Source organism: Hypanus sabinus, chromosome 1, assembly GCF_030144855.1.
Source record: "Hypanus sabinus isolate sHypSab1 chromosome 1, sHypSab1.hap1, whole genome shotgun sequence".
Taxonomy (NCBI): Eukaryota; Metazoa; Chordata; class Chondrichthyes; order Myliobatiformes; family Dasyatidae; genus Hypanus; species Hypanus sabinus.
The window spans coordinates 193,300,110-193,372,198 of record NC_082706.1 but is presented as its reverse complement, the minus strand read 5'-3'; the positions used below and the strand labels follow the sequence as shown (position 1 = coordinate 193,372,198).

Here is a 72,089-nt window from a genome sequence, read left to right as displayed (position 1 = left end):
GGTGCAAAACAGAGTATCAACAGTCACACACAGCACAAAGCACATATAACATGTACAAGATAGCAAGCGCATAAAGGTATCAGCACGATACAGTCAAGCAGTAAAAAAAGTCGTGACCCAAGCCATGACCCTGCTGCAGAGACCTGTAGGTGACCAGAATAAAGCTTTTTTCTGCTGAGCGAAAATTGAGGGGAGGGGGGCAGCACTGACTCCAGACTGGATGCGCTCTACACCACCTCCAGGAGAGTGCACAAGCTCCCACACTAACCAGTCAGGGTTGAGAGCTGAGCCCCCAAACCTGGAGGACTGGTGGACCACTCTTAACCTGGCCTCTATCCTTTGACCTGTTTGGCATGGGTGACCTCACCAAGAGCCAAAGCTCAAGGCTCTGACTCCATCCAACATAGCTCTCTGGGTCATTGGGTCACACTAGCCCCCAAACCTTACAACAAATTTATGGTTGTCTTGGAGGAGGTATTTAACAAGCACTGTTAATTTTTGCTTTCTTATTACTAATTATTCCTATTTCTTTCTTTAACCATGCTAAAAGAAACTCAATAAATGGATTCTTGTTTAGCTCAAACTTACTGGAATAAGCAAAATAAAATGAATTGAACTAAATAACTCGTCTGCCAAATATTGGCAAATTGGTTTATTATTGTCATGTATGCCAAGGTACAAAAAAAAGCTTGCCTTGTGTATCATTCATACAGATCAATACATTACAATAGTGCAGAAATAGTATAAGGTGAAATTATATAAGGTGAGTCTAAAGACTTGCTGGTACATAGAAAAAGCAGTGCAGGCAGACTATAAGTTACGTCATAATGGAGTAGATTGTCCGGTCAAGTATTCATTTTAACCCACTAGGGAGCTGTTCAATAGTCATAACAATGGAATAGAAGCTGTCTGTGTGCCTGATTGCACATGCTTTCATCCTTTTGCATTTTCAGTTCAATTCAATGCAAGTTTAATTGTCATTCAACCATACATTTATTCCTATGAATACAGCCAAACGAGAGAGTGTTACTCCAGGGTCAAGGTGCAAAACAGAGTACTAACAGTTACCAGTCATACAGCACAAAGCACCCATAGCATATACAAGCTAGCAAGCACATAAGGTACCAGTTCGGTACAGCCATGCGATTAAAAAAGTCCATCAATGGTGCAGAAATCTGCAGTCAGCCCCAACAGAGCTTGTGTTCTGCCAGGTGAGCAGTGGGGGGCAGCACCAGTTCCAGCCTGGACACCACTCCATACTGCCCCTGGAGGAGCGCATCGGCTCCAACACTTCTTTCCTGTCCAATGGCACGTGGTGAGAGAGTGATGTAAGAGAGAATGTCCAGAGTGGTGAAATCTTTGTTCGGCTGGCTGCTTTACTGAGGCAATGAGAAAAGTAGACATGGAGGACAGGCTGGTTTCCGTGATTTGCTGAGCTGTGTCCTCTATTGTCCAGCTTATTTTGGTCGTGGGCAGAACAGTTGCCATACCAAGTGTGATGCATCCCGGTAGGATGCTTTCCTAGGTACATCAGCAAAACCAGTGATGGTCAAAGGGGACATGATATTTTTTTCGCCTCCTGAAGAAGTAGGGACTTTGGTGAGATTTCTTGGCCTTGGTGTCAGAGCTGTCTATTACTGATATCCTCTCCTAGGAACTTGAAGCTCTCAGTCCACTTGTCCTCAACAGGTTCACTGCCTCCCTTCCTACATTACAACTTCCTGCTTTGCAGAGGGTATAAATGTGTTTTCAGTATTTGATTTATTAGGACCAGAAATGGCCTTTGTTCTTTTAGTAATCTTAACTGTGCTTGGAGATTTTGCCAGCTGCATGGAAGACTTTTTACTTTCTTGAATGAAAGCAGTATTTAAACAAGAAATGAGAAAATGTAGATGTTCATAGAATGCTGCTGTGGAACATTAAAATACAATTTGTATGTCACGAGATTTTATTTTATTTATCTTCATGTCGAATTTATTCAGCATTAAGTCTTTGATGATTAATTCTAAAAGAAGCCTTTATTGAGTGAGCCAGAATAAAGCATTAGCGGCTCAATATGCAAACAAACTGGCCGAATCACAAATAAGTACTTGGTTGTAAATTGTGGTTTGAGTTTGTCCATTGTATGTGGCCTATCAGCGGCTATAACTGGAGCACCAATCATGAGTAAGATAGCAGGGAAGGTTCGGGCATAAAATGGAGACACTGCCTAGTGAAGTGGTCATCAGTGGAGTGACCTGAGGCAGAGTGGTAGGGCTTTGGCTCATTTGGGCTTCAGCGAGGTAATGGGTAAATGGACTTCAATTTTTTTTCTTTCCTTTTTTTTAAAGAACATGTCTGTAGGGTTAGGACTTTGCTCTGGGTGTCCGGTGTGAGAATCCTGGGAATCTTCCAGTCTCCCAGATGGCCTCATCTGTGTCAGGTGCACCAAGATGCAGCTTCTGAGAGACCGTGTTAGGGATCTGGAGCTGCGGCTTATTAGGGAAAGTGAACAGGAGATAGATAGGAGCTACAGGGAGTTAGTCACACCAAGGCTGCAGGAGTTAGATAAGTGGGTGACTGTCAGGGAAGGGATGGGAAGAGCTCAGATTGTAGAGAGTCCCCCTGTGGCCATTCCCCTCAGTAATTTTTATCTCGTTTTGGATGCTGTTGGGGGGGGGGGGGTGACCTGACAGAGGACAAACACGGTGATCAGATCTCTGGCACTGGCCCTGGTTCCATGGTGCCGAAGGGAGAGTAGAAGATGAGGAACGTGGTAGTCATAAGAGATACCATAGTGAGGGGAACAGACAGACGGTTCTGCCACCCTGATAGAGATACCCGTATGGTGTGATGCCTCCCAAGTCCAGCGTACAGGATGTCTCGGATCAGATGCAGAGTATTCTGAAGGGAAAGGGTGAACAGCTAGAAGTCTTGGTACACGTCGGTACCAATGACATAGGTAGAAATGGGGAGGAGGTCCTAAAGAGAGAATTCAGGGAGTTGGGTAGGAAGCTGAAAAGCAGGACCTCCGGGGTAGTAATCTTGGGATTCCTGCCTGTGCCATGTGCAAGAATAACATGATCAGGCATATTAATAAGTGGCTGAGAGACTGGTGTAGGAGGTAGGACTTCAGGTTCCTGGATCATTGGGGCATCTTCTGGGGGAGGTATGACCTGTACAAAAAGGATGGGTTGCACCTGAACTTGAAGGGGTCCAATTTCCTACCAGATAGGTTTAATAGAGCTGTTAGGGAGGGTTTAAACTAATTTGGCAGGGGGATGGGAACCAGAGTGATAGGACTGAGGAGGGGGAAAACAGGAATAAATCAAAGACAGCATGCAGCAGAGATGATAGAAAGGACAAGCAGGAGAAGAGGCATAATCACAGCTAGTGGGGTGAGTTACAGGGCAATAGAGGCATGGTGCAGTTAAAACAGAAAGCAGCAAATACTGGACTGAAAGTGCTGTACCTGAACGCACACCGCATAAGAAATAAAATGGACAATCTTGAAATTCAGCTACAGATTGACAAGTATGACGTTATGGCCATCTCTGAAACTTAGCTAAAGGGTGGCTGCCATTGGGAGCTGAATGTCCAAGGATATACGGTGTATCCGAAAGATAGGTTAATAGGCAGAGGGGGGTGCTGTGGCCCTGTGCATAAGAAATAATATTAAATCATTAGAAATGGATGATATAGGATCGGAAGGTGTAGTCTCTATGGGTTGAGTAAGAAATGGCAAGGGTAAAAGGACACTACTGGCAGTTGTATACAGGCCTCTAAACAACAGCCGGGATGTGGACTATAAATTACAGCAGGAGATAGATAATGCATGCCAAATAGGCATTGTCATAATAATCGTTGGGGATTTTAACATGAAAGTAGATTGGGAAAACTAGATCAGTACTGGACCTTAAATGAGAGAATTTGTAGAATGTCTTAGGAATGGCTTTTTAGAACAGCATGTTGAGCCCACTGGGGAATCGACTATGCTAGACTGGGTGTCTTGCAATGATCTGGAATTGTTGGTGTAGTGTTCTCGCTCAGGTGTACAAAAACTCAGAACTAAACACCGAGGTAAACCGTAGTCAATGAAGACAGGATCACAGTGAGATTAACCATTTACTGTTCACTCTTCCACATTAACGTATGGTGAAAACTGTTGATAAAACAATACAAAATATATACAGTATTTGTTTCCTTCTTGATATCACAGTTACATCATAAATACTTGCAAAAGTAAAACTACAACAACTACATTACATTAAAGTGCAGCATACAGTCAGAATCTACCTACGCCATTGACTGCTTTAAATACACTTCAACATAAACTATCTGCAACTCTTTAAATAACAAAAACATAAACCTTATCAACCGTCATTACTTTTAACAGAATCAGCGTTAACATTTTTAATTCAACATATCGATTATCTCATGAATTTACGGCGTTGCTTCACTGATGTTTCTAGTGCGTAGAAAGAAAACTTTTCTTGCGATGATCCTGCACATGTGAGCCCCCTCCTTCCCGTTTCTCCCAACCGGTATTTTCCCAGAAGACGCGGCAAAACCAGGTGTGATGTCATCGCATGCCGCAATATATCACAGACAACAAATTTACTTTAAACAATCTTAACTTTAACTAGAAAATTATAACAAATGAATTACTAAGCGAAAATATAATAAACTAAACAAGAGCTGAACTGGGTGCCTCTGTCGGAGGTAATGTGGGCCGGTACCCCGAAATGTGCTACCCAGGTTGCAATCAGTGCTCGGGTGCAGGAATCGGCGGATGTGTCGGTGAGCGGTACTGCTTCTGGCCACCTCGTGAACTGGTCTACCATAGTTAGGAGATACCGCGCTCCTTGAGAAACTGGTAGGGAGCCCACGATATCCACATGAATGTGGTCGAACCTTCGGTGGGTGGGTTCAAACTGCTGCAGCGGGGCCTCAGTGTGCCGCTGCACCTTGGCTGTTTGGCACTGCGCGCAAGTTCTGGCCCATTCACTGACCTGCTTGCGAAGTCCGTGCCACGTGAACTTGCTGGAGACCAGCCGGACGATTGTCCTGATAGATGGGTGTGCCAAACCGTGTATGGAGTCGAAAACTCGCCGCCTCCAGGCTGCCGGGACGATGGGGCAAGGTTGGCCGGTAGCCACGTTGCACAGGAGGGTCCTCTCACCTGGGCCTACGAGAAAGTCCTGCAGCTGCAAACCCAAGACTGCAAACCCTGCTGCACCTCCGCCAGTGCTGCATAGTCCACCCCCAGGGATAGCGCCTGGACAGCTGGTCTGGGGAGTGCATCCGCCACGACGTTGTCCTTTCCCGAGACATGCTGAATGTCCGTCGTGTACTCGGAAATGTAGGACAGATGTCGCTGTTGGCGAGCCAACCAGGGATCGGACACCTTTGTGAATGCGAAGGTCAACAGTTTGTGGTTCGTGAACGCGGTGAACGGCCTGCCTTCTAAGAAGTACCTGCAATGCCGGATTGCCAGATACAGTGCCAACAGCTCCCGGTCGAAAGCACTGTACTTGAGTTCGGGTGGTCGTAGGTGCTTGATGAAGAATGCCAGGGGTCGCCAGTGCCCCTCGATGAGCTGCTCCAGCACCCCACCGACTGCTGTGTTGGATGCGTCCACCATGAGGGCGGTCGGAACGTCCGTTCTGGGGTGCACCAGCATCGCAGCATCTGCCAAGGCTTCCTTGGCTTTAATGAAAGTGTCCGCGGCCTCCTCGTCCCAAGTAATGTCCTTGCCTTTACCCGACATCAGGGTGTACAAAGGGCGCATGATATGGGCTGCTGAAAGGCAGAAATGGTGGTAGAAGTTCACCATACCAACAAACTCCTGCAGGCCTTTGACCATGTTGGGCCGGGCAAAGTGGCGGATTGCGTCTACCTTGGCGGGCAGAGGTGTTGCCCCGTCTTTGGTAATCCTGAGGCCCAGGAAGTCAATAGTATTGAGACTGAACTGGCATTTGGCCGGGTTGATCGTGATGCCGAAATCACTCAGGTGGGAGTAGAGCTGGCGGAGGTGGGACAGATGCTCCAGGCAACAACTGCTGGCTATAAGGATGTCGTCCAAATAGATAAACGCAAAGTCCAAGTCGCGTCCCACCGCATCCATTAGCCGCTGGAACATCTGTGCGGCATTCTTCAAGCCGAATGGCATTCGGAGGAACTCTAACAGGCCAAACAGGGTGATAAGTGCTGTTTTGGGGATGTCTTCAGAGTGCACCAGGATTTGATGGTATCCCTGGGTGAGGTCTACTTTGGAAAATTTTCTTGCTCCGTGCAGGTTTGCTGCAAAGTCCTGTATGTGCGGCATGGGGCAGCGGTCTGGAGTTGTAGCCTCATTCAGTCTGCGGTAGTCACCGTGGGGTCTCCAACCCCCGGCTGCTTTGGGCACCATGTGCTGTCACCCATGGGCTGTCAGACCACCGTACGATCCCAAATTCCTCCATCCTCTTGAACTCGTCCTTCGCCAGGCAGAGCTTTTCTGGGGGGAGCTTTCATGCACGGGCATGGCGGGGTGGTCCCTGGGTCATAATGAGGTGCTGAACCCCGTGTCTGGGCATGGCTGCCGTGAACTGCAGTGCCAGATTCAATGGAGAGTCCGCCAGGATTCTGGTGAATTTGTTGTCCAACAGCGTGATGGAGTCCAGGTTTGGGGCCGGCAAATTGACTTCACCCAGGGAGAATGTCGGGAAAGTCTCGGCATGTACCAGTCTTTTCCCTTGCGAGTCGACCAGCAGGCTGTGAGCTCGCAAGAAGTCCGCCCCCAGGAGTGGTTGGGCCACGGCGGCCAGTGTGAAGACCCATGTGAACCGGCTGGCACCGAACTGCAGCTGCAATGTGCGGGTGCCGTAGGTCTGTATCGTGCTGCTGTTTGCGGCCCTCAGGGTGGGTCCTGGCTTCTTGTTGCAGGTGTTGAAACCCGTCAGGGGCAAGACGCTGATCTCCGCTCTGGTGTCGACCAAGAAGTGGCGTCCAGACTATTTGTCCCAGACATACAAGATTCTGTCCTGGTGGCCAGCCGCTGTAGTCATTAGCGGCTGCTGGCCCTGGCCCTGGTCCTTGCAGGGCGGGCGACAACGGCGTGCTTTTGTGCCCTACCGGTGGTGGTAGAAACACATCTGTTCACTGTCCTCCTCACTCCTGCCTCTGTGTTGTGTGCGCCTCCCTGCCGGGCCTTGTCTGGTCTGCTGTTGGGCGTGTGGCCTGGTAATCTGACTGACAGATGCCACGCTCTCCCTCTTGGCTTTCCAGAGCACATCTGCCCGGGCTGCCACCTTCCGGGAGTCGCTGAAATCTGCGTCGGCCAGCAGCAGATGTATGTCCTCGGGCAGTCGCTCTAGGAACGCCTGCTCAAACATGAGGCAGGGTGTGTGTCCGTCAGCCAGGGCCAGCATCTCATTCATCAATGCTGATGGCAGTCTGTCTCCCAAACTGTCCGGGTGAAGCAGGTGGGCACCTCGCTCACGCCGCGAGAGGCCAAAGGTCCCAATGAGCAGTGCTTTGAATGCTTCATATTTGCCTTCTTCCTGGGGCGACTGTATGAAATCCGCAACCTAGGGGGCTGTCTTCTGGTCAAGGGTGCTCACCATGTGATAGTAACGCATAGAATCAGAGGATATCTGCCGAATCTGGAACTGGGCTTCTGCTTGGCTAAACCACATGCGTCCAGAAAGTCGGCAGTTTTAGCGAAACTGCGTGAACAGATGAAGAGTCGGTCATCTTTGGTCTGAATCCCGTTTGGACCGTCGGGGTCACCAATGTAGTCATGTACTACATACAGAGCTAGAGACGACACGCAGTCAGTAAGTCACTTCGAGACTAGTTTATTCAAACCGTGACGCCTGCATTTAATCCCTAGCGCCCGCCCTCTCCAGGTGGAAATGACATCGGAGGTGCATTACCAAGGTCTCCCCCCGTGCGCTGGCTATTTGTGAGCTGGTTCGCCTGTGTAGAAAGTGGGTCGCCACATAAACCCCCCCCCCGGAACCGGTGATACACCCCCCAATGTCTACAGTCTGGATCCTCTGTTTGAGAGGTCTGTCTCTGCGCCGTGGTGCCTGAACCTCGACCGACTGCGCCAAGTTCACATGGGCTGGTTTGAGTCAGTCCACCTTGAAAGCCCCCTCTTTCCCCCCAGTGTCCAAAATGCACTTAGACCCGTTGTTGCTGATCACCTTGAACGGCCACCTTGAAACTGGGTCACCACATCCTCCTCTTTATCCCTTTGCTTTCCAATTTCTTCAACCTATTCTTAACTTAGGTGACATTCCCGTTTACCTTAAAATCATAATACTTTAAAAGTCATGAATGATTCTTTCCAAAAGAAGCACCAATGAAATTATTGATTTGTGCATTAGCACCATTTTCTGTGATTTTTATATTTTCTCTTAGTTCTAGATATCTGGAAACAGCTGCTTTATCTAATTTGTGTGCAAGACATTAGCCTGTAGCAGTTAATTTTGTTCCTAAAATGCTACTAGTTTTATAGCCTAAAATATTTGGTTATATCTTAATACAAAATAATTCCATGCATCTCTTTTTCATAAGTATCTCTGACAAAGATCTTATCAACTACCCTTGTGTACATAAAATGATTTTGGAAAAAGAGACTCTTAGAACCATGGTTTCCGACAGAATCTCCAGATTGAGAGGAGATTTGATGGAGGTATGGTAAATGGCATGATACTTGGCAGTGTGGAGGAGCAGAGGGATCTGGGGGTACATGTCCACAAATCCCTGAAGGTTGCCTCACAGGTAGATAGAGTAGTTAAGAAAGCTTATGGGGTGCTAGCTTTCTTAAGTCGAGGGATAGAGCTTAAGAGACGCGATGTAACAATGCATCTCTATAAAACTCTGGTTAGGCCACATTTGGAGTACTCTGTCCAGTTCTGGTCACCTCAGTATAAGAAGGATGTGGAAGCATTGGAAAGGGTACAGAGGAGATTTACCAGGATGTTTCCTGGTTTACAGAGTATGATTATGATCAGAGATTAAGGGAGCTAGGGTTTTACTCTTTGGAGAGGATGAGGATGAGAGGAGACATGATAGAGGTGTACAAGATATTAAGAGGAATAGACAGAGTGGACAGCCAGCGCCTCTTCCCCAGGGCACCACTGCTCAGTCCAAGAGGACATGACTTTAAGGTAAGGGGAGGGAAGTTCAAGGGGGATATTAGAGGAAGGTTTTTCACTCAGAGAGTGGTTGGTGCATGGAATGCACTGCCCGAGTCAGTGGTGGAGGCAGATACACTAGTGAAATTTAAGAGACTACAAGACAGGTATATGGAGGAATTTAAGGTGGGGGGTTATAATGGAGGCAGAGTTTAAGGGTCAGCACAACATTGTGGGCCAAAGGGCCTGTACTGTGCTGTACTGTTCTATGTTCTATGTTCTAAAATTATGAGAGGTTTAGATAGTAGCGTTTTCCACTGAGGTTGTGTGGGACTAAAGCTAGAAGGCATGGGTTAAGGGTAAAAGTTGAAAAGTTCAAGGGGAACATGAGGGGAAACTTCTTCACTCAGAGTGCCCTGAGTGTGTGGAAAGAGCTGCCAGTGCAAATGGTGCATACAGGCTCCATTTCAACATTTAAGAGAAGTTTGGATAGATATATGGATGGTAGGGGTATGGAGGATTATGGGCTTGGAGTAGGTATTGCTCAGCATGGACTAGATGGGCCAATGGGCCTGTTTCTGTGCTGTTCTTTTCTACGACATAATGACTCTATTGGCTCTCTCCTTGATATGAGAATCGTGGATTTCATCCCACAGCCACCCTTGCATTCATTGCAACCAACCGTACAAATATAACAGGGTTTTGGAAGCAAAACTTCCTCCCTCTAAAACGTATATTTGTGCACTTGTCAGTCTTTGCCTGTTTGTGTGTAATTTCTCATCAATTCAATTGTATTCTAGTTTCATGAAAATGCATGCAAGTGTACCACTTGGCCAACAGGCTGGTATATGTCTAGGGGAAGAAGTCCAGTCACTCTCCAACCCCACCTGCCATATATGCAGGTGCTGTGGGAATCAAGTTAATGTGGCGTCACACACACAATATCAAACGCACACCAGATACCGTTATGGAATATATTTCAAAGGTTTTACTAAAACTAAATGAGTACTAACAATACAATATATATGAAGGAAAAGAAAATGAAGTAAAAGGCGCCAAACTTATCAGAGTTCAGTCAGTTTAGTGCACGTCGTTGGAGCTCAACCATTGAACCATTCGACCCCTCGTCACTTTCCTCCGACCTCCACGTCCTTGCACCTGGGACCACCCTGGTTGTCGACTGAGCAGTGCAGTGCACGTCCACCTTCCTCAGCGTCTCCTTCCGGACTCCCCGAAAAGACCGCGAAAACCCAGCTCCACCCAGCTCCCAGACCCACAAGACAAAATAACATTCCCCCATCGGTTAACAAATGAATACAATCCTCATTATCAGAAATTCTAAAGCTAAACAAACTGCAAGAGAAAAGACTTATCATAACAAAGAAGCATTCCTACTTTTAACAAAACAAAGAAGCCATTTTGATTAACATACGCAGTACATTGTACACAAGAAAATAAACCTTTAGGGTATTCCCCATCATCATTATGCACTAGGATCGACTGGGTTTGTATACACTGGAATTTAGAAGGATGAGAGGTGATCTGATTGAAACATATAAGATTATTAAGGGATTGGACACACTAGAGGCAGGAAGCATGTCCCCGCTGATGGATGAGTCCAGAACTAGAGGCCACAGTTTAAGAATAAGGGGTAGGCCATTTAGAACAGAGATGCGGAAAAACTTTTTCACCCTGAGAGTGATGGATATGTGGAATGCTCTGCCCCGGAAGGCAGTGGAGACCAAGTCTCTGGATGCATTCAAGAGAGAGTTAGATAGAGCTCTTATGTGGGGTCAAGAGATATGGGGAGAGGGCAGTAGCGGGGTACTGATTGTGTATGTTCAGCCAGGATCACAGTGAACGGCGGTGCTGGCTAGAGGGGCCGAATGGCCTACTCCTGCACCTACTGTCTATTGTCTTTTGTCTATTGTCATTTGACTTAGGGAATCGTAGTCTCGTGATCATGATTGTTCTTGACAAATTTTTCTACAGAACTGCTTTGCCATTGCTTATTTTGGGCAGTGACCCCAGCCATTATCAATACTCTTCAGAATTTGTTTGCCTGGCATTAGTAGTCGCATAACCAGCTGCCTATAAGACCAGCCATGACGTCATGTGACCCTGATCCGGGAAGGGGGTGGGTTAGGGGCTACACCTTGCCCACGGGTGAGCGGCAGGCCAGCGGACGGAAGGAGTGTCTTACACCTCCTTTGTTAGGGAGATATCGCCACGCTGCCACCCAATGAAAATTACAGCCAGAAATCCACCACTCATTACACGCAAATTGGAAGAGGGAGATATGTTATGGTAAATTAGATTTGTCATGTTTGTAGCCAACTTCAGGAAAAGACAAAGCCCCATGGTGGTCACTGTTGTGCGATGTCCCTATTAGTCTGTGTACAGAGAGAATCATCACCACAGATATCTTTTGTTAACTTAGCAGCAGCAGTACAATGCAATATATGTTAATATAGAAAGAAAAACATATATATATCAGTAAATCAATTATAGTAAGTATATATATGTGTATCGAATAGATTAAAAATGGAGTAAAAAACAGAAATAACATATATTAAGAAACAAGTGTGGTAATGTTTATGGGTTCAAATTTCAATTAGGAGTCATATGGCAGAGGGAAAGAAGCTGCTCCTGAATCGTTGAGTGTGTGCCTTCAGGCTCCTGTACCTCCTTCCTGATGGTAACAATGAGTAGAATGCATGTCCTGGGTACTGATGGTCCTTAATGATGGACTTTGCCTTTCTGGGGCACCGCTCCTTGAAGATGTCTTGGGTCCTGTGGAGGCTAGTACCTTAGATGGAGTTGACTAATTTTACATCTTTCTGTAGCTTCTTTTGATCCAGTGCAGTAGCACCCCCCCAACCCTGTACCAGACAGAGATGCAGCCTGTCACAATGCTCTCTTTGATGCATCTATAGGTGTTATATGAGCAGCTCCACCCCTTCCCCCCATTAGCTGTCTGAATGGACAATGAACCCATGTACTGTACAGTACTTCAGTTTATCTTTCTTTTTCTGGCTCTTTTTGCAGTACCAATCCAACCCCTTTAGAGAACTTACTTGACTCCAGTAATCGCACTACCACATAATGAAATCACACCATGATTCCTGAATATAAATGGCCAGGGATTGGAGTACAAGTATTGATATTATGGAAGTATATGGAAGATTGGAGTTAGTATCCTTTGGCTGCATTCTTCACTGGGACTTCGTTTTAAGGCATAATGTTGGATCTCAGCAAGGAATGATTATCTCATAATTACACTCCATGAAGTTAACAGTGAATCAATTTTCAAGATCATTTTTAAATGCCAAATGTTTATGTGGTTCTTAACATCTTTGGGTCTACATATTCATTATTCAAGAACACTGGAAGCATTAACATGATAAATGAAGATAGTAATGTTTCAAATGAAATGAAATGGCTTTCATCCAAAATAAAAACATGCTTGAACATTAGACATTCCTTATGAATTACAGTATTTGAGTTTTATCATCAGAGTTAGGGATATCATCTGAGCTCACTGAAATATGTTACTTCATTACAATCAAGCCATCATACTATTTAACCACGTTGTCATTTTAAATTGAAACAGTAAATCTCTAATAGAAACTTGTTGTGGAATAACTAGGAACTTTACTAAAAATGAATGGTACATGCATCAAAGTTATGGTCTTTGGTGTGAAATATTTCTGTCAAGTATGTTACTTATTTTTAATCAAGTATTCATTCTGCAATGATAAAAATGACTTACAAGCACCCTGGTACTGAACGACTTCAACAACTTCTGTTGAAGTTTGTAGTGGTTATAAAACAAAAGCAGTTTTTGAGGCAGAGCTAACCATTCTCACCCTGTTTTGCTGTTTACTTGCACCAGCCTATACTTCAATAAAGAAGAATTCCTTGCAAAGTATAACTGAATGGAAGAAATCTCAAACAGAATTGGAAAATGATTGAAAATATTAATGTTAATAAAATGACATATCTGGCCATGAAAGAGAAGGTGTGAAAAACGAGGGTGAAGTTATGATTGCATGCTCAATATGAGGCATAATCATGTTGTGTTGTTAAGGAGCCTCAAAACTTTACAAGGGGAAAAAAATCAATTTTTGTTTTATATAAAATACAGAGTAACAACCTCATCAAAAGGCCATATGGTGCACTTCTATCTGTTATTTGTCTACAGTGGCACATACGATTGGAATTTGTTCAGCTGAAACATGTCCTCAGGGACTTCCTAACAACTGCACAGAGAGCGAGATGTTAGTGGTTTCTGAAAAGTCATAACTATTATGCTTGTGGATTGCTGACCTTTCAAGAACATTTTTATCACAAAATAACCTAACAACTTGTTATCGTGACACAGTTTTGCTCTGCCAATTTTTATTTTACATTAGAATAGGACATGATTGCAGTTGGATGTAATTAGAAACAGCTGAAATAAATTTTATTAACTGGTAAAGTAATTGTTAAGGTTTAGGAATTTCATGTAACTTCTATTTGAACAAATATGGTTCTTTAAGTGCTAGAATGTGATCAAAAATAATTTGAGGCATGTCTCAAGAGAGAAAAATACAGAAAAAATACCACCAAACCCTCCAATTTCTGAGGTCAGGCAGCATCTGTGGAGAGTGAGATGGAGTTAACGTTTCCAAAGATTAGCTTTAAGATGCCCTGGTGAAGACCAGCACTCCAAAAAGAAAAGAAAGAAAACTCCTGCATACCTTTATCAGTAATGATCAATGCTATCAGTGGAAAGGTGAGTGGTAGTGGAGGCGGAGATGAAGGCGAGTCATGGTCGAAACAAGCGAAGGTGAGTCGAAGCAGAGTCATGGCACACCCGAGAGCAAGGGAAGTCCCGCGGTCTGATTGATTTAAATGCCAGACTAAATTGGAAAGGTCAGGTACAGGCTGAATTGGGGTGGCAGGGGTCAGGCCCCAGAGTGGTAAATGAGCGAGTAACAACGCAGTGTTTTGATGATTTAAGTGCCAGGGGTACGGACCGGAGGTGAGGCGAGGTCTGGGTCATCCTGGTTCTGCTCGCCGCTTCACAATGTTTATTGAGGTCTGCGCTGAACTTTAAGGCTGTGGCCTGCTCCAGTCAGGCTTTGTGTCTTTCATAAAACTTCAGTTCTGAACATATTTGCTTATTTTTATTGTTTGCATATTTTTTTCTCTCTCTCTGCACATCAAATCCTAATCTTACAGATGTTGCTACATAATAATCTGCAGTACTCTAACTACTATGCTACCATTCTGAAGTACCCTTCGAGAAAGGTATGAAAATACATTATTCTCAAGCTGGAAGTAGGTTAGTGGATAGTTGCTCTGAGGCTAAAGTTCAAATGTATTGAGGAAACTGGCTGTTGTTTTTGGTCCCACAATACAGAAATAATAAATGATTTAGGAGATTAAGAGATGTGGACTGGTTCATTAGCATATGCCAGTACACTTGGATGCAAAAGATTGAGAAATGAAATATTAATGTAATAGTCACAGGGGAATTTAATCTTCATATTGGCATGACAAATCAAATTGACAATGATAATCTTCAGGGAAAATTCATGTAATGCATTGAAAACAGTTTATTACAGCAATATGTTTTGGCCCTGCAAGGGAACAAACTATTTTAAATTTGTTTATTAGACAAGATTAATTGATCAACTCATAATAAGGTATTTTCATGTGAAGATTGATCATCATGTGATCATTTTAACATTTGAGAATGGCAAACTTTGTTTGAAACTTGTGTTGTATGAGAGGTGTTTTGGTGAAAGTGCACCAGGAAATTGGATTAAAAGAAAGGATGGTGGTTAAACAGAGGCAAATGTTAGCATCAGAATCAGAAGCAGGTTTAATATCACTGGTATATGTTGTGAAATTTGTTAACTTAATGGTAGCAGTACAATGCAATGCATGATAATATAGAAAATACAAGTAAATCAATTACACTAAGAATATAGATGTATATTAAATAGTTAAATTAAAAATAGTGCGAAACAGAAATAATAAAAGTGAGGAAGGGTGTTCATGGGTTCAATGTCCATTTAGAAATCAGATGGCCGAGGGGAAGAAACAGTTGCTGAATCCCTGAGGTGGGCCTTTAGGTTTCTGCACCTTCTTCTTGATGGTATCAATGAGAAGAGGACATGTCCTTGGAGATGGCCTGGCTGAACACTGGGATTTTATCATTTTCAATGAACAAATATTTCATTGGAAAAAATGGACTCAGGGAAAAAAGTAAGTATTTTCCGTGAACTCAAGTTAAGAAAGGCATTAAACTTAAAAGAAAGTCTTATGAAGTTGCAAAGACAAGCAGCAGACCTGAGGTTTGGGGAATCTTTAGACACAACAAAGGATGGTGAGAAAACTCAAAGAGAAAGAAAATGAAAGAATATAAGCCAGGTCATACCATTTGTAGAATTCATAAAAGGAACATATATGAGCTTTAAATGCAGATTGGAAGGAAACAACAAACATCAGAAAATCTGTCAATGCTGGAAATCCAAGCAAGTTACTAGAGGAGCACAGCAGGCCAGGCAGCATCTGTGGAAAAGTGTAAGCAGTCAACGTTCCAGGCCTCCATCAGGACTGGAAGGATATTGACATTTATATATTTATATAAAAAAAGGATGCAGTAACTCAGAATGTGTAGCTCAGTTGGATGAGGTTTGGTTGTTCTTCCGTCTTGGTAATCCATGAGCAAACGTTTGGTGATGAAACATTTACAAATGAATTGCCAAGATTGGAGAACATCGCCACTCAAACAGGAAGTTAATAAATTGGTGATAAGGAATAGCACAAAGTTTCAAAGTTCAAAGTAAATCTATTATTAAAGTACGAATATGTCACCATATACTAGCCTGAAAATAATTTCCTTGGAGGCATTCACAGTAGAACAAAGAAATACAATACAATCAACAAAAGCTACACATGAAGACATTAAGCACACTGCATTTTGCACATCAGAGGTATTAATAACCTATCTGACCTCTTTCTTCCCTGAGGATTTTCCAACATTCTTTAGAGTCACAGAGCACGATTACACAGAAGCAGGCTTGGTGGCTCACCCAGTCCATGTCATAATATTAAACTGCCCAGCCCCATCAAGCTGTACCACCACACCCCTCCCATCCATTTACTTACCTGAACTTCCCTTAAATGTTAACATCAAGCCTGCATTCACATCTTGCGCTGGAAGCTTGTTCAATGCTCTCACCCACTGACAGAGGGAAGAAGTTCCCTCTCAGGCTTCCCTTAAACATTTGACTTTCACCCTTAACCCACGACCTTTAGTTCTAGTCTCACTCAGCTTTGTAGGAAAAAAGACTACTTGCATTACCCATATAGATATCTTTCATAATCTTTCATCTAACCTCTCCTGGTTCTCTTTTGCTCCAATACTATTCAAATTTTCACTATAACTCAGGTCTTCAAGTCCCAGGAACAATGTGCTGATGGGCTTCCAGCACATTGGAAACATATAACACACAATTTAAGAAAACAGGAATACGGTCTATACGGAGCTATAGACCTGTTAAGATCAATAGTGAGGAAATCATTACAATAAGCTATTAAGAATCTGATAACACACATTTAGAAAAGCAAAAGGTAGACAAGGGAGACGGTACATTGGATTTCAAAAGTATATTTAAGAAGATGCCAGATAGGATGAAACCCCACATGGTTAGGGCAAGCATGAAAAGACCGACAGAATTCATGTTGGAGACAAACGGCCAAAATAAGACCATAAAACATTGGAGCAGAATTAGGCAATGTCACCCATCAAATTTGCTCTGCCATTCCATTCTCTTGTCTTCACCCTGTAACCTTTGATGTCCTGACTAATCAGGAACCTATCAACGTCCACGTTAAATAGACCCATGGCTTGCTCCCCACAGCCATCTATGGCAAAGAATTACACAAATGAGAAAGAAAATCTCGGGATTACTGCCTGTGCCACGTGACAGTGAGTATAGGAATAGAATGAGGTGGAGGATAAATGTGTGACTGAGGGATTGGAGCAGGGGGCAGGGATTCAGATTTCTGGATCATTGGGACCACTTTTGGGGCAGCTGCGACCTCTACAAAGAGGACGGGCTGCACTTGAAACCATGCTGGACCAATATCCTGGCAAAGGCTACTTGGGAGAGTTTAAACTAGAATTGTTGGGGGGGTGGGAAATGAACTGAAGAGACTGGGGAAGAGGCAGCTGGCTCACAAATAGAGAAAGCTTGGAGACAGTGTATGAGGGAAGATAGGCAGGTGATAGAGAAGGGACGCACTCAGACTGACGGTTTGAGATATGTCTATTTTAATGCAAGGAGTATTATGAACAAAGCGGATGAGCTTAAAATGTGAATCAGTACTTGGAGCTATGATGTGGTGGCCATTACAGAGACTTGCATGGCTCAGGGACAGGAATGGTTACTTCAAGTGCCGGGTTTTAGATGTTTCAGAAAGGACAGGGAGGGAGGCAAAGAGGTGGGGGCATAGCACTGTTGATCAGAGCTAGTGTCACAGCTGCAGAAAAGGTGGATGTCAAGGAGGGATTGTCTATGGAGTCTCTGGGGGTGGACGTTAGGAAAGGGAAGGGATCAATAAATCTACTGGGTGTTTTTTTATAGGCTGCCCAACAGTAACAGGGAGATCGAGGAGCAGATAGGGAAAATGATCCTGGAAAGGTGTAATAATAACAGAGTTGTCATGATGGGAGATTTTAATTTCCAAAATATCAATTGGCATCTCCCTAGATCAAGGGGTTTAGATGGGGTGTAGTTTGTTAGGTGTGTTCAGGAAGGTTTCTTGACACAATATGTTGATAAACCTACAAGAGGAGAGACTGTACTTGATTTAGTATTGGGACATGAACCTGGTCAGGTGTCAGGTCTCTCAGTGGGAGAATATTTTGGAGATAGTGATTATAAATCTATCTCTTTTACAATAACATTGGAGAGAGATAGGAACAGACAAGTTAGAAAAGCATTTAATTGGAGTAAGGAAAATTATGAGGCTATCAAGCAAGAAATTGGAAGCTTACATTGGGAACAGATGTTCTCAGGGAGAAGTATGGAAAAAATGTGGCAAATGTTCAGGAGATTTTTGTGAGGAATTCTGCATAGGTACGTTCCAATGAGACAGGGAAGCTATGGTCGGGTACAGGGACCCTGGTGTACAAAGGCTGTAATAAATCTAGTCAAGAAGAAAAGAAAAGCTTAGGTAATGTTAAGGATCTAGAAGATTATAAGGCTAATAGGAAGGAGCTTAAGAAGGAAATTAGGAGAGCCAGAAGGGGTCATGAGAAGGCCTTGGCGGACAGGATTAAGGAAAACCCCAAGGCATTCTACAAGTATGTGAAGAGCAAGAGGATAAAACATGAAAGAATAAGATCTATTAAGTGCGACAGTGGAAAAATGTGTACGGAACTGAAGGAAATAGCAGGGGTACTTAAAAATACTTTACTTCAGTATTCATTATGGAAAATGATCTTGGTGATTGTAGTGCAGGCATGCAGCAGACTGAAAAGCTTGAGCATATAGATATTAAGAAAGAGGACGTGCTGGAGCTTTTGGAAAGTATCAAGTTGGATAAGTCACCAGAACCAGGTGGGATGTACCCCAGGCTACTGTGGGAGGTGAGGGAGGAGATTGCTGAGCCTCTGGCGATGATCTTTGAATTATCAATGGGGACGGGAAAGGTTCTGGAGGATTGGAGGGTTGCGGATGTTGTTCCCTTATTCAAGAAAGGGTGTAGAGGTAGCCCAGGAAATTATAGGCCTGTGAGTCTTACTTCAGTGGTTAGTAAGTTGATGGAGAAGATCCTGAGAGGCAGGATTTATGAACATTTGGAGAGGTATAATATGATCAGGAATAGCCAGCATGGCTTTGTAAAGGGCAGGTCATACCTTACAATCCTGATTGAATTTTTTGAGGATGTGACTAAACACATTGATGAAGGAAGAGCAGTAGATGTAGTGTATATGAATTTCAGCAAGGCATTTGATAAGGTACCCCATGCAAGGGTTATGGAGAAAGTAAGGAGGCATGGGATCCAAGGGGACATTGCTTTGTGGATCCAGAAATGGCTTCCCCACAGAAGGCTAAGAGTGGTTGTAGCCAGGTCATATTCTGCATGGAGGTCAGTGAGCAGTGGTGTGCTTCAGGGATCTGTTCTGGGACCCTTACTCTTTGTGATTTTTATAAATGACCTGGATGAGGAAATGATGGGTTAGTAAGGTAACTGATGATACAAAGGTTGAAGGTGTTGAGGATAGTGTGGAGGGCTGTCAGAGGTTACAGCGGGACATTGATAGGATGCAAAACTGGGCTGAGAAGTGGCAGATGGTGTTCAACCCAGATAAGAGTGAGGTGGTTCAATTTGGTAGGTCAATTATGATAGCAGAGTATAGTATTAATGGTAAGAGTCTTGGCAGTGTGGAGGATCAGAGGGATCTTGGGGTCTGAGTCCATAGAATGCTCAAAGCTGCTGCGCAGGTTGGCTCTGTGGTTAAGAAGGTGTATGGTGCATTGGTCTTCATTAATCATGGAATTGAATTTAGGAGCTGAGTGGTAATGTTGCAGCTATATAGGACCCTGGTCAGACCCCACTTGGAGTACTGTGCCCAGTTCTGGTCAGCTCACTACAGGAAGGATGTGGAAGCCATAGAAAGGAGATTTACAAGGATGTTGCGTGGATTGGAGAGCATACCTTATGAGAATAGGTTGAATAAACTCGGTCTTTTCTCCTTGGAGTGATGGAGGATGAGAGGTGACCTGATAGAGGTGTATAAGATGATGAGAGATCTTGATCATGTGGATAGTCAGAGGCTTTTTTCCCAGGGCTGAAATGGTTGCCACAAGAGGACACAGGATTAAGGTGCTGGGGAAAGGTAGAGGCATTTTCAGCACAACTTTGTGGGCCGAAGGGCCTATATTGTGCTGTAGTTTTTCTATGTTTCTAAATTCCTCCTCATCTCTGTTGTAAAGGGAAGTCCTTGTATTCTGAGGCTGTGCCTCTGGTTCTAAACTCCTCTACTATAGGAAACATCCTCTTCATTTCCTCTCCATCTAGGCCTTCCAATATTAAATAGGTTTCAATATTCCAATCTCATTGCATCTCATCAAATGAATGGGAATGAATTTGGAGATGGAGTGTATTGAGGTTTGCACAGATTTGGTTTGTCACCAAAAACTTTGGCAAACTTCTACAGATATACATTGGAGAGTGCTCTAGCTGGTTGCATCACAGCCTGGTGTGGAAATACCAATGTTCATGAATGTAATAGGCTACCGAAAGTGATGGTCAAAGCCCAGTTAATCACAGGCAATATGCTCCCCACCCTTGAGTACTTTTACCTAGTGACACCAGAAAGCAGCATCCATCATCAAAGACTCCCACCATCCAGGCAATGTCCCCTTCGCACTACTCCTATCAGAAGCACACAAGCTTTTGGTCCCATACCACAAGGTTCAGGAACTACAGCTATCAGGCTCTTGAACTAGTGTGGACAAATTGATTCACCAACAGTTCTGACTGACTCTGTTAACTTCTGTAAATGGCTACAAGAAGAACAGGCCCCCAGTCCTCGGGGTTGCGTTACCCGTGGCCGTTGGTGGGGGCTTCTTAATATGCTTGGCAGAGGATCGTGCTCGGAGAAGCTGATTCGGAGAGGATGGTCAGAGGCTCGGAGGTTCGATGGACTCGGAGCCCACTGCAGTCGGGTGGCTTTCAGTTTGTGCTGCGTCTGTGAGGCTGGGTTCAACAGAGCTTTCGTTGTGTGCTGTGTCTGTGAGGCTGAGTCGGGCGGTGCTGTGGAAGTCCATAGTGGGAGTATTCCCTTCTGCCGCCGGCGTGGGATGACAAGTCTATCGGGACCCTGGGGACTTGTGGAAACTGTGTGGTCGTTTCTTTTGAAATTATAGTCTTTTAACATCGTTGGACTATTTTTACTGAGCCCATGGTCTTTTTTTTTAATCAAATTATGGTATTGTTTGCTCTGTTGTAACTATATGTTGTAACTATGTGGTTTTGTGCAGGTCTTGTAGCTTTAGTTTTTGGTCTTGTGGATTGTCTGGTGGGATTGGAGCTCCTTTCCAGGGAACGCATTAAAATGGTAGCTCGATATTAATACGCAGCAGCCTCTCCAGACTCTGGATTGGGGATTGCCAAACATTATGTGGATTTTCTGGTGCAGTCTATTTTGTCATGTGCTTTGTTGATATCATTCTGGAGGAACATTGTCTCATTATTTAACTGCATTGCTTTTTTGGTTTTTAAATGACAAACTGAATCTGAAGAAAATAAATAGCATATCATGTACAATATATACTTTGATAATAAATTTACTCTTAACTTTGAACTTTAGTCAGGAAAACAGAACGAATCTATTGAACCAAGGGTTCCCAACTTTTTTTTTGCTATGGACCCCTATCATTATCCAAGGTGTCTGTGGACTCCAGATTGGGAAACACTATATTAAAGTTTTGTTTACAGATAGAACTGTTTTTCCATGTATAAGAAACTTATTGGTAATTAGGTAGGCAAATAGATTGGTGGCACTTAATGCAAAGAAAATGGAGTATCAATGAAGGAAATCTTGCTCTGCCCATTAAAAACATATATGCGTATAGGATTAGTCTCCTTGGAACAGTACCTTAAATATTTACTACTTTTATTATTCAGTGTTATATTTGCTGAATAAGATAATATTGAGTAAAAATTGGTCCATAGTCTCTGGAGTTTAGAAGAATTAGAAGTGATCTCAATCAAAAACAGAACATTTTGAAGAGTCTAGTCAGAGTAGATAATGCAAGGATTATTTCCCTAATGGATAGGCCCAGAATTAGTCATGATCTTAGGATATTTAAGATTGAGGTACAAGCCCTTAGGCCCACAATGCTGTGCTGAACATGTACTTACTTTAGAAATTACTTTGGGTAACCCATAGCCCTCTGTTTTTCTAAGCTCCATCTACCTATCCAAGAGTCTCTTAAAAAACCTCATTGTACCAATTTTTGTTTACATACTCGACTGAATATGTCTGTCCTTTTTCTTAGACCCTTGGAACATTGTTTCATTTATTAATCCCAGTTATAATAAAATCAGTCCATATCTTTTGTAACCATCCCTACGCAGAGAGTCATGGTCAGTCGATAGTAAGAGAAGCCGCTCCCATTAGCAATATTCTTCAGTGGGAGGCAAAATTCTGAAGCAGTCGGCTCCTTTCTATTTCTCCTTCCTCTCACAGTTTCCATTGTAAGTTCAGATGGTTTTGTGTTCTCCATTATGGATATAGCTGCAGAGCTTGCATTATAAGGCGTATTCAAAGCTGACTCTAGATTAACTCTTAGATTGCAATAAATTTTAACATTCTACTTGTCTTCCTAATTACATGATGTATTTGGAGGCTTCTTGTTCAAGGACATCCACCAGCTGAACACTAACTTTTTAATAGTTTCACATAATCTATATTATATTCTACACTCCAGTTCTCCCCACAAAAATATATCATGGTTTATGAAGACTGGGCAGAAAATTGGAGATGAAACCAAAGATCAGAGCAGTTATGATTTTATTCAAAAACAAGGTGGGTTTAAGAATGGCATGGAAATACCTGGCCCAGCATTCATATATGTGTGTTCTTATCATTCAAATGATGTGCTTAGGTAGTATTTATTTTCCACATAACGGATAGATGAACTTGGGAAATCTCAGGAAAATATGCCATAGCTAAGTCAATTGAATCAGAATTATAAACAGAATTAGGTTTAATATCACTGACATACATCACGAAATCTGTTGTTTTGCGCAGTAATACAGAGCAATATGAAAAAATACTATAAATTACAAGAATAAATACATATAAAAATATAAATTCAATAAATATTGGTAAAAGTGAACTCAAATAGTGAGGTCCTGTTCATGGGTTCATTGTCCATTCAGAAATCTGATGGCAGAGGGGAAGAATCTGGTCCTAAACCTTTGAGTGTGTGCCTTTAGGCCCCTGTACCAACTCTCTGATAGTAGTAATGATAAAAAGAAGTATTACATTTTTAAATAAAAGTAAATAGTTTTGGTCATGTTTCTCAAAATTAATAAATAATTATTATTCGTAAGCATGCTATGAGTTAGTTTCAGAAGCCGTAGCCCCCTTCTGCACCTTATTCTGTACAGTACAATGAATGAATTGGGCTGATGGATCCAGCCCCTGGCCCAACCTAACACAAGAGAAAGAACAGATTCACTTTCTAAATGCTGTCAAGTATCAACTGCTCCACCACTGATCCCCATGTGGAGACCATCATGAGTGGTTAATGAAGGTGACATTCACTTCCATGCAGGAGTCCTGAAACTCACCAGCACTTAAAATGAGATTAATGCTCGGTCACCTGGAGCACTGGCGAAACTCATCAATAATGGGGATGCAATTGAGTGGCAGGAGTTGTGGAATGATCAGATCATGATTTGAAAGCGCTGCTACATTTTGAAAAAAATCAGCTCGCATCTGAGGAATTAAGTGCTACAAATACATGCTTCTTTTGCAATCTGTGCTTCCAATTGGATGCAGCAGAATTTAAAACAAAAAGCTGCCAGAAAAAATCCAATTGTAATACAGTTACACACACAACACACTGGAGGAACTTAACATGCGAGGCAGCATCCATGGAGAGGAATAAACAGGCTATGTTTCAGGCCAAGAGGACATTCGTGCTGTGTGTTACTCTTCAAGGTTCAATGTACATTTTTCATCAAAGTATGTTTGCAGTATACAACTCTGAGATTTGTCTTCTCCAGACAACCACAAAAAAACAAACCACCAAAGCTGTTCAAAGTAAAACATCAGCACCCCCCCCCCCACCCCATGCACAAAAAGAAAAAAAGAATTAAATTGCGCACTTGGGAACAAGAAAGTCAGCCCCCACTCCGACATCTGCAGATTCTCTTGACTCTCTTGCATTTATAGCACTGCAGTTCCAAGTTTTGAGAATATACCTAAACGAGGTTTATTAAAAAAAAACCTTAAATAATTAGAACATAGAACCATATACCACAGTGCAGACACTTTGGCCCACAACGTAGTGAGGAACCTTTAACGTGCTTCAAGATCAATCTAACCTTTCCCTCCCACATTGATCTCCATCTTTCTTTCATCCATGCGCCAAATAAATCCATAATGCAGGCAATTCAACTTCCCCTGAGCATATTCATGCGAATGATGGACGTACAGTTGCAAATTATAACAAAAAGTAGATTTTGTTTGAAGTTAATAAAGCGTATGGAAAGTAACTCAGTTGATTCCTATCATCTCTGCCAGCTTTTCTACTGAAATAAACAAGTTAATAAATTCCCTGTTGAAATATGTAAATTGCATCATCCCATATTAATATGTTATACATTAACATCATGAACTTTTATATGTGCATCTCCATTAAAAATGTGCACAGTGGTACTTGGATATTTATCAGGAAGCAGCAACCATCCAAGCTAATATGTACGCCTCTGGATAACCGTAAAAGATAGCAATCTGCCAACATGATCTCATTTATCACTGTACAGTTCCCACCATGGTGCATTAAATAAGCTACGGCCTACAGCACACTCTCGTTAAATTAATTTGTAATCAGGCATTTACTGAAAGATGACCTGCTTGTTTTTAAAGAATAGCGTTAATTTATTAAGGATTCTTAACCTACTTTAATTGATATTGGAACAAATACCTCACAAATGACAATATTTCAGGTAAGCTGCCAACTCTAGTCAATTGATTTAAAAGATTATCAAAGTCGTTGTCAATCCTTCAGTGTTAGCCGTGTACTCGCTGACATGTGAGCAAATGAGCATTTTGCATAGAATCTAAATGAGTGCCTCCTGCTGATCTTTTTAAAGGACTTATAATTGGCAGGTTTTGTTGTTTAAATTGAACAACTTGCACACATAACTAACCATTGACTCCTGGCTTGGGGATGTTGAACCACAACCACAGACTAATAAGTGAACAATAGGCAGGTAACTATCATGGAGCAGTGGAGTTTCAAATAAAAAGACCTCTATTAGATCTTTTGTTCCTACCTGTGTGCAGGATCACTGCTCCAACTGATAGCTGCATTGTCTTCCATAGAAACGAGCCTGTTTTGTACCTTTTCTGGTTTCTGAACAGCCTCGGACAACTTTACATTTTGCAGTTCAGCAGCCAAAAAGTAACCCTGCACCATCTCACCATTCTGCAGTCCTATTCTAATGCCCAGTCTCTTCGTATTATAATGTTATACCGACATTGACTGCAGGAGTTTTTTCTAAGTATTGCCACTAAGAATATGTTTATGGTCTTTTGCTGCTGTATCCCATCCGCTTCAAGGTTCAACATGCTGTACATTCAGCGATGCTCTTTTGCACACCACTGTTGTAACTCATGGTTATTTAAAACATCTGAGTTTAAAACAGAGAAGCAAAGAAATTTCTTTAGCCAGAGGATAGTGCATTTGTGGAATTTATTACCACAGACAGCTGTGGAACCCAGGTTGTTGGGTGTATTTAATGCAGAGCTTGCTCAGTTCTTGATGGGATATGGCATCAAAGGTTACAGGAGGAAAGCTGGGGAGTGGGGCTGAGGAGGGGAAAAATGAATCAGCTATGATTGAATGGTGGAGCAAATGCAATTGGCCAAATGGCCTAATTTCTGCTCTTATGTCTCATGTATTTATTATCATATTTCAGTTGCTCTGGCCTTCCTGTCAGCTTGATCAAGTCTGGCCATTCTCCTCTGACCTCTCTTATAGAAAGATCTGTTTCACTGACAGAACTGCAGCTCACCAGATGCTTTTTGTTTTTTTGCACCAATCTCTGTAAACTCGGGAGATTGTTTGGCATGAAAATCCCACGAGATCAGCAGTTTCTGAGATACTCAAATCACCTTGTCTTGCATTAACAATCATTCCACGGACAAAGTCACTTAAGATCACATTTCTTCCACATTCTGATGTTTGGCCTGAGCAACAACTGAACCTCTTGACCATGTCTGCATGCTTTTATGTATTGAGTTTCAGCCGCATGATTTGCTGAACAGATATTTTCATAGATGAGCAGGTGTACCTAATAAAGTGGCCACTGAGTGTAAGGGTCAGCAATTTCCTTGGAGATCCTTCTTTTATTTTGAAAAATAAGGTAGGTTTTACAATTGAAAAATAAAAATATATTTACTGATTTTCTGCTAACATTTCAGTAATGTTTAAGTGCCAAGAAAATTCGGCTGCCTGCATCTTTATACAACTCTTTACCACATTTCTGCAAACTACAAACCCTGACCATACTAGTGGGGATATATAACTATCATCAGGTAACATATGTATAAAATTGCTTGAGCAATAATAGCAATTGCAAAGGTTGGGAAACAAAATGAGATTGGTCCAAAGTTCAAAATAAGTTTATTATTGAAGTAGATGTAAATGTCACCATACACAACCCTGAGATTCATTTTATTGTAGGTATACTCAATAAATCCAATAAACACAACAGAATCAATGGATTGCACCCAGCAGAGCGGACGAACAACTATTGAGCAAAAAACAACAAAATGTACATATACGCAAGAAAAAAGAAGAAATAATAATAATAGTAGTAGTAATAATAATAATAATAATAATAATAATAATAATAATAATAATAATAGTTCCTTGTGGCAATACATGGCCAGGTAGTTAACACAATAAATTATCAAAAATACATAATAAAAGACCAAAAAATTAAAGATGATAAGTATAGATAATGCCAAGAGGAACCAGAAACAATCTAGTCATTACAGGAATCTGCAGCAGTTTAACTCAATCTGATTACTTACACAGACACAATCAAGTGGTAAATAACATTCACCAAAATCTAGCTTTAAAATGCAAACTCATAAAGAAACCATACCTTACTATAAATGCAAACCTGTTCTAGATTTAGAGTCAGAATCCCACAAATTATATTATGACCACTCTTATTACAGTTGGGACAATCCTTAATTACAGTCTGGAAATGATAATACACGATAAACAAGCAAGAACAACTTACTAAATAGATATAGTCATTCCAAATACACAGAACTTATGGAAATCAATAAGTGAAAAAACGCCAGAAGTATTGTGAACTAAAAGAGGAAATTGAAAGACTTTGGAACAAGAACAGGGTATACATTGTCCCAGTAGTGATATCTACAACTGGTATCATCCCAAAGGTGATACACAATAACATTAAGTAATTAGGGTTGCACAGCAATATCTATGTAAATCTTTAGGAAGGCACAATACTAAACTCCACTAGAATAGTATGAATGTTCCCAGGGTATGCTTGGCTATGCCCATACCTCAGGTTTTTACCAGCATCAGCTGAGGAAAAATAAATAATAATAATAATAATCATAATAATAATAATAAGTAAGCCATAAGTACTGAGAACATGAGATGAAGAGTCCTTGAAAGTGAGTCCATAGGTTATAGGAACATTTCAGAGATGGAGCAAGTGAAGTTGACTCAAATATTCATTTGCAAGGTTTTGCTTGTTTCATTAAATATTTTTTTTTTAAATTAGTGATACCATTTGTTACTGAGAAATGTTTCAAGTCACTTAAGTCAAACCCATTGAACAGTTTGCAATGAATGAATGTGCTGTCAAAATCGCGTGTCAGCCAACAGCTGAATGATTTCTAATTGTACTATTATCATTAGTAAGCCATTTTCAGGCTTTATTAGAAAAATATCAGAATGTAATAAGACAATGACACTCCTAATTGTGTGCATGAGAAATGTGGTCCTGAATGAATGCTCATTAGGCAATGGAGATACGCCCAATTGCTCAATAGATGACCCAAAGGGCAAGACACAACAACAGGAATGTAATTACAAAACGTTGTCACTCATGAATTAAAGACAGATCCAGCAGAGTGATAATAAGTCTGAGGAATATTTTTAAGTAATGTCATTCTTCTGGTGTTGATACAGAAATAGATGGGATTGTGAGTAGGAAGGATAGGAGACTTTAAATGGAATGGACAAAATGAACAAGTAGGTACTACAACACAGATGGAATATGTTGTAGGAAAATGTGAGGTCAATCACAGTGATTTCAGTGCACAAAACAGGGAAGCAATGTACTTGTTCTAAATAATGGCAGATTTGTAGATGTTGATGCTCAAAGGGACAGGATGCAAGTCACTGGAAGTTATCGGACAGATACAGCATGTAATTAGTAATATGAATGACTTTTTTTTACAAGAGAATTTGACTTTAGAAAAAAAATACTGCAATTATATGAGGATATATGGAAGAGATTCTGCAAATGCTGGGTCCATAGTAACACATACAAAATGCCGGAGGAACTCAGCAAGTCAGGCAGCATCTATGGAAACAAATAAACTGCTGACGTATCAGGCTAAGGCTTTTGATTTCTTTGCCAAATATCAACGTAAAATGATTTATTTGCTTGTCTGTCCATAGCATTTATACGATTTTAATTAGTTGTCAAGTGACAGACACTTGAACACTGTAACAAGCTACATTTTGAATACCAAACTCCTGATATTTTAAGGATCTTAGTGAATTCATGTTGAAAATGCATAGATCAGAACAAAACTGTGGAGCCCATTATAAGATAAATACCCTGTATTGACAAAGAAAATATGACACCGAAGATGTTAAGTCACAACATTGAACACCAATAAGACTCTTTTCTTCAGAGATTAGAGCGGTTCTGAGTCCCAGCAAACCATTATATTTGTATTATAAACACTGAAAAAATGGGAATATTTCTCATGAAAGACAGCTGACCTGAATTGTTAATTAGATTTATTTGTCCACAGATGTTTAGCCTACAAAGCATTTGCAGCATTTTCTATTTTACTTTCAGATTTCTGATGTCTTCAAGATTTTATTCTTGTGTGAAATGAAAGACTTACATCTCAATCTTCTGCAAATCTCAAGACATCCTGAGGTATTTCATTGTCAATGAAGTAACTCACAAATACAATATATTAAAACTGTAATGTACTGGAATATTTTATAAACACAAGAGATTCTGCAATGGCTAGATACCCAGAGTAACACACCCAAAATGTTGGAGGAATTCAGCAGATTAGGCAGCATTTATGGAAAGGAATAAAGAGTTGATGTTTTGAGCTGAGACACTGATGAGTGCTGTTGTCTCCAGTATCATTCACAAAATGCTGGATGAACACCTGGTCCTGATGAAGGGTCTCTGCCCAAAACATCAACATATATTCCTCACCATGGATGCTGCCTGATCTGCTGAGCTCCTCCAGCATTTTGTGTGTATTAATCTGGATAACCAGCATCTGAAACTTCAAACTTCAAAGTACAATTATTATCGAAGTAGGTATACACCACACAAACTTAAAATTGATCCTCTTGCAGGCAGCCATAAAATTAAGAAACACAAATGAACCTGTTCAAAGAAAAAGTCCACACAAGACCAAGAAACACCAGAAAGAAGAACAAATGGTACAAGCAACAAAAAGTAAACAGATAACATTAACCACAAAGTCCCCAAAGGTGAGTCCTCAGCACTGCACCTATACCGTAGGCCACAGCTGTAGTTAGTTCAGCACTGAAGTGTCCCGATCAAATTGCGCAAAGAGTAAAACAAGAAGTAAACAAAAAAAAAAACAAGGACATGAACAGCAGAATCTCTGAAGCAAGTCCACAACTGCAGAGCATATTCAACACTGATACAAGCCCATCTTGAAGAGCAATGGTTGCAGGCTCCCAAACGTGGCAGTGTGGGATCCAAGACTCTGGCACCCAGCGTCAGCACAGAATCTCTCGTGTCTATAGTATCACTGTTAGATTGTTCACTTTGTTTAACACTAGATAACCTGATTAAAAACAGTATTGTGTTTATGACTTTCAGGACTGAACAACTACGACATGAACCTCTGGGTTTTCTGTTTTCTAGCGAACAGTATACACCATCATTCCTTTCCCTGTTAGCAAGTCTTGGTTCATGATATATGCAGACAGGAGACCAATCCCAGAGAACATTTAGTCTTTCTTTATTCAAGTATTCAAGATTGTCTGATGCCATTTTCAGTATAGAAGTATAAAGGAGAATAAAATAATTGTTAACAAACAAGAAAATCTGTAGATGTTAGAAATTCAAGTACCACAGACAAATGCTCCAGGAAATCAAAAGGGCAGGCATCATCTTTGGAAAAGAGTAAACAATTGATGTTTTAGGCTGATTCCTTCATCAGTTGATGAAAGGTCTTGGCCTGAAACTTCGACTGTTATCTCTACCATAGATGCTGCCTGGCCTGCTGATTTCCTCCAGCATTTTGCGTGTGTTACTTGAAATAATTGTTACTCCGGATCAGATGCAGCATGAAAAAGAAATCATAATAAAATAAAAAACACAACAGTTAAAAAATATCTACACAAGATAGCTCATATACATAGATTGATTGTATGTTCATATAGTGACTGTACATGAGGTAATTCTGCAGGAAATCATCAGGTAAGGTTGAGGGGTGGAGTTAGTAGGTGGAGGTGTTGATCAGTCTTACTGCTTGGGGAAAGAAACTGTCCTGCATCTGGTGATCCTGCTATGGATGTTACATAGCTTCCTTCCTGATGGGAGTGGGACAAATACTCCATGTGAGTGGGAAACTTCATGATATTGCCAGCTTTTCTCGGACAGTTTTCTGTATATATGTCCTTGATAGCGGATAAGCTGGTGCCACTGATACATTTGGTAGTTTTGACTACCTGTTGTACAGCGTTCCCATCCACTGCAATGCATTTTCCATACCTTGCAGTGTTAGGATGATCTCTACTGTACATATGTAAAAAATCATGGGTGCTGATGTTCACAGTCCTTCTCCTCAGAAAGTAGAAGCATTTGTGAGCTTTCTTGTTTGTTCAAAGTAAATTTTATTATCAGAGTATATACAGTGGTATGCAAAAGTTTGGGCACCCCTTGTCAAAATTTCTGTTAGTGTGAATAGCTAAGCGAGTAAAAGATGACCTGATTTCCAAAAGGCATAAAGTTAAAGGTGACACATTTCTTTAATATTTTAAGCAAGATTACATTTTTATTTCCACCTTTTACAGTTTCAAAATAACTAAAAAGGAGAAGCGCCCGAAGCAAAAGTTTGGGCACCCTACATGGTCAGCACTTAGTAACACCCCCTTTGGCAAGTATCACAGCTTGTAAATGCTTTCTGTAGCCAGCTAAGAGTCTTTCAACTCTTGTTTAGGGGATGTTCGCCCTTTCATCCTTGCAAAAGTCTTCTCGTTCTGTGAGATTCTTGGGCCATCTCACATGCACTGCTCTTTTAAGGTCTATCCACAGGTTTTTGATGATGGTTAGGTCAGGGGACTATGAGGGCCATGACAAAATCTTCAGCTTGCTCCTCTTGTGGTAGTCCATTGTGGATTTTGGGGTGTGCTTAGGATCATTATCTTGTTGTAGAAGCCATCCTCTTTTCATCTTCAGCTATTTTACAGACAGTGATGTTTGCTTCCAGAATTTGCTGGTATTTAATTGAATTAATTCTTCCCTCTACCAGTGAAAAGTTCCCCGTGTCACTGGCTGCAACACAAGCCCAATGCATGATCGATCCACCAAGTGCTTAACAGTTGGAGAGGTGTTCTTTTCATGACATTCTGCACCCCTTTTTCTCCAAACATACCTTTGCTCATTGTGGCCGAAAATTTCTATTATAACTTCATCAGTTAAAATCAAAACAAGCCTGATGCATTTTGGAAACAAGTCCTGTGGACTAATGAAATTAAAATAGAACTTTTTGGCTGTTCCTGAACCTAGAGGTATGAGTCCTGAGGCACTTGAACCTTCTACCTGATGACAGTAGCGAGAAACTTGGTTCGGAAAAAGAGAAATATCTACAATAAGTATAGGCAGCATGGAGTAAATGAGGTGCTTGAGGAATATAAAGAAGTCAGAAGATCTTATGAAAGAAATTAGAAATGCTAAAAGAAGATACGAGGTTGCTTTGGCAAGTAAGGTGAAAATAAATCCAAAAGGTTTCTACAGTTATATTAATAGCTAAAGGATAGTGAGGGATAAAATTGGTCCCTTAGAGAATCAGAGTGGACAGCTATGTGTGCAGCTGGAAGAGATGGGGGAGACTTTGAACAATTTCTTTCCTTCAATATTCACTAAGGAGAAGGATATTGAATTATGTAAGGTAAGGGAAACAAGTAGGGAAGTTATGGAAACTATGACGATTAAAGAGGAGGAAGTGCTGGCATTTTTAAGGAATATAAAAGCGGATAAATCTCCAGGTCCTGTCAGAATATTCCCTATGACCTTGAGGGAGGTTAGTGTAGAAATAGCAGGGGCTCTGACAAAAATATTTCAAATGTCATTAGAAACGAGGATGATTCCGGAGGATTGGCATATTGCTCATGTTGTTCCATTGTTTAAAAAGGGTTCTAGAAGTAAACCTAGCAATTATAGGCCTGTCAGTTTGACTTCAGTGGTGGGTAAATTAATGGAAAGTATTCTTAGAGATGGTATATACAATTATCTAGATAGACAGGCTCTGATTAGGAACAGTCAACATGGATTTGTGCATGGAAGGTCATGTTTGACAAATTTTATTGAATTTTTGAAGGGGTTACAAGGAAAGTTGACAAAGGTAAAGCAGTGGATGTTGTCTATATGGACTTCAGTAAGGCCTTTGACAAGGTTCCGCATGGAAGGTTAGTTAGGAAGGTTCAGTCGTTAGGTATTGATATTGAAGTAGTAAAATGGATTCAAGAGTGGCTGGATGGGAGATGCCAGAGAGTAGTGGTGGATAACTGTTTGTCAGGTTGGAGGCCAGTGACTAGTGGTGTGCCTCAGGGATCTGTACTGGGTCCAATGTTGTTTGTCATATACATTATTGATCTGGATGATGGGGTGGTAAATTGGATTAGTAAGTATGCATATGATACTAAGATAGGTGGTGTTGTGGATAATGAAGTAGGTTTTCAAAGTTTGCAGAGAGATTTAGGCCAGTTAGAAGAGTGGGCTCAGCAATGGCAGATGGAGTTTAATGCTGATAAGTGTGAGGTGCTACATTTTGGTAGGAATAATCTAAATAGAACATACATGGTAAATGGTAGGGCATTGAAGAATCCAGTAGAACAGAGTGATCTAGGAATAATGGTGCATAGTTCCCTGAAGGTGGAATCTCATGTGGATGGGGTGGTGAAGAAAGCTTTTGGTATGTTGGCCTTTGTAAGTCAGAGCATTGAGTATAGGAGTTGGGATGTAATGTTAAAATTGTACAAGGCATTGGTGAGGCCAAATTTGGAGTGTTGTGTACAGTTCTGGTCACCAAATTATAGGAAAGATGTCAACAAAATAGAGAGAGTACAGAGAAGATTTACTAGAATGTTACCTGGGTTTCAGCACCTAAGTTACAGAGAAAGGTTGAATAAGTTAGGTCTTTATTCTTTGGAGCATAGAAGGTTGAGGAGGGACTTGATAGAGGTATTTAAAATTATGAGGGGGATAGATAGAGTTGATGTGGATAGGCTTTTTCCATTGAGAGTAGGGGAGATTCAAACAAGAGGACAAGAGTTAAGACTTAGGGGACAAAAGTTTAAGGGTAACATGAGGGGGAATTTCTTTACTCAGAGAGTGGTAGCTGTGTGGAATGAGCTTCCAGTAGAAGTGGTAGAGGCAGGTTCAATATTGTCATTTAAAGTAAAATTGGATAGGTATATGGACAGGAAACGAATGGAGGGTTATGGGTTGAGTGCGGGTCAGTAGGATTAGGTTAAGCATTCGCCACGGGCTAGAAGGGCTGAGATGACCTGTTTCTGTGCTGTAATTGTTATATGGTTATAAGATTGCATGGCCTGGGTGGTTAAGATCTCGGATGATGGATGCTACTTTCCTATGACAGTATTTCGTGTAGATGTGCTGAATGGTTGGGAGGGCTTTACCTGTGATGTACTGGGCCAAATCCACGACAATTAAAGTATTTTCCTTTCAAAGGAATTGGTGTTTCAATACCAGGCCATGATGCAGCCTGCCTCCACCACACACCTATAGAAGTTTCTGAGCTTTTTATGACATGCTAGATCTCCCCAAACTCCTAAGGAAGGAGGTGCACTGTTGTGCTCTCTTCACAATTACGTTTACATGGTGTTTCCAAAACAGGTCCTGTGAAATAGTAACACCCAGGAATTAAAAGTTGCTGACCCTCTCCATCTCTGATCCTCTGCTGAGGACTGGCTCATGAACCTCTGGTTTTCCTTTCCTGAAATCTACAAGCAGTTCCTTGGTGTTGCTGATATTGAATGAGAAGTTGGTGTTATGACACCACTCAGCCAAATTTCCAACCTCCCTCTGGTATGCTGATTCATCACCACCTTTGATTTGTCCCACAACAGTGGTATCCTCAGCAAACCTGAATTTGGTTTTGAAGCTGTGCGTATTCACACAGTCATAGGTGTAGAGTGAGTAGAGCAGGGGGCAAAGCACACAGCCCTGTGGTGCATCTGGAGATCATGGAGGAGATGCTTTTGCCAATTGAAAATCACTGGCATTTACAATAGAGGAAATCCAGACTCCAATTGCACAAGAGGGCTTTGAGGTCAAAGCCTTTGAGTTAATTGATTAGTTTTCAGGGGTTAGTTCCATTAAATGCTGATCTATAGTTGATAAAGAGCATCCTGAAGACTGCATCTTTTTTGGTCTGGTAAGTAAATTGCAGCAGATCCAATTCACCTGTCAGACAGGAGCTGAAAAGTTTCAGCACCAGCCTCTGTAAACAGTTCATCATTTGGATGTAAGTGCAACTGGATTATGGTTATTGAGGCAGGTTACCACGCTCTTCTTGGGCACCGGTATGATTGAAGACTGCTTGAAGCCGAAGAGAGAGGTTGAAGATATCAGTGAGCACACCAGCCAGTCGGTCAGCACAAGCACAGGTCTTCAGCACAAGGCAAGGGACCCCGTCCGGTCCGGACGTGTTCAGAGAGCATGTGAAGTGGTGTGAGGTGTGCACTCCCAGGAGCTTGAAGCTGCTCGCAGTCTCCACTGGTCATGTAAAGGGAGGTGTGAGCGATGCGAGTTCTTGTAAAATTGGTAAGCATCTCCGTTGCTCTGTTGACACTGCGGACAAGGTTATTATCCCGGCCCCAGGCCTCGACCACTTCCATCTCTGATCTGTAGGCCATCTCAGTTTTGTTGGTAATAAGCAGCAAGGTCTGAGGGAAAAACATATTGAATGCCAAACTGAAATCCAGAGGCAGCACTCTGACATAAGTTTCAGAATGCTGTTTGTATAAAGAACATCTCCAATAGTTTCCAAAGGGAGCGACCTTATCTCCCCTCTGGACTTGCAAGCTTACAGCTGCTCTGCTGAGATCCTCTTGTAAGTTTTAGCTAGCTGAACATCAGTAGCATCCTTTTTTGTATTTTGTAGCACTCTAACTCTCCTGTCCTGTGGCCCAGTCGATCAGTTTAATATCAGAGAATTTATACAGGATACAAACATTCTTTGCAGATATCCACAGAACAGAGAGAAAAGAAAATCCAAGGAATGGATGACAGAAAAATGTTAGAACCCAAAGCCCCACTCCTCCCTATGCACAAGCAGCAGCAAAGCATTTACCCCCCTCATTTGTTCCAGTAAAAAGCATAAAACCCCCCCTCCACCTACTACCTATCTGCTCCCGAGGACTGATGGTCAGAGGCTCGGCAGCAGCCTGTCTCCTGTTGGTGGCCCATCTGTGCGTGTGAGTTACCTGGGAAAGGGGCCTGCTTCATTATCGCCATTCTGTTTGTTGCACTTTGTCGTGCTATTATTATTGTTGCTTGTGCTGCTCTGCTGAACATTGTGGGCATGTTTCGCTGGTGCCACAATGGGCGTCAACACTTGTGGGCTGCCCCCAATGCTTTCAGCAACAACTTTGATGTTTGTGTGATAAATAAACAAAGCTGAATTGGAGAAAAATAGATGATGCGCTTGCATATCTGAGCAATATAAATTACCTCAATTTCAGTAATTTACCTCGGAAGCTGCAGGCTTATTTGTGCTGACCGAGTTGAATGAACAAACAAAATCAAATTAATCGGCAAAACAAATATCCTCATGGGGAAAATTGCTACTGCAACAATGATTAGTATTTGATATGGAAATTATAAATATTTCAAGAACAATAATGTGATATTGTTCTGATATTGATCCAAATTGCTATTGGGTCTCTGGCACTGGTAAATTATTTCAAGAAAAAATATTACCACAGTTTACAATTCTGTGCATTTTATGTAAGCAAATATAATTGCTTGAGTATGGATGCCTTTATAAAATTATTATTCAAGATTAAGATCACACATTTCTCATTAGTAGACCTCAGAAGTGATTTAGATTGTCAAGATAAAATACTTGTACACCCATGAACGCTGGAGTGAAAAAGAAGCTGATGGAGGAACTCAGTGGGTCAGGAAGTATCTGAGTAGGAACAGGAAGTATCAAGGGAGGAGTCTCAGAATATACTTCTTCTGCCTTTGTGTAAAGAACAGCTCCATCAGTTTCCAGAGGTGTTCCAGATTTCCAGTTTCTGTAAAGAATCTTTTTCATCTCTGTTTCATGAGGTGTAATCTGGCCGGGGGTAACCGGATGAAATCGGATGTAATTATACAAATGATCAGAATCAGGTTTAATATCATCAGCATGTGTTGTGAAATTTGTTAACTTAGCAGCAGCAGGTCAATGCAATACATGATAATATAGAAAAATAATAAATGAATCACAGTAAATTTATGTTTCTTAAATAGTTAAATTAAAAATAGTAGTGCAAAAATAGAAATAATAAGAAAGCGAGGTAGTGTTAATAGGTTCAATGTCCATTTAGAGTGTAAGAAACTGTCCTTGGATCGCTGAGTGTGTGCCTTCAGGCTTCTGTACCTCCTTCCTATGGTAACAATGAGAAGAGGATGACGGAGGTCCTTAATAATGGACTTCACCTTTCTGAGGAACTGCTCCTTGAAGATATTTTAGATACCACACAGGCTAGTATCATGACAGAGCGGACTAATTTTACAATGTTCTGTATTCTGCAGCTTCTTTCTGTTCTGTGCAGTAGCCTCCCCACCCCCCCCCCCCCCCCATACCAGACACTGATGCAGCCTGTCAGAATGCTCTCCACAGTACACCTGTATAAGTTTTCGAGTGTTTTTGGTGACAAACCAAATCTCCTCAAACTCCTAATAAGATATAGCCTTCTTTATAGCTGCATCAATATGTTAGGACTAGGTTAGATCCTCAGTGATATTGACACCCAGGAACATGTAATTGCTCACTCTCTCCACTTCTGATATCTCTTGAAGGATTGATTGCAAATTATACATATTTAGTACTTCTGAGTAGAAGTATAGGAATTCCATTTACATTGCATCGTCTACGGAAGAAGCTCACAACATCAACTACATCATACAAGTTCATGGAAAGGTCACGACAATAACATAGTGCAGACTTCATCCAATGTCAAAAAGATGCATAAAGTGAAATTTTCAATAACTTCACCATGTTGGTTAATGTGGAAAATCAAAAAAACAATTGCTCTTGCACAGAAAATCATTATCATGATGTGAGTGAGGCTTTGCCAAAGTAAATTTATTAATAGAATGAATATACATATGTCACCATATACAGCCAGTTCATTTTCTTGTGGGCATACTCAATAAATCCAAGAACCAATATAGAATCAGTGAAGGACTGCATCAACAGTGTGGACAACCAATGTGAAAAAGACAACAAACTGTGCAAATGCAGTACCAGCTAAGTGTACTAATATATTTGAGATCATATACCAGCAGCACAAGACTTCAGGGATTTTACTCATAGTGACACACTTGAAGTTCGAATCTTCCTGACATAATTATGATATTTTTCAAAAGTACAAGGCCATATTGATAAAAGCACAAGACTTATGTATACACCCAGTGGCCACTTCATTATGCACACCTGTACAACTGATCACAAATGCAAATAAATAATCACCAATCATGTGGCAGCAACTGGGTTTTCACGCACTCTTCTAGAGTTTACAGAGATGAGTGCAAAGAAGCTAAAAACATCCAGTGAGCGGTAGTTCAGTGGGTGAAAAGACCTTGTTAATGAGAGAGTTCAGAGGAGAATGGTCAGATTTGTTCAAATGATGCGAAGAGGACAGTAGCTCAAATAACCGACATTACAAAAGTAGTGTGGAGAACAGCATATCTGAGCACACAGCACTTTGAACCTTGAAGTGGATGGGCCGTAGCAGTAGAAGACCATGAACATAGGCTCAGAAAATATTTAGAAATATCCAGGAAACTTGTGTGGGAGAATTTTTAAAGTGAAAAAGTCATTGTAATGGGGTAATTTCACTCTCTTGACTTCTTGTCAAAATGTCCCTTCCTGAAGCCCCAGAAGTACTTCAAAATATTCTGAGATAGAAAAAAAATCAAAAATGTGAAATATTCCATTTCCTGTGTTGATTTCAGAGTGACGTATTTATCACGTGTAGGTAGGCCCTCTGGTCGACTCAACATTCTGGCTGCATTGGAACTACTTAGCAATGCTACGACATAGTAAAATTTGGTATTACCTTTGGTGATTTTTCAAGGTGCGAATTGGGCTTCCCACCTGTACAAACCATGCAAAAGAGTGCTGCCCCCAAAACCCCAGCAACTTCAAAGTGGCTGTGTTGGCTGACGTATTGTTCAGTAATTAGGGAATTGTCTGAGTGCGTCAGGGTCACCAACGTAGGATTTTTCAAGTAAAACACATGAGAGTCAATTCATGTGCTTCACAAAAGCCACAGCCCTTAAATTCAATTACAAACAAACTCAAAAATCTGTGGAATGCTCTGCTTCAGAAGGCAGTGGAGGCTAATTCTCTGGATGTTTTCATGAAAGAGTTAGATATAGCTCCTAAAGATAGCGGAGTCAAGGGAGATGGGGAGAAGGCAGGAACGGGGTACTGATTGTGGATGATCAGCCATGATCACAATGAATGGTGGTGCTAGCTCGAAGGGCTGAATGGCCTACTCGTGCACCTATTGTCTGTTGTCTAAAAGCAGTGTCTACACTGACATCATTATATCACACACATTTCTTAAAGTGAACACAGCACAATGATGGTGTTTGTGACTTAATGTAGAATAGTTTCTATTATGAACAACATGTGTCATCTGACACCCCAAAGCATTATCCAAGAATGACGGGGAAAGATGAAGCTATACCACGGAAGAATCATCTGAATATGGACAGCCCAAACAAATTAAAAAGGTACTAGGAGCAATAGTTTTCTTTTTGTTCAATGAAGTCATTATGAAGGTTTGAATGATGACAAGTATGTTTCACTTAAATTAGAAACAGAAACTTTCTATAATTTCAAATTGTCCAATTTTGTTTCATATACAAAGTAAAACGAAAACATTGCAAACTTGTAAATGTAGAACTATTCTAATCTGTGATTTATAATGGAGCTTGTCTTCCTGTTTAAATTGGTCTTGACTGTTGATTAAACAGGGAAACTCTGACTGTGAGTTGAAGGATAGGTTTGTAGATTGTTCATCTGTGAAATCACCACACAGCAGAATGACATGTTGGGGCATGGATATCATTAGATGATAATGTTACAATTAATACAACACTGTCCACTCGTGCCCTGACATACCTTAAATGTCAAGTGGCCATAACCTAGTAACTAAAAAATGTTTTGTGCAGAAATAAAGAAAATAATGGAATTAGACAACTTAAAGAAAAAGGATACCAAATCAGTCCTGATGAAAGTATAGATCTGGACATCATAAAGTGTCAGTGTTAGTAAAGTGCAAGTTAAATACTAGATGGCTGTTTGGATGGGACATTCTGATTCTGACAAACAATACCAATGGATTGGATCAGTTTAATGGTCATAATGTTCAAAAAGAACAGACACTGTACACTTGACTGAAGATTTGTTTGGAGATTTCAATGGGGTGACTCAATAGCACAGTGGTTAACTTAAAACTATTATAGTGCCAGCAAACTGATTTCAATTCCACTGCTGTCTGTAAGGAATTTATACGTTTACCCCGTGACTGCATGGATGTCCTCTGTGCTCCATTTTTCTCCCAGCATCTCAGCCGGCTAGATACACCAGCCAGGGTAGTACAATATGGAGAGCAAGTTGTTGCCCATGTAGCAAGCTCACCCTCCCCACACAGCTGATGAACTCAAAGGAACAGCAGAGACCAATACAGTTTGGCACCAGCAGCATTGCAGGAGTTGCCAGTCAGTGTTGAACTCAGTGTAGGACTGCCTTAGGGACTCCAGCTCCGGAACTTTTTCTAGGGATATACTCCAAAGCCTTTCCCATGAGTGAGTGTAGCCGCAGACAGCGAATGTTTGAGATCAGAGTTTTCCTTCTCCTAGATGAACTACCAACCACGGCTGATGAGCCCCATCTGCCCAAAGTGACTGGTTTTAAGAAGCCAGTAACCCTTCTTTGCCCATTCTTCTGTCTGGAGAAATGGTTCTGCCAGGCTTAGTAGCTAAGCCACATGTAAAATCCAGGAACTGGACTTTGTTGTCAGAGGCTATTTGAGTTGCTCACTGTTGGGAGTATTTAATACGGAGTGTGAGCTTATTCCTATTACCATTCCCAGCTATAACAACCTTCAGGAACCATCACTACTAACCTTACTACTAGCAACAGATTACATCAATTACAAAAAAAAAAGTCTTTCCTGCCACATTAAGTCATTTGGTCTCACACTCTCAGAGGTTTTCTCTTTGCTCTGTGCACCACACCCCTACCTTCTCTGCTAACTTTGCTGTCTTTTCCATTTCTGTTGAAGCTTTCCAGAACTGAAATGTTAATTCTCTTTTTTTTCAACCAATGATGCCTCATTTAAGTTTTTCTAGAATTCTTTTTTCTTTTGTGCTTCTTTCAGATTTCCAGCATCTGTTGTTTTTCTGATTTTCATCTGAGTAGACAAGTGGTACAAATAAATTCCCCAGCGCAAGTACACAAATCATTAAGGACTAAAGCACAAGATTATAAACATGCTCATGAAGCATGAGGATTGTTTACTTTAGCCATATGCAGTCATATTGAAGTTGCCAGAAGTTATATAGAACATTGTTTTGCCTACAATAATATGAAATCTTTGGAAAGGAAGCAGAGAATATTTAAATATACCAGGACTAAGAAGTTATAACTTGTAGAAAAGACTGGACAAAATGCTTTTATACTGAGGGATAACTTAAACTGTGCAGAGTAATGACAACATGGATAATCCCTCCTGATGAAGGGTTTTGGCCCAAAACATCATCACTACCTCCTCTCATAGATGCTGTCTGGCCTGCTGAGTTCTGCCAGCATTTTGTGTTTTTTATGGGTAATGAAAAGACTGGTTAACTTTGACAAATTTCTATAGATGTGTAGTGGAGAGCGTACTGACTGGTTGCATTATAGTTTGGTATGGAATGACCAGAGTCCTTTAATGAAAAATCATGGGTAAATCCCTCCCCACCATTGAGCACATCTACAAGCAATGTTGTCACAGGAAAACAGCATCCATTATCAGAGATCCCCACCACCCAAACCTGTTCTCTCCTTGCCGCTGCCGTCAGAAAGAAGGTATGGGAGCCTTAAGATTCATACCACCAATTTTGGGAACAGTTATAAACCCTCAATCATCAGGCTCCTGAAACAAGGAGAGATAACTTCACTTGAATTTACTTGCCCTTCATTGAAATTTTCCCACAACATATTGGACTTACTTTGAATGACTCATATTCTCATTATTTCTTCTTCTTCTTCTTCTTCTTCTTCTTCTTCTTCTTCTTCTTCTTCTTCTTCTTCTTCTTCTTCTTCTTCTTCTTCTTCTTCTTCTTCTTCTTCTTCTTCTTCTTCTTATTATTATTATTATTATTATTATTATTATTATTATTATCATCATCTCCTGTCTTTTGTATTTGCACAGTTTGCTGTCTTGAACATTGGTTGAATACCCAAGTTGGTGGTGTCTTTTATTGACTCTATTAGAGTTATTATTCTATTGAACATTTATTGAGTATGCCCACAAGACAATATATCTCAGGGTTGTATATGGTGACATATATGTGCTTTGGTAATAAACTTACGTTGAGTTTTGGACTTCTATGTGTCATATTAATATAAAGTAGACTCAGCCCGATCCATCAAGGACACAACGTTTCCCACTATCGGGGGCATCTTCATTTGGACATGCGTCAAGAAGGCAGCATCCATTATTAAAGACCCACACCATCCAGGATGGACATGCTCTCTTTTCAAAAGACAGAGTGTATTCACCATATCAAGTCATGCTATGGCTATAATTAAACCAATATCTCCAATACGGTTATAAATAACGGCTTGGAGGGCAGCTGTGTTTGCGTCTGTTCGACTTAATCATCAGCCGATAAGGAGGAAGGATATAATGCCTACACCCTCTCAACCAATAAATAGTTGGAAGAGGTTATTTGCTGTAATAAGAATAAGTATTGTGATTAAGAATAGGAGGAGATATTTAAAGAATTTGTTGAGGTTGGGGTCTGAATGTATATATGAAAGGGCAAACTCTAGAATTGATCAGGTGACATAGAGGGCTACGGGGGTGAAGATGATGGAGTAAGAGTCAAATTTAAAGCTTATGTTAATATCAATGCTTTCTAGGTTAATTCAGTTTCAGTTGGTTGTAATGGACTCTAGGCCTTGATCTAGAAAAATGAATAGGGGAATAAGACTGATGAAGAAGGAGGTTTTTACAGCTGTTTTAACATAGGTTGAGGATCAGGTGTGGTTGAGGGGTGTTTTGGTAGGGAGAATGGATGAAATTAAAGGATATAGGAGGATTAGGAAGATGAATAAAAATGATGTGTTGAAGATTAATGAGTTCATAGCTTTAGCTTGGAGTTGCACCCAGAGTTTTTGGTTCCTAAGACCAATAGATAACTATCATCTTTCTAAAGCTTCAATAAAACCATGGATTTGAACCATGGGTGGGGGAAATTAGCAGTTTCCCTTGTTCCAGACCTTTCTTGGGTAATTAAAAAGAGTTTAACTTTTATTTTTAGAACCACAATCTAATGTTTTTATTAAACTATAATTACAGGATGTTCAACCTAGAATTAGTTCTGGTTTGGACATAAGGAGGAGTGTTGGGATTAGATGAAGATATATTAACAGATGTTCTCACGTGTGGGAGGGGTTTATAAAGGTAATATGAGGGGGGAGAAGGTCTCGTTGTGTTATAATAAATATATATATAGGGAGTAGGAAGCGATTAGTAGGACTCCAGACCCAGTAATGATAATAGTTCATTGAGATCATTCAAAAAAGGAGGAGATAACAAGGAGTTCCCCTATTAGGTTTGGAGAGGGGGGTAGAGCTAGATTTGCCAGATTAGTGAGGAATCATGAAGTTGCTATTGGTGGAAGGATAATTTGTATACCTCGGGTGAGGAGAAGGGTTCGGGTATGTGTTCGTTCGTAGTTGGTATTAGCTAAGCAGAAAAGAGTGGATGAGATAAGGCCATGGACAATTATTAGGGCAGTTGGGCCTGCAAAGCTTCATGTTGTTTGGATGAGGATGGCTGCTGCTACAAGGCCTATGTGACTTACTGATGAGTTGGCGATTAGGGATTTGAGGTCTGTTTGGTGTAGGCAAGTGGAGCTTGTTATAATAATGCCTCAGAGGGCTAGAATTAGAAACGGAAAGGCTATTTCTTTTATTAGGGGGTTGAGAATGGGGATATTATCATGTTATTCCATATCCCCCTAGTTTTAATAGGATTGCAGCTAGAATTATGGAGCTAGCAATGGGAGCCTCTACGTGGGCTTTGGGTAGTCAGAGGTGTGCTCCGTAGAGGGGTATTTTTACTAGAAAGGCAATTAGGCATGCAGCTCATCAGAATTTGTTTGCTCATGAGTTGAGGTTTAGGAGTTGGGGAAATTGAAGGGTTAGTATTGAGAGTGAGCCGAGATCATTTTGTAGGAGGAGGAGGGCTACTAAGAGGGGTAGGGAGCCGACAAGTGTATAGAATAGGAAACAGTCGTTCAGTCTGGTTTCCTCAACGAGTAATAATAATAAGTGTTGGGATGAAAGTTGCTTCAAATATAATATAAAATAGGATTATTTCGGTTGCACAGAAGGTTATGATTAGAAGGAGTTGGAGGGTTATAAGTAGGTTAATGTAAATGCGTTGTCAGGTGTATGGTTCATTGCTAAGGTGATTTTGACTGGCAAGTATTATTAGTGGTAGGAGTCAGCAGGTTAATACAAGTAGTGGGGATGATAGGGGATCAACTCCTAAGTGAAGGTTGGAAAAGTCTCAGCCAATTTCCATGTTTCATTTGAATCAGTATAAACTAGTGCATGCGATGAGAAGGCTGTGGGTGATGGAGGTGGTTCATAGTCATTTTTTAGGGATGAGTCATGAGATTGGGTATAACATAATTGTGGGAATAATGATTTTTAACATTGTAGAAGATTAAGATTTTTTAAAGTATCTGAGCCGTGGGTGCAGGCTGTAGCTACTAGTAGGGCGACCTGAGCTTGCCTCACAAGCTGAAAATGGTAGTAGAATTATAGGCATAAGAGAACAGGTAGGGGAAGTTATTGTTATTGATCAAAGAGAAATAGCGATGAATAAGGATAGTATTATACCTTCAAGACAAATAAGGGATGATAAAAGATGGGAGCGGTTTAGGGCTAAGCCTATGAGGCTTAGGACAAAGGTAGAGGAGACGGTGAAGTGAATAGGAGACATAAGATACTTATGCACTTTCACCATAATTAATCGAGCCGAAATCAATAGTCTTACTTTTGGAGTAAGTATCTATTCTGCTCATTCTAAACCCCCTTGAAGTCACTTGTAAACTAGGCCTAAAGTGAGGAGTAGTAAAATAGTTGTTGCTCATAAAGAAGTGATGAGGGGAGAATTAAGTTGATCTCCTCAGGGTAATGGCAGAAGGAGGGCAATTTCTAGATAAAATAGGAGAAAGAGGACAGCAACTAGGAAAAAGCGGAGTGAAAAGGGTCTTAATGGGTCGAAACCACACTCGTATGGAGATATTTTTTCATTGTCAGGGTTAAGAGTGGGTAGTCAGAAGGCTAAATGTTGCTAAGATTAGGGAAATGAGGGCTGTAAGGGCGACAATAAATGTGATGAGGTTTGTTACTTTTCCTTGGGTTTTAACCAAGATTAAGTGATTGGAAGTCATTTGTACTAGTCTTAATACTAGAAAAGTAATTGTTATGAACCTCATCAGTAGATTGAAACGTAAAGAAACAATCAAACTACGTCGATGAAATGTCAGTATCATGCGGCGGCTTCAAAGCCAAAATGGTGTTGGGATGTAAAGTGATATTGGATCTGTCGTAGGAGACAGACTAATAGGAATGAAGAACCAATAATTACGTGGAGACCATGGAAACCTGTGGCAACGAAGAAGATGGTTCCGTAAATACCGTCAGCAATAGTGAAGGGGGCTTCGTAGTATTCTATAGCTTGGAGTGCCGTGAAATAAAGTCCTAAAATGATTGTGAGGGCGAGGGCTTGGGTAGCTTCTTTTCGGTTTCCTTCTATGATGCTATGATGGGCTCAGGTGACTGTTACTCCAGAGGCTAAGAGAACTGCGGGGTTAAGAAGGGGAACTTCGAAGGGGTCCAGTGGATGGATGCCTGTAGGTGGTCAGCAGCCACCTAGTACAGGGGTTGGGGCAAGACTTGAGTGGTAAAAGGCTCAGAAGAATCCAATAAAAAAGAAAACTTCTGAAGTAATAAATAGGATTATTCTGTATTGTAAAACTTTTTGAACAGACTGGGTGTGGTGGCCTTCGAAAGTTCCTTCTCGAATAACGTCTCATCATCATTGGATTATAGTTAGGATGAGGAGTAGAAGACCTAGATAGAGCAAGGGTAGGGTGTGAAAGTGGAATCAGAGGGCAAGGCCTGAGGTTATAAGGAGGGCTGCTACTGCTCCTGTAAGGGGTCATGGACTTGGGTCAACTATGTGATATGGGGGTGCTTGGTGGGCCATTAAACGTTTTCTTGTAGGTATAAACTTAGGAGGAGAATGAAAACGTAAGCTTGAATTATTGCCACGGCAACTTCTAAAATTGTGAGGAGGAATAAAATAAGTGAAGTGAGAAGAGCAATTGAGGGTATAATAGAGATTAGGATGAAAGTTGCAGTTGCAATTAGTTGTATTAGGAGATGACCTGCTGTAAGGTTGGCTGTTTACTGGACCCCTAGGGCCAAGGGTCGAATAAATAAACTAACAGCTTTGATGATAATGAGAATGGGAACTAAAAGAGTGGGTGTTCCTTCTGTTAGGAAGTGGCCTAGGGCCACTGTTGGTTGGTTGAGCATGCCAATTAAGACTGTAGTTAGTCAAAGGGGGATGGCAAATGCTATGTTTAGTGAGAGTTGGGTTGTTGGGGTGAAAGTATATGGAAGCAGTCCTAAGAGGTTGATGGTAATTAGGAATAGTATAAGTGCTGTAAGGATTGAGGCTCATTTATGTCCTCCAAAATTTAATGGTTATATAAGTTGATAGGTGAAGCGGTTGATAAATCAGGTTTGTAAAGTAAGTAAGCGGTTGTTTAATCATCGTTTAGTTGGTGTGGGGAAAATAAGTCAAGGAGTTATAATTGCTAAGGCGATGAGACAAATCCCTAATACTGATGGGCTTAAGAATTGGTCGAAAAAGTTTAGGCTCATGGTCAGTTGGTTGAGATTTTTGGGTACTTTTTGTGGTTGGGCTTTTGTTGAACAGGTAAGATACTACTTTGCCTGGTATAATAGTTAGGAAAAATACTCATGCAAATAGGAAGATTAAGAATCAAGGGCTTGGATTGAGTTGAGGCATATCAATAAGGGTGGCTGGGAGTACCCAATTTTTAGCTTAAAAGGCTAATGCTAGGCCCAGTTTAGCTTCTTAATGAAAGTTCTTCAAGTATTATTGAGGATCAGTTCTCGAAGTGTTCTAATGGAACTGCTTCAACTACAATGGGTATAAAGCTATGGTTGGCTCCACAGATTTCGGAACATTGACCATAGAAGACTCCTGGGTGAGAGATAATAAAGGCTGTTTGGTTTAGATGTCCTTGTACTGCATCAATTTTCACTCCTAGCACCGGGACTGTTCATGCATGGTGGACATCTTCTGCAGTTACTAAGACTCGAATTGGGGATTGTATAGAGACTACCATACGATGGTCTGTTTCTAAGAGGCAGAATTGTCCGGGCGAGAGATTTTCTGTTTGAATTATATATGAGTCAAATTCTAGGTTTTGATAGTCTGCATATTTGTAGCTTCAATATCATTGATGATCGAGGGCTTTAATTGTAATGTGGGGGTCATTAATTTCATCTATTAAGTAAAGAATACGTAGAGATGGTAGAGCGATTAAAATTAGAATAATTGCTGGAACAATGGTTCAGACGATTTTAAATTCTTGGGGGGTCTAGAATATACTTGTTGGTTAATTTGGTTGAAACTGTTGCTACAATGACGTGAAGAACTAATGAACTGATAAGAAACACGGTTATAAGGATATGATTGTGAAAATGGAGTAGTTCTTCCATAACAGGGGAAGCTGCATCTTGAAAGCCTAATTGTGAGGGATGTGCCATGTTTAAGATTCGTGGGATTTAAACCCACAATTTTGCCCTGACAACGTAATGTAATATTATTTTACTAGAATCTCAAGAAAGTGACAGAGTGGTTATGTGGTTGGCTTGAAACCAATTAATGGGGGTTCAATTCCTTCCTTTCATGTTTATTGATTTAATAAGGTCGTTGAAACTGAACAAACGCTGGTTCTTCGTAGGTGTGATAAGGGTGGTGGACATCCATGTAATCACTCTACATTTGTGTGGGGTAGCTCGATATACATGATTTCATGTTTTGATGCAAATGCTTCTCAGAGAATAAACATCATGATAGTTATGATTACTAATGAAATTAAAGAGCCGATTGATGAAATAATGTTTCAGAAGGTATAGGCATCTGGATAGTCTGAATATCGTCATAGTATTCCGGCTAAGCCTAGGAAGTGTTGTGGGAAGAATGTTATATTTACTCCTACAAATATAACTAAGAATTGTGTTTTTGTTCAGGTGGAATGTAGAGTATAGCCTGTGATAAGGGGAATCAATGGACGAAGCCAGCCATAATAGCGAATACTGCTCCTATTGATAGGACATAATGGAAATGAGCTACGACATAGTAGGTGTCGTGTAGAACAATGTCTAGGGATGAGTTAGCTAAGACGATGCCAGTTAAACCTCCAACAGTAAATAGGAAAATAAAACCTAGGGCTCAAAGGAGGGGTGTTTCTCATTTGAAAGAGCCGCCATGAAGGGTGGCTAATCAGCTAAAGACTTTTACTCCGGTTGGGCTAGTGATAATTATAGTTGCTGAGGTGAAATAGGCTCATGTGCCTATGTCTATTCCAACTGTAAATACATGATGAGCTCAAACAATAAAGCCAAGAAGGCCAATTGCCATTATTGCTCAAACCATTCCTATATTACCAAAAGGCTCTTTTTTTCCTGAGTAATAGCCTACAACATGAGAGATCATACCAAAGCCTGGTAGGATAAGAATATAGACTTCTGGATGTGCAAAGAATCAAAAGAGATGTTGATAGAGAATGGGGTCTCCTCCACCTGCTGGGTCGAAGAAGGTTGTGTTAAGATTACGATCTGTGAGAAGTATAGCAATGCCCGCTGCTAGAACTGGGAGTGATAGTAAAAGGAGAACTGTTGCAATAAGAATAGATCAAACAAAGAGAGGTGTTTGGTACTGGGAGATTGCAGGGGGCTCACATTAATAATTGTTGTAATAAAGTTAATGGATGCTAGAATAGAGGCAACACTGGCTAAATGGAGGGAAAAGGTCTACGGAAGCTCTGGCATGTGCAAGATTACCAGCTAATGGAGGGTAGACTGTTCATCCTGTACCAGCTCCGTCCTCTACTCCTGCTGAGGCTAGTAGTAGAAGGAAAGATGGGGGAAGGAGTCAAAAACTTATATTATTTATTCGTGGAAAGGCTATGTCTGGAGCGCCGATTATTAAGGGAACTAGTCAGTTACCAAACCCTCCGATCATGATTGGTATTACTATGAAGAAAATTATTACGAAGGCGTGGGCAGTAACAATTACATTGTAGATTTGGTCATCACCTAATAATGCGCCTGGTTGGCTTAACTCTGTCCGGATTAACAGACTGAGACCAGCACCCACTATCCCTGCCCATGCACCAAAGGTTAAATAAAGGGTGCCAATATCTTTGTGATTAGTAGAGAACAATCAACGATTAACTATTGCCACAGGTAAGATGGCTGTGGCTTAAAGTGGCGGATTGTAGCTCCGTAAAGAGAGGATCAAGTCCTCTTCTTATCAAACATCAGCTCTGTAGAATAAAAATATATGGGATTGCAAATCCCAAGAAGGAGAATAGGCTTCTCCCGGGGCTTCTCCCGCCTCACTGCCATTAAATGGCAGGAGAAGCCTAGATAAAAGTTCGCTGGATTGAACGCTTAGCTGTTAACTAAGATTTTATAGGATGGAGGCCTATTTATCTAGTAAGGCTTTAGCTTAATAAAAGTATCTGAGTTGCATTCAGGAGATGTGAGATAAAATCTTGCAAGTCTTATAGAAATTAAGAGATTTTCACTCTTGTTTAAAGCTTTGAAGGCTTTTGGTTTATTTAAACCTAAATTTCTTATGTGATTAGTGAGAGGATTATGGGGGTGAGTGGAAGGAGGAGTAGGGAGAGGGATGTTATTAAGGTTAAGAGTAGGTTTGGTTGGAAAGTTTTTGTTCGTCATGATGATGAGGAGGTGGTGGGGTTCGGGGATAGGGTGAGGGTAATTGAGTAGCATAGGCGCAGGTAAAAGAATAGGCTAAGTAGTGCTGCTAGGGCTATGATTGTGACTGGGATAAAAAGGTTTTGTTTAGTTATTTCTTGGAGAATAAGTCACTTGGGCATGAAGCCTGTAAGGGGAGGAAGCCCTCCTAGGAAGAGGAGGGTTAGTATTGCTATGATGGTTAGCAGTGGTGATTTAGTTGATGAAATGGCGATTGAGTTAATTTTTGTAGTGTTGTTTATGTTAAAGAGAAGAAATAGGGATGAGGTTATGATGATGTAAATAGTCAGGTTGAGTAGGGTGAGATTGGGGGAGTAGTGTAGGATAATAATTATTCAACCAATGTGGGCAATTGATGAATATGCTAGAATTTTTCGTAGTTGTGTTTGGTTAAGGCCTCCTCAACCACCAATAATGATTGATAAAAGTCCTATAATTATAAGTAATGTTGGGTTGAAGAGGGGATAAAGTTGTAGCAGAATTGCGAATGGCGCAAGTTTTTGTCATGTGGAGAGGATAAGTCCTGTAAGTAAGTCGAGTCCTTGAAGAACTTCTGGTAGTCAAAAGTGTAGGGGTGCTAGTCCAATTTTTAATGCTAAAGCAATAGAGAGGAGTGTGGCAGAGGTTGGGTTAATAATTTCTGTAATATTTCATTGACCTGTGAGTCAAGCATTTATGGTCCCAGCAAATAGAAGGAGAGCAGAGGCGGTGGCTTGTGTGAGAAAGTATTTTGTGGTGGCTTCTGTTGCTCGTGGGTGATGTTGATAGATTATAAGGGGAATAATGGCTATTGTATTGATTTCTAACCCAATTCAAACTAATAGTCAGTGTGAGGCAATAAATGTGACTGTGGTGCCTAATCCTAAGCTAAGGATTGTAATGGAGAGAACTAATGGGTTCATTCATAGAGGAAGGATTTTAACCAACATGTTTGGGGTATGGGCCCAAAAGCTTAAGATTAGCTGACTTTACTTAGGGAATAGTATAATTGGAAGTACTAAGGGTTTTGATCTCTTGGGTACAGGTTCGAGTCCTGTTTTTCTAACGTAAGGAAGAGGAATGGCTTTAACATTCATTATCCACTCTATCAAAGTGGCCCTTTAATTCAGGAACTTTTCCTTTTAGGAGTTTATTGGTGGGAGGCCGGCTGTGGCGATGGGTAGAGTACTGTGTCATAGAATTATGGCTAGTGTTATGGGTAGGAAGCTTTTTCAGACGAGGTGTATAAGTTGATCGTATCGAAATTGTGGGTAAGAGGCTCAAATTCATAGGAATAATAGGGTTAATGCAGTTGCTTTAAGTATAAGGTTGAGGGTAGTAATTTGAGGAAGGTGGGGGTTGTAAGATGTTCCTAGGAATAAGATAACGGAGAGGGTATTTATTAATAGGATATTAGAATATTCAGCTAAGAAGAAGAGGGCAAGTGAGCCCCCTGCATACTCAATGTTGAATCCTGAGACTAGTTCGGATTCGCCTTCTGTGAGGACAAAGGGAGCCCGGTTAGCTTCTGCTAGAGTTGAGATATATCATATTATGGCTAAGGGTCATGCGGGGATAATTAATCAGATGGTTTCTTGGCTTAAGTTGAATGTGTGGAGTGTAAAACCTCCTGTGAAGATAATTAGGGCTAGGAGGAATAGGGCAAGTGTTACTTCATAGGAGATGGTTTGTGCAACTGCACAAAGGGCTCCTATGAGGGCATATTTGGAGTTTGAGGCTCAACCTGAACCTAGGATAGTATAGACTGTTAAGCTTGAAATAGCCAGGATGAAAAGTAGACCTAGATTTAGGTTGAAGATTGAATGTGGAAGGGGTAAGTGTATTCAATAGTGCTAGGGTTAGGGCAATAGTGGGAGTAATTAGGAAGAGGAATTGGGATGATAAGGATGGTTGTACTGGTTCTTTGGTAAATAATTTAAGTCCATCAGCAATGGGCTGTAAAAGCCCATATGGGCCTACTACGTTTGGTCCTTTGCGTAATTGTATATAGCCTAGGATTTTTCGTTCAACTAGAGTAAGAAAGGCTGTGGCTAAGAGGATGGGGATAATGAAGGCTAATGAGTTAATAATGTAGAGGAGAACAAGATCTAGCATTAGTTAAGGAGAGGAGTTGAACCTCTGAATCAAAGAGCTTAGGTCTTTTGCATTTGCCAGGCTCTTTGGCTTATCTTTGGCTTAAGGATGGCAGCCTTTACCTGCTTGACTTGGTTTCAGCAGGTTGGGTTGAAGCGTACCTAGGGCATGGGCTTCATTTTTCCGGTCCTTTCATACTGGGAAGAATGCCGTCATGATTTTATATACTTTCTATTCTCTGATGAATAAACTCCTAGCCTGTCCAATCTCTCTCTTTAACCCAGTCCCTCAACTCCTGGCAACACCCTTGTAAATATTTCATGTCTAGTAACATCTTTGTGATAGAAAGGCAACCAGATCTGAACACAAGACACAAGGAGTGTGATCTTCCTAGCATCCTGTATGTACAACCACTCTATGAACTCCCAGATTTAATACTCCTGACTTATGAAAGCCAACATGCCAAAAGTCTTCTTCGCCACCAGATTGTTGGATTCAATTTCAATAATTAAAATTGCATACTTGTGTTAATATCTTGAATGCAATATTTAAATACACTAACTGGGATAAAACAGATTTACTAAAATCTAAACCAGAGTTACCCCAGATGCTCAAAATGATTGTTGTGAGAGCTAACTCTCTGGATGCACATGTATACCTAGTCATTAATAGCTTAATTGAGAATGTTCAATGCAGGCCAATTAGCATAACCCCATTGTTCGAGTGTTATACAATATTTGGGAATCTGATGTATACCCATGGGATTATATCCCTAAAAAGTTATTGGGATTCTATGGCTTCACAGTAATAATGCAAAAGTTTTTAACCATATGTTCAATAAATGGGAGAACCTTTCAGAAATTTGCCTGCAATGCATTCACTGAAAGAATGAAGTTAAGAAACAAAAACCTGCTATCATTGACTGTAAAACCATAAGATATAGGAGCAAAACTAGGCCTTTCAATATTCTGAACATTTCAGTGAGTTCCCTTTATTCCTCTAAGCTCTGAGTACAGTCCCAGAACCATCAAACTTTCATTAAAGGGCCTCTGAAGCTTTTCAACTCTGAGATGAAAATATGATAAAAGATGAGAAAAATTGCTAAAATTCAATTGAGTAATTTAGTAATAGGAGTACAATGCCATATTAAAGTAAGTATCGTGACCATCTATACAAACACATTGAACCACTTACCTGCTGGTGTGCTGGCAGCCAATATCAGATCAGATTTGTAATTTATCTTTAAGGCAGGTACTTACAGTATGATTATTCTAAAAGATCATGGGTTTGTTCATTTCACCAGTCATTGGCTTGTGACCCACTGCAATTGCTCTGCTTTCTTTGCCTTCACTTCCATAGTTACTATATTTCTGGCAATTTATTTTGATGTGTTCAGTTGAGGGTTCTAATCTAATAATGTTACTATATGTGCTCGCAATAGAAAATGGTAATTATGGAGATATTGGATTCAGAAAAATGTAATGTGGATCTTTCAGATTCTATTCCAATTACTGTACAAATCAAAAACTTCAACAGCCTGCCTGAATGTGTATCCCTTAATTAAAGTGCTATTACAGTCAGCGGACCATAAAAGCTCTAATTGAAGATAGTAAACACATATAAAGTAAATTAAAATAATCCTCATTTGGAAATCACTCCCAATTTCAGTTATTCAATATTGACCACTAAGTACTGATGTATTTTTTCAAAGGATCAGAGTATTTGAAGTGAGTTTGATTAGAGAATAGTTGTCTGGAAATTGAATGGTGTTGCATCATTTTTTTAGATGCTATGATCAAGCAAAGTTTGATAATATTTGGAGTAGATCATGCTAGCAATCATTCTGGGGGAAGGTGAGAAGTTTCATCAATGGTAAAATTAAACCAGCTACTTCATGGGATGGGGACAGGGGGTTTTGGTGACTAATGCTGCCTGGAGTGATGAATCCAGGGGAACAAGAACAACTTTCTACTCTTTAAATCCTTTGGTATGTACCAAATCTAACCACAGCAACTGAGTGCAAAATGGTAGTGTAGGCCTCCGTTAGTCTTGATAGACCATGAATTTGCGCCTTGGAAAGTTTCCAGGACACAAGCCTGGGCAAGGTTTTTTTTTTATGGAAGACTGGCAGTTGCCTAAGCTGCAAGTCTCCCCTCTCCACGCCACCAAAGTTGTCCAAGGGAAGGGCATTAGAACCCATACAGCTTGGCACCGGTGTCATCACAGAGCAATGTGTGGTTAAGTGCCTTGCTCAAGGACACAAACGCAGCCTCAGCCAAGGCTCAAACTCGTGACCTTCAGATCACTAGACGAATGCCTAGATCACTTGGCCATATGCCAACAGTGCAAGATAAAACCAAATGGAAACACCAAAGTAACAGGACCTTAATGAAACATGCCTTGGGTTTCCTAAACTTAAGGTTTTTGTTATTCCAGGGACACATTACGGTATGTTAAGATCTGGTAGATAGGGAAGAAAAACTAGGAAACCCAGAGTCTGAAGGTCATGAGGAAGATTCTGAAGATTAAAGAAGAAGAGGAAGGCTACCAAGGAATAGATGCCTTTGCTCTGGAGCCACAGCTGATTTCCCAGATGAGTCAAGGAGGAATGGATCCTCAGTGTGGGCATAAAGGGCAGATTGATAGAGAAGTTCTCTGATGACATTACCACACGTTAAGGTACAAGGTGCACCACAAGGCTGTGTTTTATAGCCCCGTCCTCTCCTTGCTTTACACTTATTACTGTATGGTTAAGTTCAGTTAAGGACAGGTCCTCCAAAATGATAACATTGAAGAATTTAAAGTTGCTGATCCTCTCCATTCAGCTCCTTGGTCTTGCTGAAATTGAGTAAAAGGTTGTTGTGGCACCACTCAGCCAGATTTTCTGTCTCCCTCCTGTGTGCTGATTTACCACCACCTTTGATTCCTATGAATGGTGATGTCATCAACAAACTTGAATCCTTCTGAGGAAAGCTTTTCCAGTGCTGTAGATTGGGAATTCCAAAATTCTTTATAATAATTCCCAATATACTTTATAAAAGTGTGACCATTTGCTTTCTAGTCAAGCTGGTAAGTAATGTAGAAAAAAACTTCGGGAGATAGTGGCATTGCCATTCACCTGGTCCCCTTTCCTTCAAGAAAACTACAGTCATGTTTGTTTTTGGAGTGGCTGGTGGAATTAGGGGTGCTGCTGAAGAAAATTTGATGTGCTACTTAAAAGTATTTTGTCTTTGGTAATATACAGGTGATGGGATTTTGGCGGGTAAACGGCTGCAGATGGGATTCCAGTTGAATAGAGTGCTTGTCTTGCATTTTTGTCATCCTCTTGAGTGTTACTGGCTGTACTTGTGCAGGTAAGTGGGAAGTTTTCTATCATGCTCATGAATTATAGAAAAGCCTGAGTCAGACCTTCTCTTGTAGCCACAAGTATCCACATAGCTGGTTCCAGTTAAGTTTTTGATCAATAGTGAACCATGGGATATTGGTCTTGGCATCATTAATGCATTTATATAATTCTCTCTGCTTTTCTAAGTTTACTTCTGTGAAGAACTTTGAAGTGCTTTCTTCTAAGTTGAATCCATTTTATAGTTATAAGTTCTTATTAGTAGCATTCAGAAGGTCATAATATACAATGTGAAATCTGGCAATAAACATAGTACTAGAATTTGGGATTCAACAGACCGTGAGTTAGACAGCCAATTTATAAACGATCTTACCATCTACTCAGCAATTCAAAATAGATTAACACAGGAAATTTCTGAAAAGCTGATCGACTCAGTGGGATTTCAGTCAACTTGGCAGCACATTGAATGCAAACACTGACAACGTAGGAAAATAAGGAAGTAAACCAACATATCAAAGGATTTTTTTTTAAACTCTAGCCCTTCAAGTAAGTTCTATTTTAAAATTCACTTTGAGGAACTGGACATCATTGGCAAAGCCAATATTTATTCCCATTCCAACTTGCCCTTGAGAAGACATTAGTGAGTCATCTTCAACCATTACAGTCCTCAGAGTGAAGGTATTCTCAAAATGCTGTTGGGGAGGGAGTTTCAGTATTTGCACCCAGTGACAATGAAGGACCAGAACTACATTTTAATTGTGGGGTAGTACAGTAACATTGCTGTTAGTAAAACACTGTTACAGTGGCATCAACCTGGGTTCAGTTCTGTAACTTGCCAAGGAGTTTCTCCCTGTGACCACAAAGGTTTCCTCCACGTACTCTGGTTTCCTCCCACATCCCAAAGACATCCAGATTAGTAGGTTAATTGGTCACATGGGAGTAATTGGGAAGTGCGGATTCATTGGCCCAGAAGGGCTGGTTACATTGCTGTAACTCTAAATAACATGTCTTAAAATATATTTTAATTTGGTGCAATTTGGCGAGAACACTACAGGTGGGTGTGCTCCCATGTGCAAGCTGCCTTTGTGCTCTTGGTGATCAAGTATTGTGGGTTTGGGAGTTGGTCTCAGAGTAGCCTGGGTGAATAGCTGAAGTTCATTTTGTTCACAGTCCACACAACAGCAATATTCTCAGTAGTAGAGAGAATTACTGTTTATGGTGATTATAGGGTGCCAGATATCTGGGTTAGTTTGCTGTGGGTAATGTCAAGCATCTTGAGAGTTGTTGGCACTGCATTCATCAAGGTTGATGAGAGAGAGATCCTAGAAAGTGAGACAGTGAGCCTATCATTCCATTGCACACGGCCTGTTCTTGTAGTCACAATATTTGCATTATTTACAATAATATATAAAAATAAAGTGTGCAGAACAATAGCATACTAGTGAGGTGGTATTCATGGGTTCGTGGACCATTCAGAAATATGATGGTAAAAGCTAACAACAGTTACTGGCCAACAGTAATTCCCCGGGATGTTATAGGTGTTGTCTCAGATCCCTAACCTCAGCCCATCAGATTCTGAGCTGTCCATGTACCCACAAACGTTTCCTCGTTATTCCTCATTCTATTTATTTACTTTTTAGTTGTAACTTATAGTACGTTTTGTGTCTTGTACTGGTCTGCTGCCACAAAAACAATGAATTTTACCACAGGTATATCAGGGATAATAACCCTGATTCTGATTGAGGTCTTACAGTGCCTTTCCTTCTTCCCCCAATGCATAACCAGACCCTAGAATGGTTATTGGTATGACTCAGCAAATCCCATTAGCACACGTTTTACAGTCATGGTATCTCCCTGGTTGCTAGAAGTTTAAGTTGTCAAATGTAGAAGTTCAGTGGTAGAAGTTCCTCCCAAAGACTTGGTCCTCTTCCAGTCTTAATGAAAGGTTTTGGCTATATTTCATTAGGAGTTGGAGGAGATTTGGTGTGCCACCAAAAATACTCACTAATTTCTACAATGTGCCGTGGAGAGCATACTAACTGGTGACATCACTGTCCCATAGGTGTCAACTCCACAGGATCGAAGTAAGCTGCAGAGGTCAATAAAATTAGCCATCTCCATCAGGAGCAGCACCTCAGAAAGGCAACATCCACCATGAGGAACCTCCACCACCCAGAGCAGGCCCTCCCCTCATTGTTGCCATCGGGGAGGAGGTACAGAAGCCTGACTCAGTAATTCAATAACAACTTCTTCCCCACTCCCATCCTCCCAGAATGGCCATGGTTCTGTAGCAGCTAACACAATGCTTTATGGCCTGAGTGATTGTCTGTAAATTCTTGTACATTCTTGTACATTCTTGTACATTCTCCTTGTGACCGCAGAGGTTCCTCTGGCCTCGCTGGTTTCTTCCCACTTTCTAAAACATGTACAATTAGTAAGGGTTATTAAGCTGTGCAAAGTTATGTTGCGCTGGAAGCACAGTGACTGCCCCTAGCATATCCTCGGACTGTGTTGGTTGGCTTTAATAAGTTGTCTTCCCAGCATAAATCAGGATGGGGACCTCTGTTAGCTGAGTCCCTTACTTTACGTTTATGACCTTTTATAAAGTCTAAAAGATATAGATTAATTTTATTTGTCACATCTACATTGAAACATCGAGTGAAATGCATCATATTAGATCATAAGACCATAAGAGCAGAATTAGGCCATCTGGCCCATTGAGTCTGCTCCGCCATTCAATCATGGCTGATCCTATTTTTCTATCTTCTCCTCAACCCCAGTTCCCGGCCTTCTCCCTGTAACCTTTGATGCCATTTCCAACCAAGAACCTATTTATCTGCCTTAAATACACCCAACAGCCTGGCCTCCACAGCTGCATGTGGCAACAAATTCCACAAATTCACCACCCTTTGGCTAAAGAAATTTCTCCACATTTGTTTTGAAAGGATATCCTGAGGCTATGCCCTCTTGTCCTAGACTCTCCCACTATGGGAAAGCAACACACACAAAATGCTGCTGGAACGCACCAGTCCAGGCAGCATCAATAGGAAGAAGCACTGTCGACGTTTCGGGCTGTAATAATAATAATGAACAAATACATAAGCAATAAATATCGAGAACATGAGAAGAAAAGTCCTTGAAAGTGAATCTAGTAATCGGTGAGTGATGTTGAGTGATACCATAGCCTGATGGTTGAGGGGTAATAATTGTTTCTGAACCTGGTGGTGCTGGTATAGAGACTCCTGCACCTTCTTGACAGAATGGCCTAGATCAGCGATGTCAAACTCAAGGCCTGCGGGCCATATCCGGCCCGGCGTACAATTATATCCGGCCCGCGAGATCATTTTAGATAGATCTATTATTTTAATTATTAATGGCCCGGCGATATGAAGCCTATGATTGTAAATTAATACCGATCATAAAAATAATGCTTGCTCAGCAGTCTTCTTCATAAGAAACGGAATTTGTGAAGTGAAACACTTTGTAGTTATAGCAGAGACTGAGACACATGAGAACAGGCTGAAAAAACGGAGGCAATGAAAGCTGCGTTCGCACGCGCCCGACTGATCCGGCCCACGTGAAGCTGCATTTTGCCCAATCCGGCCCGTGACCTAAAATGAGTTTGACACCCCTGGCCTAGATGGTGAGGGTCCTTGGCGCTAGATGCTGCTTTCCTGCAACAGCTCTCCTTGAAGATGTGCTTATCATGTGGTTAGTAAAGCAGGTTATTTCAAATGTCATTTCTTGAAGTTAAACAGACAGGATAGACTTCTTAGCTAGTAAATATCCAAGTCAAAAATACACTGTTCATTGGTCAGGAAACTTCACTTCACATCCCATTGCCAAGGTGTTCAAGATGTTTAACATTTCACTTGGCTGGCCTGACAGAAATAACAGGTGTTTGACCTTTAGAAGGAGAAAAATGTTAATAAACCCATAAAAATTCTCAGTTGAAAAGGCCATATGCCAAATGGAAAACAGCATAGGTTTCAGAAACAGAGACTATCACTGGGTCTAGTTCTGCTGCTTAGTGGACCAATCACAAATTTATAACTTCATTTCCCACACTCAGGAGGAGAAGAAAGTGCCAGGACAGCTCATCAATGTTTTAGTCAGGGCCAGGAAACAGGAGCAAATCCAATTGCGTAACTGCAGATCTGTCGGCCATATGAGAACATTGCCAGAGTCCTTCTCTTCCATTTCCTCCCAGAATTACTGTACGGAAATTGTTCATAAACAAGAAAACAGACAAGTCCTTCACCTTGCAACATCCATCATGAAGGTCCCCCACCACCCAAGCCATGCTCTCTTCTGATTGCTGGCATCAGGAAGAAGGTACAAGAGTCTCAGGTCCCACACTACCAGGTTCAGGAACAGTTATTTCCCCTCAAACAATTGGCTGTTGAATCACTAAGATGTTTCCACAAACTGTAGCTCACTTTCAAAGACTACAAATCATGTTCTTGATACTCATTGCTTAATTATTTAGTTATTTTGTTTATTTTTCTTTTCGTATTTTCAATTTGTTGTCTTATGCACATTGTTTATTTCTCTTTCCTAGTTGTGTGTGTTTTTATTGAATCTATTATGTTTTTTTTTGCACTTTGAATGCACACAAAAAAACTAATCTCAGGGTAGTATATAGTGATGTGTACAGTAAGTTCTTGGATAATAAATTTACTTTAACCTTTGAACTTTTGACTAACTCTAAGAGAAATGCAGGTAGCAGCATCATGCACTAAACACACCCTCTATACACACGGAATGCCACAGACTGAAAATCAAAGAGAAATCTGTCGCATCCCTCTGATCTCTGTATGCATAGAAGTTTCCCTCAGTTGACACCTGTTACATGATCAAAGTAAAAGTCAAAGTTAAATTTATTATGAAAGTACATAAGTGTTACCATACATTATCTTGAGATTCATTTTCTTGCAGGCGTTTACAGGAATATAAAATACAATAGAATTTATGAACAAATATACGTATACAAAACCTGACAGATAACCAATGTGCAAAAGAAAACAGATTGTGTAAATAAATGAAAAAAATAGTGAGAATATGAATTGTATAGAGTTGTTGAAATTGAGAATGCAGGTTATAGGATCAGTTCAGAGTTATAGTGAGGTGAAGTCATCCACACTGGTTGTACAGCCCGATGGTGACAGGGTTATAACTGAACCAGATGGTAAGGGACCTTGCTTTTCTGTACCTCCTGATGGATGGTAGTAGTAAGGAGAAAGCATGGCCTAGATGGTGGGGGCTGGGGGGAAGTGGCACAGTATTTAATAATAGGAGCTGCTTTCTTCTGACAGTACTCCATGTAACTGTGCTCAATGGTGATGTGAACTTTGCCTGAAATTACAAAAAGATGATCTTAATAGTAGGCCGCATTTTAGATAATATTATCAAGTCTGCATCATCAGTCAGTCCTTCACATTAATGTTGCACCTTATCTACAGGAAGCATCCAGCTGCAGAGAAGGTAACCTAGGAAACAGGTTAATCCACGACACCTCCACTTCAGAAACAAGTTCACTCCGACCTCAGTAGACTAGCTGCAGCACACGGACATTACTTGTGTTTGTGTGCATTCGCAGCTTGAGCTCCAAGTAAAATCACCCAGTGGAGCACCTGAGAAAACAGAGCAACACACACAAAATGCTGGAGAAACTCAGTAGGTCAGGCAGCATCTATGGAAATGGTGGTTGACATTTCAGACCTGGACCCTTCATCAGCACTGGAAAGGAAGAGGGAAGACACCTTAATAAAAAGGTGGGGGTGGGTGGGGGAGGAGAAAGAGGATAGCCAGAAGGTGATAGGTGAAGCCAGTTGGGTGGGAAAGGTAAAGGACTGGAGAAGAGAGTGGACCAGAGGGGAAAAGGAGGTGGGAGCACCAATGGGAGGTGATAGGCTGGTGAGAAGAAGAAATGAAATACTAGAGTAGGGAACAGAAGGTCAGGGAAGGGGAGGGGACAATAAAAGTACCAGGCGAATAGGCCGTACAGTTAATATCCACAAAACAAAGATTTGTCACCATTCTGCACTTCACTAATGGTCCGTGACTAGACTCTGGAAAGTGTGGACCTTTCCTCTTTAAGATCACTACATTAGAAGCCACATCTTAATGAAGCCAACCACCAGTGAGGAAATTGAACCTTGCCTTTAGTACACTAAAATGGTATTTTCTTATCTGATAATTGGGACCATAACCTCTGCACAAAAGCCAATTTACAAGAAGCCCCCCCCCCCACCCCCGTAAGCTTTTGAGGCTAGAACAACTACAGCAGAGAGCTCTAAATTTTAGTCGGCCATCAGCAATCATTCTTCCGTTACGTGCTGTGCCTTATGATATGACCACGACTGTCCTTGGCAAACTTTTCTACAGAAGTTGTTTTTTTTGGGCAGTGTCTTTACAGATGGGTGACCCCAGCCATTATCAATGCACTCCAGTGATTATCTCTGGTGTCAGTGGTCGCAAAACCAGGACTTGTGGTATGCACCAGCTGCTCGTACAGCCATCCCCCACCTGCAAGCAGGTGCTACACAGTGCCCACAGGTGACCTGAAGGCTGGCGGAGGGAAGGATCACCTTACACCTCCTTTGGTGGAGATGCACCCTGTCACCCACAACACATCAGCAACAGTGTGCCCATAAAATCCCCTCTATCCCAAGTGCGCCAACATCAGCATTGTTTTCCCAAGCCAACACCTCCAGCTCTGAAGACTTTATTGCACTCAGATTTCACAGATGGTCAGGTCACCTTATTTGTATACAGAACTAAGTCCTTGGAACATTTATTCTCTTTACTGGGCGAGATTACCAGGCAAACAGAGGAAAAGGTTGAGGTCTGTGCTCCAAGCTTCTTTGAAGAAGAGTAACATTCCTTCTGACCCAGCACTGCTGAAGGTAAGAAAGGATGACATGGAGCATCTTGAACCTATTGATTGGGAGTGTACAAAAGTCCTGTGTAGATTGTGGAAGGAGCACCTTTTTGGAGTGTTGAATTCCTCAATCAGCTCGTTACTGATTTATGTTAATAAGTGTTCTATAGCAGATGATCAAATCTAGCCTTGGAGTTAGAAAATCCTGTTAGGCTATAAGATTAAGATCATCTATGTCTGTCACACGTACAAAGGAATATTATAACCATATAATTGAAACATTCTGTGAAATGCATCATTTGTGTCAGCAACCGACACAGTCTGCGGATATGCTGGGGGGAGGGGGGGCAACCTGCAAGGGTTGCCACACTTCTGGTGCCAACACATCATGCCCACATCTTTACTAACTCTGCCCCTCAAAAACAAAAAAAAATGCAAACAGCAACAAAAAGAAACAAACAAAGAGCACAGAATTTAACACGGGAAATTGAAAGAGTCCAGGCATAATTCAGTTCAGTTTAGTGTTTATTACCTGCAAGCCATTCCAATTCAATGTTGCTCGGAATAGCAACGGTAACCAGAAACACATCTGTTACGTACTCGTGACACACTGACAGTGGAGCCCTTGTCATGTGACTGGGGTTGAAGCTGTACTGGACTTGAGGTGATGGTCTTGTGATGGTGGAATGATGTCATTTTCCCGCCAATAGAGATCATGTGACAGGTTTTTTTTACAGGTTATAAAAGGTAGACCCACCCTGTGAGGAGGGGCAGTTCGTGGCTGGATTTGCCAGGTTGACTTCATGCCACTGTGTGTTTTAAGTGATGACGCAGTTTAGTTAAAGGATGAAGTTTTTATTTAATGCCTAAAGTTTAAAAGGTCATTGCCAGCAGGTTCTTTACGATTCTGTTAGTTCGAGAAATTAGTGGAGAGTGAAGATTGGAAGTTCGGAAGTTAAAGATCGAGGAGAATCGCTTTCTACGGTGAAATGGGGGCGACCTTTGTTTGATCCTTATTTGGAAGGATTTCATTGACTATCTTTGTGTTAATCCCTGGGTTTACCAGAAAGGATTGAGGATAGTGAGGAAGGAAAGGTCAGTGCCTTTAAGCCGTTCTGTTTTGTAAATTCTTCGTGGGAAGTTCGACGTCGGGGATCGAAGCAAGCGACGTGAAAGAGAATTTAGATTGTCCTATAAAGTCTCTCCTTTTAAAATGGACCGTGAGCATATCGAACTTTTGGCAATACCACCTTAAAGAACTGTATTGGCAATATCACTTTAAGAACTGTTTTTGCAATATCACTGTAAGAACTGTTTGGGCTGCCGCTCAGCAGCTGTTTCCGGTTACAGTAGTGTTTGTTTACTTTTGGGGGGTTTGTTTTCGGTGTTTAATAAACGTGTTGTTTGTTATAAGAAACCCTTGCCGAACTCATATATTTATTGTTGCCTGAATACGTAACACATCATAATGTGAACCACAGTTCAATCCGCAGACCACAGAGCCATCCTCCGACAGAGAAAGACCATTCCTTTGGAGGGGGGGAGAGAGAGACTGTCACATGTAGATACCTTCTTCCTGCAGCAGTGACCGACAGGCTAGCAGACGGCACTGAACTCTCACTCACCTTCCACACTTGCCTCGATATCTTCAGTCTTCCTTAACACTTTAATCAGTGAGATTACCAAGGAATGGGTTTGACTATGGGCCCTATGCCCCATCTCCAAGCTTTTTAGCCTCGAGGCCACATACTTCTTCAGTGAACACCCTCAGAGATAGCAAAGCACCAGGTCACTCAATTGGCCTAAAAACACACCATCAGCTAATAGCCTCCAATCGTACCAGAGCTCTATCTGAGAGCAAAGGAGACATAAAATAAGTGAAAGAAGTAGTTTTGTGGACCTTCTGGAGGATGTCCACTTTGGCAGCGTTGTTGACTAGCAAGTGTTTCTTCCTGATCACATAGAGGAAGCCCACACAATCACGAGGCGAATATATAAACTCCTTACAAACAGTGGCAGGAATTAAACCCCAAATAATTTGACAGCGGGCACTGTAAAGTGCTGCTCTAACCACTAAGCTACAATGCCATCAGAGTCTATAAGTCAGGAACAAACAACCTAGATTGTGAAATGATAGTCATAATTTAAAAGAAGTAATAGAATTATTTAATTAAATAATTCCTGTCATTTCAGAGGGGCACTTCCTGATCTGCACCCTACCTCTATGCATTACTCTACATCCCTTGATACTCGTACCCAATAAAAGGTTATTGATCTCAAAGTTCAAAGTACATTTATTATCAAAGTATGTATACTATACACAACCTTAAGGCTTGTCTCCTTACAGGTAGCTGCAAAACAAAAAAAAAACAATAAAACACATTTAAAAAGAAAACCATCAAACACCCAATGTGCAGGAAAAAAAAGCAGATCCAGCAAACAATACAAGAGTAAGCAAATAACAGTTTGAGCTGAAGCTCACAAAACAGAATCCACTGCTACAAAGCCAGTCACGGCCAATCCAGAATTCTGCTTGTGGCAGGGCACGGCCTCAGTTCAGCGCAAAGACAAGTAACCCTCGCAAGCAGCCAGCTGAACACTGGCCATTCTCTCTCATCTTTTGCTGACGACGTCAATGAACGAACACAATAACCTTCCTTCTGAAAGAAAAATGCTTTAACTTTTCCCCACAGTCGCTGCTTGAGATGCAAAAGTCTCCCATTTTCAGTCTTATATTGGTCAAAATTTCAGTGTGATCTAGTTTCCAACAAAATGTGCAACTTTTGCATTTTCTTATACGTGTGCCTCAAGTAGACTTCCTGTGAGTCTTTTATGTTGTCACATTGCCTAGTGCCATGTAAATGCTGGTAAATATATATCCTTCAATTTTAATTTGGAGTTAAGATTTCCACCTTGTTTGTCTGTAAATCAAGCACATTATAGAAATCTGCTCTGGACTGCAGCCATAAATTGAAACCAGCACTTGGATTATTTCCGCGAGTTTACTCGTTTTGGATTCTTCACCTTTAGAACTGTGCCAGTTATTACCAGGAACTTAAAGAAGATCATACTGAGATCAAGCCATTAAGATATGAAATACTGTAAATGTGACTTCCAGGCTGAGTAGTTCATAAGGTATACATTAATATTCCAGCTAAGCTGCAGTGTCACAATTTGAGTTCTTGCTTCCCAGATGAAGTAATGGCCCTACATTCTCACGCATACATAGTAGCAGGTAGTGAGCAGAGAGCCAGAAGTACAAAAAGTAAGCCTGAACAATACAGTGTAGGGCTGACAAGATTGAGAGGAAAACTGTCTGAATTGCCTTTTCCTGTAACATGTGCTAACAGTGAAGATAACAGATGCAGGTTCAATTACAACATTTGAGAGAAAATTAGACAGGTACATGGATGAGAGGGATATGGAGGGCTATGTCCAGATGTGGGTAGATGGAACTAGGCAGAGAAACAGATCAACACGGATTAGATGGGCCAAAGTGTCTGTTTCTATGAAGCTGTATTATCTGTGCATGCACCAAGAGACGCCTGTTGAAAAGAACTGTGTTTATTTCATATAACACACACAAAATGCTGGTGGAACACAGCAGGCCAGGCAGCATCTATAGGGAGAAGCACTGTCGACGTTTCAGGCTGAGACCCTTTGTCAGGAATGTGTTTATTTCATTATCTTTCTAATCATATAAATTCAGGGAAGTGACTCATAAATCCTGCAAGGGTGAATTTCTATTACCAGAGCAGTCCTATTCCAAGACTCATCCATATCGTACCTAAATGGTGTGTTGTGTGTGTGTGCCAGCTTCAGCATTTCCCTTCATTAACTCCAAGACACTGATGACTTTCCAGCTGACTTACATTGGCTGCATGTACAAAGCTGCCTATAGTTCCCAGCATTCTCTTAAAATTTGTATGTGTTACCCATCCCTATCATTGAAAATTACTAACAAATCACAAATATCAACAACTTAGCAGAACTTACTTAACCAGTCCCATAAAAAGTCGAACTGTTCAAGCAATAGAGCGAAAAGTTACATTTTTGATGACGTGTATACAATCATAAATAAGAGGAAAATCTGCAGATGCTAGAAATCCAGGTAACACACACAAAATGCTGAAGGAACATGGAGGCTAGTTAGCATCTATGGAAAAGAATACAGTCGACGTTTCGGGCAGAAACCCTTCAGCAAGACTGGAGAAAAAAGCTGGGGAGTAAATTTGAAAGATGAGGGGAGGGGAGAGAGAAATACAAGGTGATAGGTGAAACCTGAAGGGGGAGGGATGAAGTAAAGAGCTGGGAAGTTGATTGGTGTTAGAGACAGAAGACCATGGAAGAAAGAAAGTTCTCTTTTGTTCAAGAGCCTGATGGGTGAGGGGTAGTAACTGTTCTTGAATCTGATTGTGAGTCCTGAGGCACTTATACCTTCTACCTGATGGGCAGCAGTGAGAAAAGAACATGGCCATTATCTTCGATAATGGACACCCAGCTGGGCATTCGAAGTATACTCACTGAATGTAGTATTAAAACAGGGGAAGTATTAACCTCTCACTCCAAAATCAGCAAGCGGTTAGTAAAGGCTGAGGTGAAATTACCTAAATGGGTGTTACTAATAATTTACACCTTTTATGCAAAGGTGTAGCCAAATACACAGTAGCAAACCGACACAAGTTCCAATGTATTGTGGGGGTCATCATCTCATTACTGAAAGAACATTCAGTATTCCTTCATCTTTCTCTCACTGAGCAAAGCCTGATGGAGATCAGATTGATCAATTCTGCTTCTTGGTTCCTTTTGGAATAGTAACTCCAAATCCTTTTCCCAAAGGTGCAAAACTTGGATTAGAGGCAACACTCTCATCTCTAAGTTAGTAAGTTGAAGCCCCGGTTCAGAGACTTCAATAAGAAACCTGGCACTTCCATTTCACAGTCAGGTACATTATATTTTAATGACATGTTGAAGTAAGATCTTGGATAGGATTAAAGAATCCCTTGAGAACAGAATATTTATCTCATTATTCCAGGAAATATTCATCCATTGCTCCATAAACTAGATGAACTATTTCCTTATTTAATATCATGTTAAATAGTTGCTGGAAAATTAGTCAGCAGAATTATAATGTATCAATTTATTTTGCCTTTCCCAAGAAATATTGATACTACATTTCCGATAAATCCAGAATTTTCTTTCAAGTGCTAATACAATCTCTGCTACTTCCTCTGTGGATATCACCTCCCCCTGTGCATTGACCTTTTGAAATTAAATCTGAGCTTTCTCTTCACATCTTCCACTAAGCTTCATCTCATGTTCTAATCTCCACAGCTAACACCGGCATTTATTCTCTGAAGAATCTTCAATAATTGAGTGATATCTATCTTGAGCTTTCTCATCTCAGCTTCACGATCTTCTGGTTCTGCAAGCTGGTCCAACAGCTTTAACCATATGAACAGCTAGAATATTCAATCGTCGCTGCCAGAGTAAAAACATGCAGACGTGGCCATGGTATATTGTGTAACCCTGATCTTGTGCCAAATCTGACACCAGGTTGGAGTATTGCATGTGGGTCTAGGAAGGATGTGGAACCCTTTAGAGAGGGTGCAGCAAATGTTCATCAGGATGCTGCCTGGATTTGCTATAAGGAGATGATGGACAAGCTTGGATTGCTTCTACTGGAGTACTGGAGACTCAAGGGAGACTTTATAACATCATGAGATGCGTAAGTAAGGTTCCCTAAGGTTGTTCTAGCTGGGAGGTGGTGCTGGGGACAAACTCCTACTACATGTTAAAAGCTCCCAGTGGTGTGCAACTCAAATAGCTTCTGACAACCAAGTCCAGCTCATGCCTTTCATGTGTTTCTGAGCTGAGTGGTGGAACTAGTTCTACTGACAGGAAAAGGGACAAAGTTGGTTTACCGGCACCTTAAAACCAATCGCTCTGGGCAGATGGGACTTATTAACTGTGTCTGGCTGCTGTCCTAGGACTAGGAAATCTCAAACCTCTGCTGCCCTGCAGCTATACCCACTCAGGAGGAAGGCTTTGAGAGTAAACCCCGAGGGAAAAATCCAGAGTTGGAGTCCCAAAGGCAGTCCTATGTTGAGTTGAGTATTGCCTGGCAACTCCTGTTTCTCTGCTGGTGCCGAACTATATCAGTCTCTGCCGTTCCTTTGAGTGCATCAGATGCACGGAGAAAGGGGAAGCTTGCTACATGGACAACTGCTTGCTTTCCATAGTGTATCGGCCTAGCTTGCATATCGAGACATCTAGGACACCCCTTCATGGTCAACCCTGACCAATGGAGCCCTCCATGATAAGGTATATAATTTTTTTTCTCCCCTCAGTGTCAAATAGATGACGACAAAGCTTTAATATCAGAGTGGGGATGTTTAAAGCAGATTTGTGAGGTAAATCTGTATTAGATTACAGCTGCCATGTCATTACTGACACATAACTAATAAGTCATATTTGGTTTATTTTTGTCACTTACTGAGATACAGGGAAAACTTTCTGTGCCATTTAGTCAGCTCATTTCAAAGTCAAGTACATTGAGGTTGTGCATAAGGAAAACGTAACAAGATGCAGAATGTCTACCACAGTAATGGAGAAAGTTCAGCGCAGGTAGATAATTAATCTGTCAGAGTCATGATGGGGTAAACTGAGAAATCAGGAATGTAGTTCAGTTGTACAAGATTCTGATCACTGGCGGTTAGAAGCTGTCCTTGAGACGGGTGGTACGTTTTCTAAGCTTTTGTATCTTCTGCCCGTGGAAGGGGGAGAGGGAAAGAGAGGATGGTTGAGGTGGGAGGGGCCTTGGGTTATGTTGGCTGCTTTTCCAAGGCACCAGGCAGTGCAGATAGAGTGAATGGAGGAGGAGGATAGTTTTCTAGAAACTATTCTAGAAAGGATCCTTCCCATTGTAACAGCCCATGGCTGCAGAAAGATATGATACAGGATTCAAAAGTACGGTGAAGCATATATTGAAATGCAACGTTTGTGGTCGCAAGTAACACACCCAAAGGCATTTTGGGGGCATCCCAAAAGTATTGCCCCATTTTCTGGTGCCAACATAGCATGCCCACAATGCTGGGCAGGGAGATGAGGGCCAAGGCACTTATGATATCCACTGAGTTTGAGAACTCCACTTTGTGCTTCACTGCTGTAGTTGACTCCATTATGGTGAGTGAAGTTCAAGCCAAAGCAATGTGATCATTAATGCAAGAGAACAATAATCATAGCATTAAGCTTAGAAATGCTTTGAAATAAAATGTTCGAAGTTGAAGGTTATTATTGAAGTATGTATAAATTCTACGAGTGAATCTGCAGATCCTGGAAATAAATAAAAAACACAAAATGCTGGCAGAACTCAGCAGGCCAGACAGCATCTATGGGAGGAGGTAATAACGACATTTCGGGCCGAAACCATTCATCAGGAGTGAAGCAGCATGGGATGGTTGAGGGGGGATAAGAAGTGGGGGGAGGGATAAAGTAGAGAGCTGGGAAGTGATAGGCTGGAGGGAAATGGGCTGGGGGAAGGTGGAGAATTGTAGGAAATAAAAGAGAAAGAAAGGTAGGGCTGGGGGGAGATTATAGTGAGGGGGGGAAAAGAGAGAGAAAGAGAACCAGACTAGAATAATAGATAGGGATGGGGGTAAGGGTGGGGGGCAGGGGTATCAACGGAGGACAGTGAGTTGGATGTTCATGCCAGCAGGAAGGAAGCTACCTGGGCGGGAGATAAGGTATTGCTCCATCGACCTGCGTGTGGTCTCATCTTGATGGTAGAGAAGGCTATGGACAGACATGTCGGAGTGGGAGTGGTCTGTGGAATTGAAGTGTGTGGCCACAGGGAGATCCCGCCACCGCTGGAGGACCGAGCGCCGGTGTTCGGCGAAACGGTCTCCCAGTCTGCGGCGGGTCTCCCCAATGTATAAATGGCCACATCAGGAGCACCGGATACAGTATATCACCCCAGATGACTGGCAGGTGAAGTGGTGCCTCACCTGAAAGGACTGTCTGGGGCCTGGGATGGTGGTGAGGGAAGAAGTGTGGGGGCAGGTGTAGCACTTCTTCCGTTTGCAGGGATGAGTGCCCGGAGGGAGGTTTGTGGGGAGGGATGGGGGGGATGATTGGACAAGGGAGTCGTGTAGGGTGTCATGTAGAGAATCAAAGTCAAGTTGTTGATGGAACATATTAACCCTCGGCCTTAGAAGCAGATTGGATTGACTCTAATTTGCCTGCTGGTACAACAGGTCCACAAGACACGCAATTTCACTGGCCCTTCATTCAACCCAGGAACATCAAGGCAGTGAAGATGCATACACTAGAATCAGAATCAGGTTTAATATTACTGGCGTACGTTGTGAAACTTGTGTTTGCGGCAGCAGTACAATGCAATACATAATAGACAAACAAATTACAGTACCTATATATATTAAATAATTAAATTGCAAACATTTAAAACAAGTTTAAAAAGCATTTAGGTAGTGTTCATGGGTTCAATGAACATTCAGAAATTCAGCTGTTCCTGAATCATTGAGTGTGTGCATTCAGGCTCCTATACCTCCTCCCTGATGGTAGCTGAGAAGAAGGCATGACCTGGTGATGGGTGTTCTTAATGATGGATGCTGCCTTTTGGGGGCTTCAATGCTTGAAGACCTCTGGACACTATGACGGCTACCGGCCAAGATGGAGCTGATGAGCTGATTCAGTTTACAACTCTCTGCAGCTTATTTCGATCCTACACAGTAGCCCCCCCCCCTCCCCCACCATACCTGATGGGATGTAGCTATTTAGAATGCTCTCCATTGTCAAGGTGCGCCCTCGAAGGACTGGACCCAGGTGCGGAGGAATGGTGGAATCCCCAGGAAAAGACAGAAACAAGGGGTTAAATATCAGAATGGGAACCTCAGATCAGAGAGGCAATTCATCCTCTCTGACACAATGACCCCACTAAGATGTAGAATGGGAGATCTCTTCAAATAATCATAGATTGCGGGAAACATGTGCCAGTCACAATTAACTTAGCAAGATTAAACAGAAAACACAGGAGCTTAACAACTCTAGGTAAGATATTGATTAGTAAATAGAGGTGCTCAAAAACCCTAGAAGCTCAATGCTTAAGCCTAGAGGACTCATGACACTCCACAGTACATTGTAGAAATTTGCATGTGTCCTTGTTGCTAATGTCATTGTCCTCACCTCTAAAGATAGACACTAGCTGATATAAATTAATATTTAAATGATAATAGAATTCATAATAATAAATTAATAGAAATAATAGAATAAATAAAAATAGAATAGCATCCATAATTTGTTTAATGATTGAACTGTGTTGGTATTAGGGCTATTAAATCTATTCTTGTAGAAGACATCTTGGGATTAAAGTACTTACTATTCAAATTGTTTTCAAGTGACAGGAAAATAAAATGTTTACAATTGCAGCTGCACAGATAAATGCTGATATACCGCAGATTATTTTAGAGAAATTAGGGGAATTAATTAGACATGGCAACATTCACCATTTCAGTTTGGAAATTGATTGACATGCATTGATTAAATGGAATAATATCAAATTCTTTGCCTCATTTCAGTGATTACACTGTAGCCATGTTGGGGTAATTAAAATATCACACATCATTATCATCATTGGCACCATATCAATCTAAGAGGTTAACAATTAATTTACTGAAGTGAATATTTGTGCCTCTGCTTTCAGTTGAGACAGACCTATGCCATACAAATGCATTAAGTATGATTTCAGTCCAAAAATAT

At 41.2% G+C, this 72,089-nt stretch overlaps 6 pseudogenes; all 6 read right to left on the bottom strand.

The window, feature by feature from the left end:
• Nucleotides 1-43,191: 43,191 nt before the first annotated feature.
• On the bottom strand, nucleotides 43,192-44,614 carry LOC132397893 (NADH-ubiquinone oxidoreductase chain 4-like; annotated as a pseudogene).
• A 1,559-nt stretch (nucleotides 44,615-46,173) lies between these two features.
• On the bottom strand, nucleotides 46,174-46,857 carry LOC132384688 (ATP synthase subunit a-like; annotated as a pseudogene).
• Nucleotides 46,858-47,066: 209 nt separating this feature from the next.
• Nucleotides 47,067-47,772, bottom strand: LOC132397198 (cytochrome c oxidase subunit 2-like; annotated as a pseudogene).
• Nucleotides 47,773-47,926: 154 nt separating this feature from the next.
• Nucleotides 47,927-49,252, bottom strand: LOC132396670 (cytochrome c oxidase subunit 1-like; annotated as a pseudogene).
• Nucleotides 49,253-49,868: 616 nt separating this feature from the next.
• Nucleotides 49,869-50,942, bottom strand: LOC132384634 (NADH-ubiquinone oxidoreductase chain 2-like; annotated as a pseudogene).
• Nucleotides 50,943-51,134: 192 nt separating this feature from the next.
• On the bottom strand, nucleotides 51,135-52,107 carry LOC132384588 (NADH-ubiquinone oxidoreductase chain 1-like; annotated as a pseudogene).
• Between the last annotated feature and the right edge of the window lie 19,982 nt (nucleotides 52,108-72,089).